The following is a 72,089-nucleotide window of genomic DNA, read 5'->3' as shown; positions in this document are numbered from 1 at the left end:
TAGAAAGTTTTTTTTCCACTCAGAAATGGAAACATCAAGCACAAGCTTGACTAATCCTCATCTACCTCAGTTTAATGGAAAAAATTATGATTATTGGGATATGAAAATGAAGGCCCTCTTTTCGTCTCAAGACATTTGGGATTTGGTGAAGAATGGTTTTCAAGAACCATTAGATGCAGCAGCATACAATGCCTTATCTCAACCAGAAAGAGATTTGTTAAGGGACAACAAGAAGAAGGATTCAAAAGCCCTGTTCTATATTTTCCAAGCATTTCATGAAAGTATTTTCCCAAGGGTTGCAGCAGCAATGAAGTCCAAGCAAGCATGGGACACCCTCCAGACAGCCTACCAAGGCATGGAAAAAGTGAAGACAATAAAGCTGCAAATGTTGAGAAGAGACTTTGAAACACTTTGTATGAAAGAGTCTAAGAATGTAGACTCATTTTTTACACATGTAAGTGGGTTGGTTACTCAAATCAGGTCTCATGGTGAGACACTTGAGGAAAGAAGAATAGTTGAGAAAGTTTTGAGAAGTTTGCCAGTAAGGTTTGATGCCATTGTTGTGGCCATAGAAGAGACAAAGGATCTCTCATAGTTATTAGTGAATGAACTCAATGCATCACTGATTTCTCATGAACATAGACTAAATAAAGCAACAAGGTCCTCATTGGAGCATGCCTTCAAGACACAAGTATCATTTGGTCAAGGTCGAGGCAGAGGAAGATCATATGCTAGAGGAAGAGGAAGAAGCCCACACAGAGGTGGAAGAAGCAGCCCTTCAAGCTCAAGTGGAAGAGGCAGCAATCAAAATCCAAGTCAAGGCCCAAGCCAAAATCAAGCACAAGGTCAGAGGTATGATAAATCTCAAGTTCAATGTCATTACTGTAAGAAGTATGGTCATTATGCAAATGAATGTAGAAAGACACAATATGACATTAGTAACAAACCAAGTGTAAATTTCAAAAAAGAAAATCAGAACCATGATAGCATGTTTTTAGCTTGTAATGTAGCACAAGAAAAACAGAATGATATATGGTATCTAGATTCAGGGTGTAGCAACCACATGTCAGGAAACATAGAAATGTTTTCCAATCTAGATGAAAGTATGAAATTTGAAGTGACATTAGGGACTGATAGCAAAGTCTCTGTCATGGGAAAAGGTAGAGTTAATATCCTAACAAAGAAGGGGGAGAAGAAGTACATCTCAGACGTTTACTTTGTTCCCGGTCTGATGCATAACCTCATAAGAATTGGACAGCTCATGCAAAAGGGCTACAATGTCTTCTTAAAAAATGATGTGTGCATAATTTTGGATAGGCCTCCAAGCAAAAAGCTGATTGCAAAGGTTCAGATGAAAAACAATAGAATGTTTCCCCTAAAATTAAAATCAGATTTGCAGAAAGAAGGTGCACAAGCACAACTCTCAATGAGCTCATAAGAGAATGGAAGAAAAGATGCAGCTGTCACACAAGTAAACTTTCAAACAGAGGTAAAAGATGAAAGCTGGTTATGGAATTTGAGATTTGGTCATCTCAACATTGGAGGTTTGAATTTGCTGCATAGGAAAGGCATGGTGAAGGGTTTTCCACTCATAGAAAAACCAGATAGCCCATGTGAAGGATGTATCTTGGACAAGCAACATAGAGAGACATTTCCAGTAGGAAAGTCAGTAAGGGCAAAGGCACCTTTGGATTTTTTCCACTCATATTTATGTGGACCAATGCAGACACCATCAATTGGTGGCAGCCACTATGTATTGACCTTCATAGATGACTACACAAGGAAGACATGGGTCTTTCTCCTAAAACATAAAATTGAAGTGTTTGAGCGCTTTTGCCAATACAAATCTCTTGTTGAGAATCAAAGTGGACACTACATCAAAGTCCTTAAAGCTGATAGAGGTGGAGAATACATCTCAAATTATTTCCTTCATTTTTCTAAGGAGCATGGAATTCACAAGAAATTTAAAATAAGGTATACACCTCAGCAAAATGGTGCAGCGGAAAGAAAGAATAGGACCATTATGGAAATGGAAATGAGTATGTTGAAGGCAAACAAGTTCTACGATACATCCACCAAGAAAGTCATAATCAACAGAGATGTGCAGTTCATAGAAGATGAAGCATGGGATGGAAGTTTATAGAAGACAGTCACTGGCAAAGCATGTATACCACATGAGGACAAAGAGGAATTAACAACAGCAAGTAATTCCTCAACAGTGACTCCCTCTACTCCTATTCAAGTGCAACAAAGCAGACAACAAGCAACACCATCAACAAATAATAGGACATTTTTATGTAGCCAAGCAAGTGCTTCTCCAAGCACGTCGCAAGGCACAACACCTAGTGACATGTCAAGCCCATCTTCAACAAGCACAAGAAGACCAAAATTCATAAATTTAAATGAAATTTATGAGCAAGAATAAGTTGATAGCAACGCTGGTCTGAATTCCTTATTTGCATTATTTTGTCATGTAGATGACCCAATCCATTTTGAAGATGCAGTCAAAGAAGAAAAATGGGTTGCGGCAATGGAGGAAGAAATAGAAGCAATATAAAGGAATGACACATGGGAGTTAGTGAGCCTTTCGAAACAAAAACATGTCATTGGAGTGAAGTGGGCCTATAATACCAAAAGTAACATTGAGGGAAAGATTGAAAGGCATAAAGCAAGGCTAGTTGTCAAAGGATACAAGCAGCAGCATGTAAGAAATTACGTGGAGACATTCGCGCCAGTCGCGAGGATGAAGACAGTGCGCACAGTTGTGGCAATTGCCGCGCAACATAAATGGAAAGTGTATCAAATGGACATAAAATCAACATTCTTGAATGGAGTGATGAAAGAGGAAGTGTATGTTGCACAACCGCCTGGTTATGAGGTAGAAGGCCAAGAAGACAAAGTGTATCAGTTGAGGAAAGCTCTTTATGGGTTGAAGCAAGCATCGCGTGCATGGTACAACAAGATAGATGCCTACTTGTTGGACAATGGTTTCGACAAATGTGATGGTGAACCCACTCTCTACATCAAAGAGAGCAAAGGTAAGATTCTCATTGTCGTCTTATATGTAGATGATTTGATTTTTACAGGTAGTAATGATTTCCTCATCGTTGATTTCAAACAAGTCATGAAGAGTGAATTTGAAATGACTGACTTGGGATTGTTAAGATATTTTTTGGGCATAGAAGTGAAGCAAACAGAAAATGCATTTTTATCTCTCAAGCAAAGTATGTGGTAGACATTTTGGAGAGGTTTAAAATGCAAAACAGCAAGTCCGCACCAACTCCAACTATCATGGGGTTGAAGTTGAGCAAAGAAGATTGCAGCAGCAATGTCAATCCAACATTATACAAAAGCATGATAGGCAGCTTGATGTATTTGACCGCCACTAGGTCAGATATAATGTATGCAGTAAGTTTGGTGTCAAGGTTCATGGAGACACCAAAGGAGACACATTGGCAAGCAATGAAAAGGATTTTAAGGTATGTCAATGGGACAAAACATTATGGCATTTTGTACACAACAACAAGTGATTTCAGGCTAGTTGGTTACACTGACAGTGATTGGGCAGGAAGTGTCGATGACAGAAAGAGCACGTCAGGATATGTTTTTCATTTGGGTTCTGGAGCCATTTCATGGGCCTCCAAGAAGCATCCAATAGTGTCATTGTCAACAAAAGAAGTTGAATATGTCGCAACAACAGCAACAACGTGTCAAGCAATTTGGATGAGAAGGATGTTGAGGGATCTTCGTCATGACCAAGAGGGAGCGACAACACCTCATCAATTGCATTGTCAAAGAATTATGTCTTTCACAAGAGGACCAAGCATATTGATGCTAAATATCATTTTATTAGAGAGTTGATTAACAATGATGAAATTGTGTTGCAGCACTGTAGGTCACAGGATCAATTTGTTGATATTTTCACAAAGCCATTGGCATGTGAAAGTTTTGTTTATCTCAAAAACTGTTTGGGAATTGTCAATGGCGGCAATTGTGATTAAGGGGGAGTGTTGGAAATATTAATCCCAACCCCCGCGTTAAACACCCTGACAGCAGCCATACTTGTCAAAACTATTTTTGCAGGTTGCAGTCTCAGTTTGAAGATGGAAGGACTGAAGCCAGAACAAAAGTATTGCGCGAACCATTCCTCAACACAACAAAGAATTTAAGGCATTTAATGTATTTTGGTAAATAGGTATGGGCAAGCATTTACTGCGTGACTATTGCCCATACTCCACAAACACCTGCGTGATTCTGATGACACTCAACAACAACAATGTATTAATTATTTGCTCTGTCATGCATTAATGTAAAAAATTTATGTTGAGATAAAGAAGCATGTAAAAGTCATTTTTCAAGTAAGAGAGTAAGAGAAAAAAGAGAAAGATACAACAATGTATTAATTATTTGCTCTGTTATGCATTAATGTAAAAGTTGTATGTTGAGTTAAAGAAGCATGTAAAAGTCATTTTGAAAGTAAGAGAGTAAGAGAAAAAAGAGAAATAGAGCAAGAGTCTCTGAGGAAAAAATGGTGGAGCAAATTTTGGTGGGCGTGTGAAAACAACAGTTACTATGTTTTATTGTGTGTTATTCCGCGTGAAGTGAAAATCTCTGTAAATCTTGTTTTTACTTGGTGAATGAGCCTTAGTCTCATGTGAATGTATTTTTCATGAATTAGAACTTAACCCTAAGTTTTATTGTTTCTCCAAGGTTACTCTGTTTCACTGTGTAATAACTGCCCGAGCTACGCCAAATCAGCTTCCCGAAGAGTCATAGAGCTGCACAAAATCAGCTTTGCGAAGAGTCATAAAGTTGCACGAAAGTAGCTTCGCTAAAGTCACTCCTGCCTCTCCGCGTAGCTTTTTTTTTTAAGGTGTAGTCAAATAGGAACATCAATATTATCATTAACTTTTATGCATCACAAAACAATTTTAATACTCTTAAAGAATAATGATAAGATTCCTCATACATTGAATGATGTTTAGTTTGTCTAAAGATAGCGTTGTATCTATAGGTTGTCTACCGCATATGATCTCGAACAAAACTACTCGAAAACTATATACATGACTCTTCTCAGTCAACCTTTGAGTGCTAAAATACCTGTTAAACAAAACCGAAACCGAAAGAAAACCGTGAGCTAAGAATGGAAAGAAAAATAAAAAAGTGAGATTCTACAACAAATACAATTCCTTCACCCAATCACTAATATTGTAAAGAGAGTACAAGTCGTGTGTCATATACTCTAGATAAAGGTATCCTGCAATTCCTTTCACCATAGTGGTAACATGAGAAGCCTCCCCATCCCCCTCATCATGTTTTTCTTTTAAATTGTTGTCTAGAAGAATGTTTGTTGTTTTCATTTCCCTGTGAATAATATTAGGGGTACAAGCTACGTGCATGTATTCCAATCCTTTGAATAAATATGGATACATTGTTATGCATTAATTACCTTTAAGAGATAAAAGTAGAAATCTGCATAAGAAATTGCATGAAAAATATGTCGTTTTCCTTTTGAAGCATAGAGTAGACATCTACCTTTGTTTAAATTTGTATAAAGTACATAATATAAAATAGGACATGAAAAAACTACCTTGTGCTGCATCTAAAGCTACTTTCACCCTCGTTTTCCAATTTAGTTCTGAACCTGTGTTAGGATTGGGAAATGAAAATAAAAGCTAAATGAGAATCATTGGCTTTGGACACCATTATATTTATGAGAAAGTTATATATATATATATATATATATACACCATAAAGGTTATCCCTTAACAATCCTCAGGCCATGTGCTAGTAGATTATCATAAGTTCTTTGGATTCATTACAATAACCCAGTAAAGTTACTAAGTTTTGGTGATGAACTCTCGAAAGAACATCAATTTGTTCATCAAATGAACCCAAAGTCATAAATTTTACTCTACATGGTTATGATCTGGGAATATGTTTAAAGCCACTACAAGGTTGCAGCTAGAAGTTGAAGTGTGATACTATGTCCAAATGGAAAAATAGAATCGCAAAATTACCTCGTTTAGGAACTGGTGAACTCCTTGCTTGGAAAACAAGGAGAGAACTATTACGGCAATATCCTTTCCTTCCAGCAATTTTCCAAAGAACATAGGTCCAAAGCCCCCTTTTCCGATTTTCGCACTAAATTTTTGTGTGGCAATCATCATATGATCTAGAGTGAAGGCACAAGCCTTTGCTGAATTTGGTACCATAGTGGTTGCGTCAGTCGATTCATTGGGGGGTAAAGTGCACAAAATTTTCCACTCCACTGCTTTCCGTTGTCACACACTTTTTCTTTTTCTAATACAGAACAATAGTCACTATCATTTCCGTTGTCACACACTTTTTCTTTTTCTAATACAGAACAATAGCCACTATCAACGATAGGCTGATGATTGGAACTCTGTTGAGTGTTATTCCCAGAGCAAGTTGTTCCCTCAATTTCTTGTTTCTAGGATTCGAAGGCTTATGTCCCATTGGAATGGATAAGTAGGGGTTGCCAAAGTATTTGGTACATATTAAAGAAAGAGATTTTCAGTATGGTTAATTAGAATTTCATTTGGATTAATAATAATCGTCTTTGGCTTTCAAAATGTTGGTTGGCATTGAAATATAAGAAGTATTGAAAATAAATATTTTGATCACTGGAGTGTCAATGAAGGGTTATGTAAAAGTTGTTGAGGAATTTCGCCACTGAAATTGTTATTCTCTACCAACCTGTAATATCCAGATTATGATTAAAATTCAATAAAAAGTAGAATTTTCATAAGAAAAATACAAAAAAGAAAAGAATCCTTACAACTTTTTGAGGTTTTTAAGTTCACATAGCCGGTCCGGAAAACTACCGTTGAGGTTGTTCTTTTGTAAATGTCTGCATCACAAAGCAAATTGTTAATAACCAATCTTCAGTGAAATTGCTTGAGAAAGTCTGATGCTGAAAAATCGACAACCAACTTACAATATCTGCAACTTTGTTAAATTCGAAAAGTCTGTCAAAGGTCCTTTGAAATTATTATTGTCAAGTGAGCTGGTTAAATGGCTCATTTACAACAGTTTTTTTAAATACTTACGGAGTCTAACTTTATTTAAAAATGAAAGCAAAGAGCTGAAAAGCACAATGAAAAGCGATACATTAAATCAAATATAAAATTCAACTGTCGCTTCTTAACCATAACCGTTAACCAGCACGATATAGATTATATCAAATAAACTTGATATTTATAAATCATAGTTTCATTGATATGCACTATATTTCTTTTTACTCATTGCCATCTCGCCATGGGACTATAGTAATCGAAAACCACGATTTTAACATTAGTTGACCTATTTGTGAGTTGTTTCTTAGTGCCGGTTGATGTAGTATACTAAAAAAATTTTAGTACATAGTAATTTACCCTGTTATTTGGCCTCAACTGAAAGTTTTTAGTACATACCCTATTATTTGGCCTCTTCCCGAGGCGGGGAGGCAAAAACATACGTTATATATATTTATTCTTTTCCAATCAATGTTAGACCAGTTTAAAACATCCGCTTAATGCTAGCATTAATGCTAGGTGTTTAATGCTTGGGATAATTCTTGGGACATTGTACTTTCAGACATACAGGTTGCCTGCATGAAGATGGGAAGACAGGGAGCCTGCATGAAGATGGGAAGACAGGTAGCCTACATGAAGATGGGTGTGGTGAGAGGAGGGCTTACATGAAGATGCGCATGTGTGTGGTGAGAGAAAGATTACCTTTCTTTGCAACAGTTTACCTTTCTTCGAAAGCTTCGCGGGCTACCTACTGAATCGACCGATTCAATCTAGAGTTGTTTGTTTTGAATGAGTAGAATCCAGCAATTTCTTAGCTTTCTTGAGCATTGCCAAACGATGCTTAGATTTAGGCTCGTTATTACATTTACATTCTTCCATTGATGTGGATGCAACAACTTCATTGTTGTACTTCACCCTTATTCCTGTGATGGCCTCATACATTTCTGGGTTCAACTCCTAGCTAACTTCACATGAATCATAAGGAGTAACATCACAGGGCTCATAAGGAGTGAAAATAACAGAATCTTCAGCCAATTTCCTCGTTATCTTCACTATTCATGCTGGAGATATTCTTTGAATCTTCGACTGGAATCCCCAATAATCTATGCTGAGAGGATTTGACTTCATAGGATAGCAAATTCTCCACCATTTTAATACAGGGAGGAAGATGCAGGGGAAGCAACTGGCCTTTATAAAATAGGACTCAAGCTCATTCCAGGCCTGGGCATCAATAACACACATATCGAACTCGAAATCTCTGGACTCTGCTCTTTTCATATTCAGTTTTCTCCTGCTAACTGCTTCCCAAAATATGGTCGATCCCACCTCCATGTCAATATAGTCATCATCACTACATTCATCAAGCTCCTGTACATCTTTGTGGCTGCAAGCTGATGCCTTTGCAAGTTATCCCCTAGCACCCGCGAGAACATCGAAACTGCTCTGGGCTAGTAAGATTCACAAGGCCTAGCCCTCAAGTTGTTCTTCCTGTCGGTCAGATCCCAGTTGAGTTTTAAAGATAGATTCTCTCCCTCAGGTGGTTCTTCCTATCGGTCTGATCCCAAAGATAGACTTTCTTATAAAAATATGAGGTAGGAATAAGGAAGAGCGAGTTGCTGGTAGCCACTTCCCGTTGAGCTGGATTTCTGAACTGAGTCACATATGTTAGCTTTGATGCAACATTAAGTGGCGTGGTTAGGGATTGTGTGCTATGTAATGGAGACAAAGGAAGGAGCGGTGAGGCACTTGGATCTCATGCGAGGGCCCACATAGTCCACTAACTTGGTTTTTTATTTTTTTGATTCCACACATTATATTTAAGTGATATATATTTAATTTATGACGTTGATGTTATTCATGAGAGCTAGCTGACTAGTCAGAATTCTTGTAAGGCTAGGCGAACAGAATGAATTGCTGGAGTCGACTGCAGAAATTTTGTATGGATTGATCCATGTCCGTTATATTTTAACAAGCAAGGGAATGAATGCCATGGTTAGTAGTGTTGGAAGCATAGTGAATATTTTGTTGTCTAGGAGTTTATGTTGATTCATTGTTCAACCCTGGTGTTCAATTTGATGTTTCTAGAATACTAATTTTGGAAGATGTCCAAGAGTTTATTGTTCAGGGAAACAGTGTCTCCTAGTTGGCCAGTTTGACATTCCCAGTGTATAGACATCAATTTTGTATCACAGTCTAATATAAGAATTCACGCACTACATTCATATTATTATGTTCGCATGATGCGCGGGTTGTACGATTTTTTAGGGAAATTTATGTGTTTTGCTCTTTATTTACAGTTTTAGAAATCATAACTGGGATATTTTAGAGTTTTCCCACTGTTTAATGGTTCAGGATTTCAAACATGTAGAGTAAGGCAGCTTCAAAAACAATCTAAAAGTAGAGAGGCATGAATTTTTTCTACCTTGTCGCAAATTAATTGATTTTCACAGCTTTGTGTGATCACTTTTGTTTATGCCATAATGGCAGGGATTTATGGTTGTTTTGATTTTATGCCAAGTTGCTTTTCACGGCATTAACTTTAATGTTGTACGTCCCGTGGCCTAACAAAATTAGTCCATTTTCAGCTACCATTTACCATAAATTTGGGGCCAACATATATGGACCTTAGGACATGCTTTCCATTATCTTGAGACCCGATTTTAACAGCCTGTTGTCTTACAAAATGCCCATGCATCTTTCCCAAAAATTAAATTTATAGAATTTTCTTGTAAATATCATAAAGTGTTTTAAGAAACAATGGACTAGCTCAGAGATCTGTTGAAAGTGGTGACACTTTTATTTTATCCTTGGCATCTTGCAGTCAAAGCTGCAGATAATTCTTTAAAAGCTTTCGAATTTATTGTTTTTGATCCTTAGTCAAGGGTATAATCCACTACTTGCAACAAAGTGGGTTTAGTTTAGCATTTTTGGTGTGTATCATTTTTGTTTCCTCGGATAAAATAAATCACATTTCTATTCATAGGAAAATAAAGAATTATGTACATGCATATTCATTTTCAACCATCCAATAGCTTGAAGGGGTGAGGAAACAAAAATCACATTTCTATTCATAGGAAAATAAAGCATTTTGTACATGCATATTCATTCTCAACCATCCAGCAGCTTGAAGGACCTTACAAAAGAGCTTGGAAGGACTTCTCCTGAAAAAGAAGCAGCAACAACAAAAAAGGCTCCAATTACAGGTCATAAAAAAGTCATAGACCTATAATACCAACATCATGGTGTTGGCCAAATGTTCATATACATAAAAGACTAGTGTCGTGTTCTTAAATTTTTCTTGAGACTTACTGTATCAAATTGCTATTACCATCAATTATGTTATCATGTTTCAATAATGCACATTGAATCTCTTGAGCTCATGAACTTCCATCTGAAATTAATAGATTGCCAATCCCCAAAGATGAGAGAAGCAATATGAACTTTTAAGCATTCAAGACCCTCTGATTCTTTTGAGGTATATTGGCGAGCAAATGTGATCAACCAGTAGCATTAGAGTCCCCCTATTCACAAGCCAACACAGTGTCGAAACTACTAAGACAGATGGCAAATGCCTGAAAATCTTGGAAGGGATATTGCTAATCCATAGTGAACAAATCCTTTCCAACCTTTGGAAATTTATTTACAAATGCAACTGTCACTCATCCTTGAAAATTCAAACTCCAGCATTGAAGTTTCTCATGCCACCTTGGGGCTTTGTTCTTCAAGATCAATGTATCATCTTTCAAGTTCCCACTATTGAGAGGCCCAGAAAAAACACTACTTTCACTAAAGACTCACTTGGAGTGAAAGCAACGTAAATATGTAAAGATGTTAGAGGCTCCACTAGAGTAATTTATGGATTTTCAACCGTTGAAGTGTTCATTCCTACTTCTATGGCTGATGTTGGGATAGAATGCATGGTACTTTGCATTCACCTTGGACCCCTTGTACTCAAACCATCCAATTCATAGGAAATCTAAGCAACGTTATAGCTACTAGCCTTTGGCTACAACAGTACTCAATCCTGTGTAGCCTTCATTCAATATAGTAGTTACAGTCCTCAATCCTGTGTAGCCTTCATTCAATATAGCAGTTTTAATTATTGCAGAAACCACAAATTACAACAGTTTTGTTTTATGCATGTGAAGCATATTGTGTTTCTTAATACTTGACTACTATGATTTTGAGCTTATCGGCCTGCCTAGATTTCTTCTTTGTTTACCGGCATTTACCCTTGCAGCAGGTACCCATCAAGAAACATAGATCGTTGCCATTTGATTATGGACTCACGTGAATGAGCAAAGTGGATTTGAGATCTTAACAGCCTTCTTTAAACCAGGAATTCTAAACCAGGAATCTTGTGTTTCCATTGATATCAATGGGACCCAAGAAATCAAATTAATCATTATTTAGAAAGAAAATCCATTATCAATTCTGGGAATTCGTATAATGCAGAAAGCTTGAATATTCGCTGCCTATTTAATTATCAACACAATAACACTATTGCTTTAAGCATAAAAAGAGCGATGAATCATGAAAGTATCGAAGTAGTGTAGTGTGATTTGTACTGAGTTATAAATACCGATATTCGCTTTTATGAACAGATAATAGGTGTAATGGCGTTTTGATAGATGCATCATCCTTTATGCACCCAAGGATTCTTTCAAGTTCAGTTTTGGATGATCATAGTGAGGAGAAAGGGACTTTTCCAAAGACTGTTAAACCAGAGGCTCCATTGATGTTTGATGGCCATCCACAAACACCAGGTGTTAATCACCCATCTTTTGCAAATGCTATGTCCCATCAAAGTGCTGACAGGAAACTCCAGCTCTTGCAGAGCTCCAAGGCTTCCCCTGCCAACGTTCTCAGTCAAGGAATTCAACATTATACACAGAACCCAGCAAACCATCTTACTGAGCCTTAACTTTTTCATTTCCACCAGGAGCAGGAATGAACACTGGCCTAGAAGTAGCAACGGCTACACATAATATTTTAAGAGTCCCTGGCTCTGGTTGTGCTCTCTCTCTTCTGTCAACACAATCATTGAGCTCAAGGGCTCTAGGATTAGATTCATTAGATCTGGCCACTCGACCAGGTGCCACATTGGAACAATGTATGCATGAGAATCATTCTCCAATGGATCAAATTTCACTGCAAGGAATGCAACATAATTTTCGTCTAACTAGAAGCTCTGAGTCTTGTACAGGTCTCATCTCTAATGGATACCCTCTTTCAGGCATAAATTTTACTAAAAAGGTTCAAGTGGGGACACTTGCTCCTCATATTTAGGGTAATGGAAACTCTGAAACCTCTATGCATGGATTTCTGAAACGACACCAATTTAGAAGTTCTGATGATACAAGATCAAAAGATGTTCGACATACCATCGATTTAAGGAATAGGTCCTCACTGACACAGGGCAATGATTCACATGTTCCATCGCTTTGTGACTTTCAAGCCATTGCTGTTCCAGCCGGCTGTTTAGTAATATCTTTTCAAATCAAGCGTGCTAGTCTCTGGATGAGTTACTTTAGTTTGGAATGTGTCATATCCCTCTCGTAAATAACCCAAGGTAAAATCAAAAGTTACGAATCAGTTATTAAACTAATTCTTAATTCTCATGAAACTGAATGAGGGGATTCGGTGGTAACAACCACACAACCACAAGAAAAATACCTCCAACAATCGCATACTCACATGGCGGTTGATCGAACCTATCGGTTCCCTGCAACTCAAAAGTGCTGCCGTTGTTCTCCATATTCGGAAAGATAACGGTGAAAGCCATGAAGAAATCAAGTCCAGTAACCAGATTTGTGTTCACGTATGTTCCTTGCGCTCGGCCCACAATATGGTCAGAGGCAGATTCGGAGCCAGGAATTTTGGTTATGATATTGTTCATAACTATGACGGTTCCAAACTTGCCCAGGCTTGAAGAAGAGCCATTTAATCCTGCAACTGTAAAGGAACTGAGCTTATTGTTTCATGCTGGCTGGAGCACGAGTATAATTTATGAGAGGATTCACTTTGCCTACTGACTGCAACGTAGAACCTAAGACTATTGCAAGGCGCGATGTTTTTCTCTGGTCTTCAAGAGATCATCCAAATATATTACACCATCAGATAAGTAACTACATTCTTTATAGAAAAGAATAAGTTGTTTTCTTTGGATTGTCAGTTAAAGACTGATTATTTATATGTTTTCTTGGTAAAGAAAATATGTTAGTGTATGCAGTTAAAGATTGAATGTTTTATATGTTTTCTTGGTAGAGAAAGTATTTTAATGCATGCAGTAAAAGATTGAATATTTTATATATTTTCTTGGTAAAGAAAGTATTTTAATGCATGCAGTAAAAGAATGATTATTTTATATGTTTTCTTGGTAAAGAAAATATGTTAATGCATGCAGTTAAAGATTGAATATTTTATATGTTTTCTTGGTAAAGAAAATATTTTAATGCATGTAGTAAAAGATTGATTATTGTATAGGTTTTCTTGGTAAAGAAAATATGTTAATACATGCAGTTAAAGATTGATTATTTTATATGTTTTCTTGGTAAAGAAAATAGGTAGTTCCTCTTAGAAAGACTACATGTGAGTCTTGTGTGTGAAATGCTTGTCTCTTGTCATTTTCTTGGAATAAAATCCTTGCTAAATATAGCCAAAATATCTTCTTAAGAAAAGAAGGTGAGGCATATAAAGGTCCTGAGGACATAGCGTGAAAAGTGGCCAAGTTTTTCTTGAATTAAAATATGTATTTTAATAAAAGTTTCTTGAAAAAGGATATATGCTAATTGTGTTGTGATACTAGCTAATCTCTAAGTTTCTTGTGAAACGATTATGCATTACATGCATGATAGAAATAGCTAATGATGTGCTTCTAGGCACATAGATATTCATTTCTATAGTTTCTTTTTAGAAAAAGAGTGCATACTTCATGTATGAAAATGTAGGCTTTTATGAGAGATCTCTTGAAAACAAAAATAGAGGTTCTTTCCTTTAAAGACACATATGAATAGTGTTCATACAAGAACCAGAATCCATACTTGATTCATGAAAAGATTATGTGCTTGAAGTAAAATTAATTGTGTTAGGAAAAAACACATGTTGCATGCAAAAAAGGGTAGCCCTTGTGACATTGGAAATATAATTTTGTGTGTACGTAGAGAAAGTGATTTTGTTATCTTTCTTGGAAATGATAATCTCTTGAAAAGATTGTTTTTCTAAATGAGTTGTGTCGATTTCCTGATTGTGGTGCATAAAAGGTTAAGTTAACATTGTTATTGTTTCTTGATTTTTATGCATAAAGATGGGTATCTATAATAACTTGAAAGGGAAGCATGAGAAACCCTCATATAGGAAGATAGAGAAATGAGGTTATAATGACTTCCTTTAAGAAAGAAGTATGTTGTTTGTTGCATGAAATGATGGTAGTATTCTAGTGAAGGGAATATGTGTTGCATACATTAAAGAAAGGCTATTATGATAAGCTATGGTTTGCACAAATAATAGTCATTGTGATATAGAGTTATGTTCTTTGTATGTTAGAGAAACTATGTTGAGTTCTCGAAAAATAACTATGTGAAAAGAACACTTGTGCATAAGCATAGGAACAACAGTTTATTACATGTATGAAGATATAACGATTGCGTTATACATTTTAGTAGAACTAATGGGTTAGATCTCTTAAAGAGAATTATGCATTAATGTGAATAAACATTGTGGAAGTAAAACAAGTATTTACTTGAACATATGTACTAGTTAATTAGTATGTCATGCTTGCTCATGCACATGAGTAGATGTTAAAAGATCACTTTTAGAGGTTGAGTATTGATTGATTAATGTTGTATCTAATCTTGTTGCCAAAGCTTGTTGACGACAACATTGACAGGAAACGAAGGCGGTTGGTGCCAAAGAAAAGTGATGTTTAACATTGTGGCAGGAAAAGGATTAATGGTCCATGTAGATGAGTACGAGTTGTGGAATCGTACAATGCTAGAACAATCTTGTCACAAGGAATGTTGCATGTGGCGGTATGTAAGTAAAGGGTTTCATGGAAAATGTATTAGCTTTTAGCTAGTTATGTGACAACTTAATGATAATTCATTGTAATGATTTTATAACAATGGTTAAGGGATGGAATCCCTTATAAGCCATTGAGTGAAGGGTGAAATCCCTCACGAGAATCTAATAATAAGATTAAACGTTCGCTTGTTTTCACCCTACGGGGTTTCCAGGGTATATTGGTGTTCAATGGTGTGATTGCCTTTTGTGTCAGTTTGATGATGTTGAATCCTTGATGATGATGGTTCTTTATTTGATGGGATAATCATAATGTCCAAGTATGTGATTAATTAATATGGTTAAGGAAATCATGAAATGGATGCAAGGATTCATGAGACAGTTTATGTTATTACACTACCACAGTGGTGGTTAATGGTTATGTAACTTACTGTCTTTTGTTGCAATTTACTTGATGTACTAATGAACATTATATCTAATGGTTAATGAGGAATTGTGGAGTTGTGAATTGGATAATTACTTGTGGGTAATTTGTATAAAAAAAATTCTAACTCCCTGCTTTTACATGTGAGGTTACCGGGGTACGTTACAAAATGCTCCTGGGCAAGATGTTTGGCATTTGGCATTTTCTATTTATATCTTTTTCTAGTGTTGTACAAAGCTCCTGTGAGAGGGAAAGTTTATTTAGGATCATGATCAGGATTCAATTTGACATATGGGAGGTTTTCTTTTTGTTTTCTTGGTCTTTTTAAATTATCTTTGCAAAATTTGTCTACAATCAAGATGAACACTAAATTTGTCTGATTGGTTGTAAGATATCGTAATATTAATTGGGCAAATAATGGTAATCTATTGAAATTTTAGCATTGTTAATTGTTGTGTTCTTTTTGGATGTTTCCTTAAAACAAAAATCCAATACATGGGTTTTGTTTGTTGATTCAGTTCTCAACGAAACCTTGGTTTTTGTAAGGTAGCTTTGGTTCCAGTTGATGCCCTATATAATGGGTTACTTTATATTGTTGTTTTTTTTTAGCTCCAAAAAGACTTCCAGTTATATGGCTCCAGAGAATGTTCCAGAGATTCTCTCCTTGTCAGTCTTCTTTCAAATCATCGGGGGACAGAAAATTCCGGTTTTGGTCTGCAACTTTCTTTGCTGATGTGGATAACAATTTGCAGCGAAAGTAGCAGCAACTGCAACAAGCTAACATGACTGGCCTTAAGATAGCAGTGTGTAACTAAAACCTGTTGTTTTCACTAGCTCTACACGTAGACTAGACTACACTTCACATGAAAACTTGTTTGGTTCAGTTAAGAACAACTTGACTTTGCTAACTTGTTTGGTTGTTTGGTTTGTTTTCTTATGCAGTTAAGAACAACTTGACTTTCCTATAAGACTCAGGCCTACTAAATTCTTGGCCTCTTCTGGTTCTAACTTCAATATGACTGGCCTTTAGATGGAGACCTGATTCACTCAATAGTAGTAGAAATGCTCCCACCATTGCAGAACAGAGCATAGCCTTCAAGCTTCAATCAGGGAAAATCAATCTTTTGCCTCCTGGTTATAGCAGGTTAAACATTGCTTACTATTGCTTTGAACATCCACATAGGGCATCGGGCAGAGACTAACTGCCCCACAGCCCCTCTTGTTTAAGTTTAAAACTGAATTGCATAAATCTCAATAGAGTCTTGTATATACCGAGTACACGTTATATATTACAAGGTAATGCTTTTGGCCAAAGAGTTAATAGTTTTTCCAAACAATATCAACTTATAATAAATAAATGAAGTGTCACCGAACCGGAATTCTTGGGTTCAAATCTTGGGCTACCCTTCCCCCGGGGTGTGTAATGGACATGAAAATCGGAGTCCTACCAAACTTACAAAAAACAATTATTATTATTGTAATATATTATAAATATAATTTTTTTAAATAATATATATAATTAAATAATTAAAACTAATTCTAAAGTTTGAAGTGCATTAAAATCCACTATAATGTAAGTTACACATTAAAATTATTTAATTAAAATATTACTTGAAGTAATTAAAGTTTTAAGATGCAAATTTTTTAAAAGCTAAAAAATTTCAAGTAATTCAAATGTAAGAGTTGTTTTTGTTGGATTGTAAAATATTTAATCTAAATAAATATTAATTTTGAATATTTTAAATTTATTGTATATTTATATTTTTATAATAATTTTATAAGAACAATTAAATTGACATTTCTTATATTAAATATTATATTTAACACTGAATTGATTAATATTATTTTAAATAAATTCATTAAATCACTTTCTTAATTACGCCGTAAGGCGTTTCCCTCTGAAATGAACTTCCCTAAAATCTACTTGTCATCCCTGTGTGCCGTTAGATTATGTGTTAGAAGATTAGAGGATTGTTAATCGTTCGATCAAGGGAAGGTAGTTGAGTGGTTGGAACTGTTCACGATAACCTCACGTCACCGCAACCGTCGCAGGGTTTGGAATCACTGCAACCGTCGCAGGGTTTGGAATGAGCCTGCACCGGGACGCTGAAGCGAACAAAGTTATTCCACAGAGCAATGGGTCTCCAGATTGATCCCCGCAACGAATATTGCAGCTCCAACCAGACGTACTACAGCAATCGAAAACCAGTGGATTTTCCCCAAAGACAAATTCCTGGATCTCCCCACCTACATCTCCTCGCTTCGCCACAATGGCCGCATAGCCCTCATCGACTCTACCACTGGGGAAGCCACCACATTTCCCAAACTATGGCCACAATGGCCGCATAGCCCTCATCGACTCTACCACTGGGGAACCACCGCATTTCCCCAACTATGGCAGAGCGTAAAATCACTTGCTGCTGGTTTGGCCGGCCTTGGCATCAGAAAATCCGACGTTGTACTCATCCTCTCACCGAATTCAATCTATTTCCCCATAATCTGCATGGTTGTCTTGTCCATTGGAGCCATCGTTACGACCACCAATCCGCTAAATACCGCGGCTGAGATAGCGAAGCAAGCCAGAGACTCAGCAGCCGTGTTGGCCTTCGCCACGCCATCTTTGGCTGTCAAATTGGCAGCCACCAAATTGGCCATTGTGCTCATTTCTTCTTCTTCATCTGAATTAGCCTCTCAGAATGACCAAAATTACATCTCTACTCTAGACAAGCTCCTGACTTCGAATCCTGCCCATGCCCCTGTTGTTAAAATCCGGCAAGACGATACTGCCACACTGCTCTATTCCTCCGGGACTACTGGAATGAGCAAAGGGGTCATTTCCACCCACAGAAATCTGATTGCTATGGTTTGCATTGTGCTGAAGCGCTTGGGATTCACTCCTGAGAATAGTACCCGGAATCAGACTGATTCGTTCCTGGGTATGGTGCCCATGTTTCTTATATATGGGCTTGCGGCTTTTGCTTGTGCGTTGCTTGGTTCCAGATCCACCATTGTTGTGCTGTCTAGGTTTGATCTCGTGGAGATGCTTCGGTGAACGGCTGGCTTGTTGTCTCCAAACACTGAAGCAAAGATAGTTGGTCTTGTTTCAGGAGCTCCTTTGCCCCCAAACCAGAAAGGAGAACTGTGGCTTACTGATTCGTTCCTGGGTACGGTGCCCATGTTTCATATATATGGGCTTGCGGCTTTTGCTTGTGCGTTGCTTGGTTCCGGATCCACCATTGTTGTGCTGTCTAAGTTTGATCTCGTGGAGATGCTTCGGTTGATTCAGAAGTACAGAATCACCTATTTGCCTCTTGTGCCTCCCATCCTGTTGGCTATGAACAAAGTCGATATTGCAAAGAAATATGATTTGAGTTCTTTGCACACTGTTATATGTGGTGGAGCTCCCCTGAGCAAAGATTTTACAGAGGAGTTTATTTCTTGGTTCCCTGGAGTCACAATAAGACAAGTAAAGTTGTTTTCTTCTTTTCTGCCATGCTAATCTACTTACTATAGAAATACAAATACTAGAACACTAACTTGCTTTCTTTTACATAATTTAAAGAATGGACACTGACTAGATAATCACTCTCTCCAACCACTCAGGAGGATATAAAAAGTTACTATCCATCTTTATTAGGTAGGTTAAGTGTGCCTCAATTATTTTTAGCCTAGTGTACTTATCAGTGGTCCAATGCATTCACAGGCTTAGGGATCGTTTCACTGCCTTTGTTAAACAGGGAATAATAATTTTGTATTTGGAGAAACATATAAAGAGCACTGCTCATTGAAGTTTTTTTCACAATATTAAGGAAGAGCCCTGGTGATAGTTCAAATAAGTGCTCGAATAAGCGCAGAATTTGGCATCCATTCGACTCATGAAGAATCTAGGCCTTATTTTTACAACATTTCTTGCGACATAGTTACACTTACTCTTTCTCACGAATCTGCCCTGTTTTGAATGCATGCTTAGGACAACGGGGTATAAGAGTCTAAGTCAAGCTTTAGAAGCCAAATTTTGAATCGTAATTGTTAGTCATGACCCCTATGATGATATGGATTTCTATTTCGCTTAGTATTTGAATTCTAAATACGGTCAACTAGTTAAGGGTTTCTTTGGAGTTTGGAACTGTGATATGGATTTCTATTTCGCTTAGTATTTGAATTCTAAATACGGTCAACTAGTTAAGGGTTTCTTTGGAGTTTGGAACTGTGATATGGATTTCTATTTCACTTAGTAGTTGAATTTTAAATATGGTCAAATAGTTAAGGGTTTATGTGGAGTTTGGAACTGTGAAGGATTGAAAGAATACTTTATAAAACATTTTGAAACATATTGGATTCGTTGTTATTCGTATATCAGTTGTTGCCACTATCCATAGTTTTTACACATCCTTGTACTAATATTTTAGTTGAATTTGATGTGTTTTATAACATATTTTATCATTTTTGTATTTTTATATTCTAGGTATCAATTTTCTTGAATTCACAGTTTACCTAGTTCTGCATTTTAATGGCATGCTAATCAACTTCATTTCCTATGATCCTTCATTTCTGAAAATCAGTAAATCTTTTGGGAAATATCGATTGTAATTCATTTACATTAATTCTCTTCCTTTGCAGATTTGATGTTTCTTATATATGGGCTTGCGGCTTTTGCTTGTGCGTTGCTTGGTTCCGGATCCACCATTGTTGTGCTGTCTAGGTTTGATCTCGTGGAGATGCTTCGGTGAACGGTTGGCTTGTTGTCTCCAAATACTGAAGCAAAGATAGTTGATCCTGTTTCAGGAGCTCCTCTACCCCTAAACCAGAAAGGAGAACTGTGGCTTACTAATTCATTCCTGGGTATGGTGCCCATGTTTCATATATATGGGCTTGCGGCTTTTGCTTGTGCGTTGCTTGGTTCCGGATCCACCATTGTTGTGTTGTCTAATTTTGATCTCGTGGAGATGCTTCAGTTGATTCAGAAGTACAGAATCACCTATTTGCCTCTTGTGCCTCCCATCCTATTGGCTATGAACAAAGTCGATATTGCAAAGAAATATGATTTGAGTTCTTTGCACACTATTATATGTGGTGGAGCTCCCCTGGGCAAAGAGTCTACAGAGGAGTTTATTTCTTGGTTCCCTAGAGTCACAATAAGACAAGTAAAGTTGTTTTCTTCTTTTCTGCCATGCTGGTCTACTTACTATAGAAATACAAATACTAGAACACTAACTTGCTTTCTTTTACATAATTTAAAGATATGGACACTGACTAGATAATCACTCTCTCCAACCACTCAGGAGGGTATAAAAAGTTACTATCCATCTTTATTAGGTAGGTTAAGTGTGCCTCATTTATTTTTAGCCTAGTGTAATTATTAGCGGTCCAATGCATTCACAGGCTTAGGGATCGTTTCACTGCCTTTGTTGAACAGGGAATGATAATTTTGTATTGGGAGAAACATATAAAGAGCACTACTCATTGAAGTTTTTTCCACAATATTAAGGAAGAGCCCTGGTGATAGTTCAAATAAGTGCTCGAATAAGTGCAAAAACTGGCATCCAATCAACTCATGAAGAATCTAGGCCTTATTTTTACAACATTTCTTGCGACAGAGTTACACTTACTCTTTCTCACGAATCTGCCCTGTTTTGAATGCATGCTTAGGACAACGGGGTATAAGAGTCTAATTCAAGCTTTAGAAGCCAAATTTGAATCGTATTTGTTAGTCATGACCCCTGTGATGATATGGATTTCTATTTCACTTAGTATTTGAATTCTAAATACAGTTAACTAGTTAAGGGTTTCTTTGGAGTTTGGAACTGTGATATGGATTTCTATTTCACTTAGTAGTTGAATTTTAAATATGGTCAAATAGTTAAGGGTTTATGTGGAGTTTGGAACTGCGAAGGATTGAAAGAATACTTTATAAAACATTTTGAAACATATTGGATTCGTTGTTATTCGTATATCAGTTGTTGCCACTATCCATAGTTTTTACAAATCCTTGTACTAATATTTTAGTTGAATTTGATGTGTTTTATAAATCATTTTTGTAGTTTTATATTCCAGGTATCAATTTTCTTGAATTCACAGTTTACCTAGTTCTGCATTTTAATGGCATGCTAATCAACTTCATTTCCTATGATCCTTCATTTCTGAAAATCAGTAAATCTTTTGGGAAATATCGATCGTAATTCATTTACATTAATTCGCTTCCTTTGCAGATTTGATGACATATGTCATAAGGGCATGCTATGGTTTTACCCTCTGATTACTCCTTGTAAATTTGCGTTTCATCTTTGAGAAAGGCTTCTTCAGTTAAAATTGTGCAAGGTTGTCACAAAAGTCTACGGGAGCACACATTTCCACTGTTATTTTTTTTAACTCGAAAGAGTATTTGTATTATATAATTCGGTGTCTGGCTTGCCGCAAGTACATTAGGAAATTTCATAGATATCTCTTCAAAAATTTCAATGTCCTTCTCCTAATCAAGAATATTTCATACGTTACGTGAGGAGGGTGATTATGGGCTAAAAAACAATGAATTTGTTTGTAAAGACTTTACAGAATTTCCCAACAACTTACAAAATTTGCGATATATATGACTACTAAATTATGATAATATCCTTGATGATAGTGGACCTACTATTGTTTTCAAGTGAATTGTTCAGATCTGATCCTTCAACAGAAAATGAGGTGATGGCACTGGCCGTGTCACTGAGCGGACAGACAGGTTGTTGAGATGGTCTTTGATGGCCTCTATTTCTCTCCTTAAGGCGTCCATCTCGTGACTCGTCCTCTTGACGACCTGATCTCATTTTCAAGTTGTTAACATCACCCATCTCATTTGAAATCGTTGGACATTGATCTTTAATTTCTAGATTGAGAATCAAAAGATCAACTTGGAGGGCATCCATCCTCTGGGCCAACTAGGCTATCGTGACTCTGCAACTGCATCCTTTCTTCATGTTAAAGGGTTTCAGCTGTTTGTATTTTCCTGACTTCAAATCACTGCTTTTGATGTTGTTACTATAAGAATCCACAGGCATGTTCTTATGTTTATGCACAGGGGCCAGGATGTGCAACAAGAGCACACATTATCACTGTTAGACTACCTTAACCAACGAATTTATTCTTAATTTTTATAGGTATCAGTCTAAGAAATTGTAATTTTTTTTTGTGTACAATGGGGGATGTAATATCAAAGATTTTTCATTGTATTTGATTTTAAGACTTCAATTCTTTTGGAAAAAGGATGTATGTACACAAAATATTCAAACACCGAATGAACTGAAAATAATACACGGAGGCATTTCATAAGAGCATTTGGAATGTGTTATAGTTTAATGTATAACTGCGTTAAGATATGTTTTTCTATGAACTAAAACCACTTTGGAATTTCAAATTTTACCTACCCTGATATCATACACAGATGAATAACATTCGTTGAAATTATATTGAAAATCCATAGTATGATGTTTAATGGGTTTTATAAATTTATTTATGTAGAAACTATAAAATATCTTCAAATCTTAAAATTATAGATCTTAGCCAGTGCAAACTATTGGAGTGGAAAAAATCTATGGTTTGTCGTGGGAAGATTCCTTCGTAATGTGATTCTGCCATTGCAAACATGAAGTAAGATCTAGTCACGAAGTAAGATCCATCTACACCTTTGAGTGGAGGGAACATCCGAAACAATGATATTAAAATCATTTGACGAGAGATCAAGGCCCCAACCATCAACCCAAGGAATCTAACCAGACAAATTAATAGAAGAAAATTAAACTAAAGGGGATTAAATATCTATTGCATGGAACTAAAACCAGGTTGTGTAGTCTGGCTAAATCTGGTGCATAGTAGTGGTGTTTGTCTTTGGGACCAAATTGCTATAGCTTGGGTGACTAGGCATCTGGGATTAAAAAATAGCTAGTCACAAACTTGAAGCCTACTGAGCAGATGATTGTATGGGTAGGATCAGCCTTTTCTTGGCCTGCACAGAGGTTTGACTAATAGCTTTTTCCCACCCATATGATACTCTAGAGCCCAGGGGCACGTGTACCAAACATAGAAAGCATTTAGAGGTAATTTGAAGTATATCCTGGATGGTGGATCGCAAATATTAGCAACATCACACCTATGGGGTCTTCTTAGCTAGCGTGTATATGCCTAGCCATGCTTACACACAAGCATCTAACAAGTACAAGGGCTTGCATTGAGCATTGAATATCTGACTAATCATCAACAACTAAGATAGTTTCTGCCATTTTTTTGCTTGCTACCAAGGTATTAGAGCCATGACCTTACAACTATCTCGATAAGCTTACACCTAGGCTATGCTTTTTCTCAAGTAAGGTTGCATGATATTTTGCAGTGCTATGGGCTAATGGAAACAATGGGAATGGGGGCATCCACAGACAGTCAATAAGAATGTAGACACTATGGAACGGTTGGTTTGTTGTCCCCAAATACTGAAGCAAAGATAGTTGATCCTGTTTCAGGAGATCCTCTGCCCCCAAACCAGAAAGGAGAACTGTGGCTTACTAATTCGTTCATGGGTATGGTGCCCATGTTTCATATATATGGGCTTGCGGCTTTTGCTTGTGCGTTGCTTGGTTCCGGATCCATCATTGTTGTGCTGTCTAAGTTTGATCTCATGGAGATGCTTCGATTGATTCAGAAATACAGAATCACCTATTTGCCTCTTGTGCCTCCCATCCTGTTGGCTATGAACAAAGTCGATATTGCAAAGAAATATGATTTGAGTTCTTTGCACACTATTATATGTGGTGGAGCTCCCCTGAGCAAAGAGTCTACAGAGGATTATATTTCTTGGTTCCCTAGAGTCACAATAAGACAAGTAAAGTTGTTTTCTTCTTTTCTGCCATGCTGGTCTACTTACTATAGAAATACAAATACTAGAACACTAACTTGCTTTCTTTTACATAATTTAAAGATATGGACACTGACTAGATAATCACTCTCTCCAACCACTCAGGAGGGTATAAAAAGTTACTATCCCTCTTTATTAGGTAGGTTAAGTGTGCCTCATTCATTTTTAGCCTAGTGCAGTGGTCTTCCTATAAGGGAAAATGAGGGCTAACAGGTGCCTTCTATATTTACCTTTAAACACAGGATTGACCTTTCAGTACCTATACAACAGAGCTTTTACTAGCCAGATTTGGAATCTATTGTTGAAATTCATCTGGCCCTAGATATGGATCAGAGAAAAGTATTTTGGAATTGAACTAATAAGCAATAACTTTTCCTTCTAGTTATCTATAACAAAGTCAAGATTAAAATCCACAGACTTTTTTCAAGTTTTTAGAAACAAGAATCTGCATTCAAGAATCACTCACCTCAAGGAAAAGTAGAGTTCATTAGACTATATTCCGGCTTCGATGTTAGGAATATTTCCTTCCTCTTAACAAACCAGGTTGTGTAGTCTGGCTAAATCTGTGCACAGTAGTGGTGTTTGTCTTTGGGGCCAAATTGCTATAGCCTAGGTGACTAGGCATCTGGGATTAAAAAATCGCTAGTCACAAACTTGAAGCCTACTAAGCAGATGATTGTATGGGTAGGATCAGCCTTTTCTTGGCCTGCACAGAGGTTTGACTGATAGCTTTTTCCCACCCATATGATACTCTAGAGCCCAGGGGCACGTGTACCAAACATAGAAAGCATTTAGAGGTAATTTGAAGTATATCCTGGATGGTGGATCGCAGATATTAGCAACATCACACCTATGGGGTCTTCTTAGCCAGCGTGTATATGCCTAGCCATGCTTACACACAAGCATCTAACAAGTACAGGGGCTTGCATTGAGCATTGAATATCTCTGACTAATCATCAACAACTAAGACAGTTTCTGCCATTTTTTTGCTTGCTACCAAGGTATTAGAGCCATGACCTTACAACTATCTCGGTAAGCTTACACCTAGGCTATGATTTTTCTCAAGTAAGGTTGCATGATATTTTGCAGTGCTATGGGCTAACGGAAACAATGGGAATGGGGGCATCCACAGACAGTCAAGAAGAAAGTAGACATTATGGAACGACTGGCTTGTTGTCTCCAAATACTGAAGAAAAGATAGTTGATCTTGTTTTAGGAGCTCCTCTGCCCCCAAACTAGAAAGGAGAACTGTGGCTTCGTGGTCCATATGTCATGAAAGGTATGTTCTCTTTCTGAAACTTTCTTTTGTTCATAATAAAGATATTGAACAAGAGACAACCTTAAATACAATGCATAGTTCAAAACCTGCTCTAGAGAGGAAGTATTTCATTGAAGTTTTCTACCAACAAACAAAATTTTAAGATGGTGGAATAGAGTTATGCAAGTGGAAAGAATTCCAATCCAATTCTCTGGAGGTTCTCAATTAGCTGTGGTGAAGCAAGCCCTTGAACTTGACTTCTTCGCTTAACCCTGAGAAAATTACATCTGTTGGAAAAGGAAACTTCTGGCAGATGAGGATCGTGGAAATGTATCGTTGCCTTAAATAAACAGATCTTTTAAAGGTCAGATTTAAAGATTTAAAAAATTAGTTTTACTCTATTGCAGGTTATTTCAGCAATCCGGAAGCGACTAGTTCAACTCTGGATTCGGATGGTTGGCTACGAACAGGTGACCTCTGTTACTTCTCTAATGTTAAGAATTGTACTTATCAGTGGTCCAATGCATTCACAGGCTTAGGGATCGTTTCACTGCCTTTGTTGAACAGGGAATGATAATTTTGTATTGGGAGAAACATATAAATAGCACTGCTCATTGAAGTTTTTTTCAAGCTTTTGTCTAGATTATTGAATGTATTAGAACTAACTTCAGAAGATGGAGGAACCAAAATACCTTTCTGTAGCTGATTGCTTTTTACTATAAAGGAAATTTGAGTTTCATCAACATTGAGTTCATTAGAGCTGTTCTGATACTCAGCAACGGATGTGTGGCAGGTTATATTCCTTTCTGATGATTGGTTTGGTTTATTATTTGACATTTCCTCCATGTTATATTTGTCCTTTCCCATTGAAATATTTAACGAATCCCCATATCTATATTCTTCTTTAGTTCTTGTTGAATAGTGTCATCGTGAGTTTCTTCTATCTTTATTTTTGCAGTTAGTGTTTTTCTATAGGGAGTGTGCCTATAAATATTGGTACACATTTAAGAATATTTCTATAATTATGGTTGGTTACAACATTTAGAAAAAGTGAATAGATATGTTGATATTTAGGTCATGGACATAATGCACACACTATATGGATAATGGATTTCTGCACTTTATGCCTTATGGTGTTTTCTTTGCAACATCTGTTGCAAATGCTAATTTATAGACATTTATTACGCCGTAAGGCGTTTCCCTTTGAAATCAACACCCCTGGATGCTACCGTGTGCAATTGTCCACCCTCGATTCTCGATGTTAGACGATAGAACTATCTTCTACCGTCGGATTAATATGTTCAGACAGTTACTAATTCCCAAGCTCCGAAGTGACTACGCGGCGACAGTTACTAACTCCCAAGCTCCGAAGTGACTACGCGACGAAGATTGATACCTGCAGGCGGTTAGGAACATTGATATCATTGCGTCTACGTGGTGAAGATTGATACCTGCAGGAAGTTAGTAACACTGATATCATTTTCTCTGCATTCCACTATGTTGGAAAGTGGTTTCACTGGACACGACAGGCATTGGGAGCGAGGGATTGAGCGAGACGGTTTCCATGGTCGTCCTGAATGTCTGCAATCACTACTTTCGCTCCATTCTCCACGAACGACTTGGCGCTTGCCTCTCGGATTCCGCTGGCGCCTCCTGTGACCACAACAACCCTTCCCTGCAACCTGCAAATTACCAGCACACTGATTAGAATATATCCATTTGTTAAAGATGAAGGAAGGAATAGCCTCATATTATCTACCGCCTGTGGACTGTGGACTCTCTCGCTCACTGCTACCAACCCACTACTCTACTCACTTTTGGTTACAGAGCTTAAAGTGGGTATCATTGCCTGCAACTAGTAGGCCACCAAATCTGTTCCCCATTTTTTATTACCGGCCAAAAAGTGTCTTCGTTGGGACGTTGACGATGGCAAGGGCAGTATGCATTCAGTGCATTTTATGTTGTTTTTTCTTTTCTAAAATTTTATATTGCTGACAGTGCACCGGGACAGCTTAATTTGACTGCCTGTTCCATAATTGAGTGCAGTGATAGCAGTCGTTGTGAAAGCATGATACACTTTGAACGTTTCTTGAAAAAATGGCCGACCGACCAGAAAGTTGTTTCGGTCTTCTCTGAACCGAATCTTTGTTTGTTACACGCTCCCTTCCACATTATATATATATATATTAATCTTGGATTTATTTCAATTTATCAAGTTCAGTAATGGAAAGCCAAGGTTTTGGATCAACAATATACGTGTGATTTGTTGTCACAAATTTTATTATACTCGAAGATATGACTTTTTATCATGTTGAGATTTTTCTAATGTTTGGGATGTGTCTTTTTATGTGCTTATATCATGATTTTTCATTATTCGTTTTTATCATGATTTTTTTGTGCGTTTTAGTTAATGTTTGGGATGTGTCTTTTTATGTGCTTATATCATGATTTTTCATTATTCGTTTTTATCATGATTTTTTTGTGGGTTTTAGTTAAGTTTTCATGTTGATGAATGTTACGAGTTGTAAATAAGATGCCTTGGAATGGGATTGGCATTAAATTGGTTGGGATGTGTGTTTTTATTATTTAATTAAGTTTTTTTATGTAGAGGAATGTTATGAGTTTTAAATAAAATGTTTTATAAATATCGATTTGATATTTAATTAAATATATTTAGTTTTTTGTTTTAATTTTTATATCTTATTTTCAAAATTTTCACATATAGATACAACAGCTAACTAACACATGTATACGTATATATATAAATATAAATTACATTTGTTATATTTGAGGGTATTTATGTCACCCTTGAACACCTTGTATCATTTCGTATCCTCCTTCACGCTTGCAAATCCCAATAATCGGTTACTTATCTTGACAATAAATATAAATTACATTTGTTATATTTGAGGGTATTTATGTCACCCTTGAACACCTTGTATCATTTCGTATCCTCCTTCACGCTTGCAAATCCCAATAATCGGTTACTTATCTTGACAAAAGAGTACTCTGGAACGAGCCCATGCTTTAGTTGTGGGATCAACATGAGACATAAGCAAGAACCATGCAACACTGTGCTTCCATTTAAGTTTTTATATCTCATGTGATATAGATAATTTATTTTCTTCTCTTGTTTTAAATTTTTTTAAACGTTACTTTGTTACTACAGACAACGTTGTAGCTCTTCATGACAAAAGAGTGGAACGAGCCTATGCTTCAGTTGTGGGATCAACATTAGACATAAGCAAGAACCATGCAACACTGTGCTTCTATTTAAGTTTTTATATCTCATGTGATATAGATAATTTATTTTCTTCTCTTGTTTTAAATTTTTTTAAACGTTACTTTTCTAAATCAAGCTGTAAATCTATATGGTACTACAAAAAAACGTGGTAACTCTTCAAATTATTGAGTTTTAGTGCGTTAATTCATTAATTCTTGGTTATTTTCTTTTTCCATTTTGGTTACAAAATTTGGAAAAATGTTTAAATTAGGAATATTAATTTATTAAAATGGTATAATAGGTAATAAATCTAAAATGTGTTTAAAAGAAGTGAAATTCAAATAGATAATTTCAATAATTTAATTTACTGTAGTGGTTGTTTTTATTATAGATTTTAGAATATTGAAATTATTAGCCCAATGAAATTTAAATAAATTAATCTCTATAAAAATGAAAATTGGTAATCTAACACAATTGAATTAGAAAAAATATTTAATTCACTGTGGTGGTTGTTTTTTTGAAATAAAATTAATCTCTATAAAAATGAAAATTGGTAATCTAACACAATTGAATTAGAAAAAATATTAATAAAAACGTTTGAAGGTCATCTTGTTTACATATTTTATTGAATGGCATCTTGTTTACATATTTTATTGAATGGCGTCTTGTTTACATATTTTACGTTTGAATGGCATCTTGTTTACATATTTTACATGTGATTTATTCTTAAAAATAACATTTTTTTACATATTTTACATGTGATTTATTCTTCAAAAATTATGTCTTACGGCATTTCCTTTGCAACATCTGTTGCAATTGCTAGTATTTCTATATAGATCTACCATTTACCATAGCCAATTTTGCCCATCGTATCACGTACTTTCTATCACGTACTTTCATAGAAAGGTGCTTTTTAATTTTAACAACAGATTGGAAGCTAATGATTCACACAGAACGCACGATCTCCGCGAGTACCCTTTCTTAGTTAAGATTATTTTCATTTATTTAAGGGTGAGGGAAAGTTTAATGGGAGGTGCGGTCATGATCTCCGAAGTGATCGGAGAAAGATTTGAGGTTTCCGTGCCCATGACTGTGTGAACGGGGTTGAACTGAGTAAAATTTTACATTTAATTTTAAATTAGTTCGAAGTGTTTAGGTTTCCACTTTTCTAGGTGTAATTTTTTCACTGAGGATGAGGAATTGCAGAATTTGGTTAAAAATTTTCAAAAAAAATTATAGTAAATTTGTTTGAATTATTTAATGGTGAAAATGGATTCAGCACCATCAAAAAAATTTGAGGCATTCAAAATCTTGAAGTTTAACATCTATAATTTGAATTTACAAAAATCCCTACCAAATTTTATCAAAATCTTACTAAAATTTCTATAATTTTCTAGAAAAAAACACTTTATTTAAAAAATGGCATTTATTTTTAAATAAAAAATAATTTAAACCATTATTTATTTTTAATTTAAAAATGTATAAATTTAAACGAGATAATATTAGTAAAATACATATAATTAAATTATTATAAAAAATAAAAATAAAAATATTATTATAATTTTTTTTTATTTTACAATGAATTTGATTGGATGAACTTGTACTGGCTTCACGATGCTTCTAACTTAATCATCCATTGTTATAAGAATTTATAAAAATATTACATAAATTAAATTACTTATATATATATATATATATATATATATATATATATAATTTGTATTTTACTACAATTTAAATATTGTAATTTTTTTATATTTTTATAAAAATTTAGTAATATAATTTTAATAAAATAATATTTATTATTATTATTTAAATTTTATTTTTAAATATATAAATAAATTTATAATTAAAAAAATACATTTTATTAATTTAATAATTCAAATTGATAATTCCAATAACTCTTACTAGATCTGAAATAAAATTAAAAAAAAATTATTACAAAATTAAATAAAAAATTATTACATATCCAAAAAACCAAAATTTATACCATCAAAGGGAAAAAATATATATTAAAAAAAAATATATATTATACCATCAAAGCAAAAGAATTTATATTAAAAAACATCGATTTTTAATTTATATATATACCCAATCTTTTTAATGCTAAATTTAAATTTAACAAAACAAATTATTTTATAACTTTATTTATATATATATATATATATATATATAATTTTATTGATTATTTTTAAATTAAATATTATATATATATATAGATAATTTGATTATAAAAACTGTTAGTTTAATAATATTTTACTGGTCTAGATGGTGATGGGTATTCTCTTAATTATTTTTTGATATAAAGTTATTCGTTCAATTCCCAACTCCAATCAAGATGATATATTAAACTTAATGAATATGTAAATTTGTTAAACTTAAAAAAAAATATAAACATAATGAAGAAACAAACCATGATAAAGACTTAAATAAAAAACAATATAAAAATGATAATTTCAAATAACCAGCTAATTTTAAAAAATAATATTTAAATTATAATATTAATTTATTAATAATAAAATTAAAACATCAAATTAAAGTCTTCGCTGGCGTCGGATAATTTTCCATCATTCCACTCCCTCACGTCGTCGATAACATGTGGTGAGAATAGACAAAGTATCCCTAAGCAATCGGATGTTTGACTTTAGCCATAATCCAAGTTGCAAATCCATGTTTGACTTTAGCCATAATCCAAGTTGCAAATCCAAAACAAGGATGGCTGCGAAGGAGCTAGTCCCTGCACAGACTTCTTTGCTGCCTTTGAATTCGTATACTATGTTTTGATGTTCAGAGATTGACCAGCAGCACTATATGCCGACAGTTTCCGAACTAGATGCTCCACAAAGAAATCTTTGGACATGGGCTGTCGTAGGCTTCAGTTTTTAAGAAGTGGTAGCAAGAGCTGAGAGCAAAATGCAGTTTCTGTATACCAGAAGTTTTAATTTAAACTTGCTAACATTTGACAATTAACATTTGACAATTAGATCATAACCCAAAGCCAATAACCGGGAGGCAGTAAGACATGAGCTGTCGTAGGCTTCAGTTTTTAAGAAGTGGTAGCAAGAGCTAAGAGCAAAATGCAGCTTCTGTATACCAGAAGTTTTAATTTAAACTTGTTAACATTTGACAATTAATTATCAAACAGTTCAAGTTTAAGTTATAGCTCATAGACACACGTGTCTGTCACTAGTTTGAAATCTACCCAACAAAAAATTGAAGGCATGGAACATGAGCAGCGGCTTAAAAGGTTTTGAAGCCAACCTGTAGACCAACCGTCATATTCAACAGAGAAATTTTAAGTTGTAGCTCATAGACACACGTTTTTCAGATTAATTCACAACACGGCTTAATAAAAATAGCTAAGAGCAAAAGGTAGGCAAAGCCTTAATGACAAAACTATTTCACATTGCAGTCGAGCAGAGACGATAGACGCATAAAAAATGCGAGGTGCAGCGCCATGGCGGACCCAAATGCATATTTGAAGCTTGCGTTGTACACCTGTAACAGAGAAGGAAGCGGGGAAATAAGACAATGCGTAAGATAATGCAAAAGAGATTCTAACTCACAAATGAATATATTGTTTCAGTAATAGCAAACTGACATTGATTTTTGCTGCATCGAGTTGCTTTTCTTTGTTTTTCAGATTAATTCACAACACGGCTTAATAAAAATAGCTAAGAGCAAAATGTAGGCAAAGCCTTAATGACAAAACTATTTCACATTGCAGTCGAGCAGAGACGATAGACGCATAAAAAATGCGAGGTGCAGCGCCATGGTGGACCCAAATGCATATTTGAAGCCTGCGTTGTACATCTGTAACAGAGAAGGAAGCGGGGAAATAAGACAATGCGTAGGATAATGCAAAAGAGATGTTAATTTTTTTTTGGTTTCTTTTTTCTTTGTCTTTCGACTTTTGCGATGTCAATAATCAGAAGAGTCATGAGAATAAGTGCTAAGAGAAACAATGCTGTGAGTTCAGTAAGTTGGCTTATGCTAATGGATTCCATGTTATGTGAAGCGGGGAGGTGTATGTGAATATCCAGGTGCAGAGGAGGTCAATTTATACAAAAGTTCAATGTGTTTGTAAGGTGGTTTTAGGTGTGAATGGAGCTAAAATACTTGAGGTGCAATTAAGTGGTCGATAAGACATGGGGAGCGAATGGCATGTGGAATGATGTATTTGGCGGCAGAAGTGATGTATCTGACATCGGGCAATCTTGGTGGTAGATTGGGTGCGACAGGAGATCTATGTCAATATCTAAGTGCAGAAATAATCTTGAAGATCAGATTGGATCAGGCCAGTATTTAATGATGGGCATATCGATCTGACATGGGGAGCAAATGGCATATGGAATGATGGATGTGGCGGCAGTAATAAATGCGAAACTAGGTGCCCCTTTGAGTGTGCGGCGGTAGATTAAATATGATCAGTATTTAATGATGGGCATATCGATCTGACATGGGGAGCAAATGGCATATGGAATGATGGATGTGGCGGCAGTAGTAAATGCGAAATTAGGTGCCCCTTTGAGTCTGTGGCGGTAGATTAAATATGATCTGTAAGCATAAGTAAGTATACTCATTAATTCTTAGCAAGTTGAGAAGCAGGGTAGCTTAGAAAGGCAGAAATGATATGCCATACTCACCAAGTTTCTTTCCTTCTGCTTCTTGTTCCAACAATGTGATTTCATCGCAAAATGCTACATAGCACACTTGAATTTCATCCACTTAAATCAGAACTACTCTGATTTAATAGCAAATCAGAATAACTTGAGAGTTATCATAAATCTTTTATCTTCAAGATCAATATCAAAGCCTCGACGTTCACTATAGAAACCACAGTGTACAGTTGTTGTCTCTTGTACCTAAACAGAAAACCAGTCCACAAAATTTAAATACAAGTGTTGAGATTAGGCACCGCAAAAAATTGTAAGTGTATTTAGTTATGCATATGACAAACCATGTAACAGTTTAGAACATCAGACTCACAATCAGTTAAAGTGTCATGCATCCAGCCAAGCATACGGAACAAATTGTTGAGCTAACATACTGTTGAATCAAAAGCAGTAAGTGTATTTAGTTATGCATATGACAAACCATGTAACAGTTTAGAACATCAGACTCACAATCAGTTAAAGTGTCATGCATCCAGCCAAGCATACGGAACAAATTGTTGAGCTAACATACTGTTGAATCAAAAGCAATATTTGGCCAAAGTTCAAACATTTGGGTCCCCACAAAAATCTCAGAAATATCTGGGCCGAAGGATTTCCACATGTTTAGGTGTGTTGCCAGCTTATGTGAAGCATCTCTACAGGCACCTACTTCATACACAGGAAATGCAAGTCAGATGTCTTTAGGCATGGTCTCAGCAGATTTATCACAAAACTCAGTTGTGTCCGAAATATCCCCACAACAATCAAGTCTGCATGTCAGATTTAGTGTTCCTATTATTATGACTGTTGATGATGAAATTACAATTTCTAAATGATTGCATAGATTCTGGTATGGTATGTATTCTGGGTGATAATATAGTAAGAGCAAGAAGCGAATCTAATGCAAAAGAAATAAAAAATTGCAGACACCGTGCTTTCTTGATTAACACCAAAAGCTGGAAAGATTTATGGTTTGGCAAAGTCGGTGGGAGCTCTTGCAGACATGAATGGCCCAATCGGTGCAATATACTTATGTTGTACTATTAGTGTGTTTTAAGTATCTATCTGTCAATATTGTTCCACAAGAAGAATGTTCTCCTATTAGGCGCACTGGGCCGAAGGATTTCCACATGTTTAGGTGTGTTGCCAGCTTATGTGAAGCATCTCTACAGGCACCTACTTCATACACAGGAAATGCAAGTCAGATGTCTTTAGGCATGGTCTCAGCAGATTTATCACAAAACTCAGTTGTGTCCGAAATATCCCCACAACAATCAAGTCTGCATGTCAGATTTAGTGTTCCTATTATTATGACTGTTGATGATGAAATTACAATTTCTAAATGATTGCATAGATTCTGGTATGGTATGTATTCTGGGTGATAATATAGTAAGAAATAAAAAATTGCAGACACCGTGCTTTCTTGATTAACACCAAAACCTGGAAAGATTTATGGTTTGGCAAAGTCGGTCGGAGCTCTTGCAGACATGAATGGCCCAATCGGTGAAGTGCTAAAAGGGACAGAGCATGCAAATGGTCTAATTCTAGAAAGGATAACTAGTCCCTTAGGTGTGCTGCTTATAATTCTTGAATACCGACCAGATGCTCTGATTCAGGTAGCTTCATTAGCAATTCGAAGTGGAAATGGGCTTCTTTTTAAAGAAGGCAAAGAAGCAGCTCACTCAAATACTATTTCTAATAGGCTGGCTCTGATTCAGGTAGCTTCATTAGCAATTCGAAGTGGAAATGGACTTCTTTTTAAAGAAGGCAAAGAAGCAGCTCGCTCAAATACTATTTCTAATAGGCTGGTGTCAGAACTAAAGGAATCAACAAAAATTTAGTGCTCGGTCATACGGTTGGTGTCTATCATGTATATGTAGACAAACCAACTGATTTGGATATGGCAGTTTTGGCATCCTCTGGGGATTTGTTCGAGGGCACTAAAGCTTAAAGCAGCGCATAGAAGAATGGATAGATGTCCCTTTAATGCTCTGATCATCTTTTCAATAGTATATATGCAGATATTGCCAAACTTGTAGAGTGATTCTGACTTACACTTGACTTGAGTATAGTCAAACTTGAAGGAGTAGGCTTAACTCTGCTTCTTCAAAAAGCACAGTCAAGCACGGGAGTCAACTAGGGCTAAAAAGAATATGACAACACTGCTACTGGAGTTCTTTAGAACATAACATACTAGTTTCAAGGATGAACTATATTCAAGTGCCCCAACCGTCAGTAGCAACACTTTTGTCCAGCTGACTAGTCAATTCTTTGTTCCAGATTAATATTAAAAAATATGTAATAGCTCTGATTCAGGTAGCTTCATTAGCAATTCGAAGTGGAAATGGACTTCTTTTTAAAGAAGGCAAAGAAGCAGCTCGCTCAAATACTATTTCTAATAGGCTGGTGTCAGAACTAAAGGAATCAACAAAAATTTAGTGCTCGGTCATATGGTTGGTGTCTATCATGTATATGTAGACAAACCAACTGATTTGGATATGACAGTTTTGGCATCCTCTGGGGATTTGTTCGAGGGCACTAAAGCTTAAAGCAGCGCATAGAAGAATGGATAGATGTCCCTTTAATGCTCTGATCATCTTTTCAATAGTATATATGCAGATATTGCCAAACTTGTAGAGTGAGTCTGACTTACACTTGACTTGAGTATAGTCAAACTTGAAGGAGTAGGCTTAACTCTGCTTCTTCAAAAAGCACAGTCAAGCACGGGAGTTAACTAGGGCTAAAAAGAATATGACAACACTGCTACTGGAGTTCTTTAGAACATAACATACTAGTTTCAAGGATGAACTATATTCAAGTGCCCCAACCGTCAGTAGCAACACTTTTGTCCAGCTGACTAGTCAATTCTTTGTTCCAGATTAATATTAAAAAAATATGTAATACCTTGCAAAAATAAACAACTTGAATGCTACCACAATGTTGCAAGCATGCTCTCTCCCAATCCAGGAACGCTATAATGATTGTAACTGACTTTATTACACTGAAATGAGAATTCTTTGCTTAAGAAACAATAGGTCCACCAAAGCCGCACAGGACTAGCTCCTGGCCTGAAGTGGATGGAGTGACTCATTGACTGGGTGATCAGCCCATGCAGGGTGAAGCACACACCAGCCTGTTTGCACATAGAAACTGGCCCATGAGGGGTGAAACATGTTACTTTGGGGATTTGAACCTTGGTGAGAGGATTAACACTAACACTGGTTAACCATTGAACCATAGTCAGTTTTCCCATTAAAAATTCGGAAAAGGCATATGAGGTTTCAATGCGGCCTTTTGCAGTGGAAACTGCACTATCTTTCTAGGAGAAGCAGTGCTGGGCAGCACACAGAAAGCTGTAATGTTCTGCGGTCATTCATTCACATCTGAGGCATAAAATTTAGCTGCACCTTTTGCATAATTTCACCTCACCTTTGACTACTGATCTTTGTTGTTTGTATAATTCTGCTTGAATGTCATTTCAAAATGTGTAAACACAGAAAACGAACTGGGATTTGTAGGATAAGCAGAGACATAAGTTTGGCAATGAAAAATCAGTACTAGAAAGAAAAACTGACAAAGGAAATAGCATGACGTTGTATAAGAACAGATTCTCCTTAAAATAAGCTTTTTCTCAGTGTTCCAAGCAATTATTCATTTTGTCTTGATTCATGATATGTATATCCATGTATTTCTACGATAACCATATGCTTGACTTTCAGTTCACAAAAATAACATCTAAAATATAAGAAAATAAGAGCGAAGGAAAGCTTCAAGTTAAAATGGCTCTAACCTGATATGACCACCTTTGTGAGGACAAGTTTTCCATCTCAAAATGGGGCCCAATATTCTTTGCCACAAACAACGAAATTCTGAGTAACTTGAGAGAAGTGTAACAGTAATAAGTAATTATACACCATCCATTTGTCGGTTGCTATATTAAACAACCAACAGTAAAACCTAATTATCAAACAGTTCAAGTTTAAGTTGTAGCTCATAGACACACGTGTCTGTCACTAGTTTGAAATCTACACAACAAAAAATTGAAGGCATGGAACATGAGCAGCGGCTTAAAAGTTTTTGAAGCCAACCTGTAGACCAACTGTCATATTCAACAGAGAAATTTTAAGTTGTAGCTCATAGACACACGTGTCTGTCACTAGTTTGAAATCTACCCAACAAAAAATTGAAGGCATGGAACATGAGCAGCGGCTTAAAAGGTTTTGAAGCCAACCTGTAGACCAACCGTCATATTCAACAGAGAAATTTTGTTTGTTCCAACATTTAACTTAACACTATAGTCCTGACCATTAAAGATGACTCTCTCTTACTTGGTGGAAGTTCCCAACGGACGTAACAACAGGATCACCACCAACTAAAGCAGTCTCACAGAGCTTTATGGCTTTGTGTAATTCCTTAATATGGCCCCATTTTGGCTGTCTAATCAGCCTTGCCAAAGAGAAAGAGTCGAAAGCAACAGGTTGTCTTCAAAGGTCAGAATCCATTTCACTATTCACAAGGCTGGATATTGAAAGGAAAACGCAAGTTGCTTGCAATATACTTATGTTGTACTATTAGTGTGTTTTAAGTATCTATCTGTCAATATTGTTCCACAAGAAGAATGTTCTCTTATTAGGGGCACTGGGCCGAAGGATTTCCACATGTTTAGGTGTGTTGCCAGCTTATGTGAAGCATCTCTACAGGCACCTACTTCATACACAGGAAATGCAAGATCAACTCTAGACATCTTGGGTCACTGGGGACTTTGTCTTTCTCCACCCAAAAACCCTTAACGATACTAAGATGCCATAAAATATCCATGCTTGGTAAAATTAGTATGATACAAGAAGCAGGAATAAAAGTAAAACCCAAAAGCAACAAGAGAGGTATTAGTATGAATTGAACTTGCCAACGTAGCCAGAAAAAAAAGCATGAAAATGATTAACCTGAGTCCACAAAGTAGAATAGGGGTGTAAATAATCCATGACAGTAAGAAATTACCTCAAGAAAATAGGATGAATGTCACTTTGACAATGAGAGAAATCCAGTAAATGGCCACCTAGTTACACTCAACACCAACCGACATACTCAGTGCGTTTTTGCCGAAATCAGGAAAGGAAACTCAAATGAACAACTTGCCAAGTGAGAGTGAGATGTTAGGCCTCTCAAAGATGCCCCTAAATCCTCTGATGGATTTGGATATGTGTAACCTTTTGATAGAGTTGTTGGGCTTCTGATTCCAGTGCCATAGGATAGGCCATAGATGGCTTAGCTCGACCTATCATAATTGCTGCATTGGTTTTGCATACAATGCAGAACGAAAGCAATGTTTATCAACAAATGTGCACACCTCTATCAAACCCTTGAGGCAAAATGGGAACCCTCTTGTGTTTAGGAAGTTTGAGGAGAGCCAACAGACTATTAAGGTCATCCCATACAGGCATTTACGTTCACAAATCCTGAAGAGCCATGAAAATAGATGCCCCTAAATCCTCTGATGGATTTGGATATGTGTAACCTTTTGATAGAGTTGTTGGGCTTCTGATTCCAGTGCCATACGATAGGCCATAGATGGCTTAGCTCGACCTATCATAATTGGGCTTCTGATTCCAGTGCCATAGGATAGGCCATAGATGGCTTAGCTCGACCTATCATAATTGCTGCACTGGTTTTGCATACAATGCAGAACGAAAGCAATGTTTATCAACAAATGTGCACAACTCTATCAAACCCTTGAGGCAAAATGGGAACCCTCTTGTGTTTAGGAAGTTTGAGGAGAGCCAACAGACTATTAAGGAAGCAGATCTCATGCTCAATACGTTGTTGAAAGCAAATCAAAATGCAAGATATGACACAGAACAGTGGGAGAGCCGCAAATTTCCCCAAGTTTTCATGTGCCTAAAGTTTTCTTACAAAACCACAAATTGCAAACGGCACTTGGCATTTAGCTTTTTTTAATGGCAATAGTCACAGCGCATGTCTACAGCACTAATTTCATCCCATACAGGCATTTACGTTCACAAATCCTGAAGAGCCATGAAAATACCTTAACAAACAAAAGTACAATTATTGCATGTATGAACACTGATAACTAGCAGGGGGAACACGGCTGCCAAAGTGATAGTTGTTGTAGTTTGAAAAGGTATTGTCAGACCAAGAACCTCTCAAAGATGCCCCTAAATCCTCTGATGGATTTGGAAATAAGAACATGCAAACAGCGGAGCGACCACAAACATCTAAAACCCATATATAAAACATAATCCAGCTTATGATATTCACTCACAAGCATAAAATCATGTAATAGTACAAAGATAAACTGCTTGCAAGATTAGAAAACATAAAGAGTACCTGGACCCGAAGCGAAATAACAAAGCCGCAAAGTAACGAAGTCGAAATAACAAAGCCGCAAAGTAACGACGAAATGATGTATGAGCTTATTATATAGCAAGAAAATCAGTTCCACGTAGCCCCGATGCTACATGCACAATGTCACCTGGAATGAAATGTGAACACAAGACAGGTAACCCCCATCAAATCAGTCTATGTGAGGGCGCAAATCAGCAGTGAGGGCGCAACAGATGCTAAGAATCACCCTGACCCCCGTCAAATCAGCTAAGCATTTCTTATAACGCAGATCATCCTCCATGGTTCCCTCGTTTCTCATCACTTAGTTGTTACCCCATATATTCTCTTTAATAGCGAGAGGCATAGGGATAGCGATAGCGATAAATCAAAATCCATAGCCTTCTGAATACCTAGTGGTGCTGCCCTACTGAGATCTTCGAGGCCCCATTAGGTCTTCCAAAGGAATGCTATCAGACCTTACCTTCCCTTACTGCTATACATCCAGAAACTAGTTAACCCACTTATGGTTCTTTTTCTACCGGGTTTCCCCGTAGATCCAGCTCTTTCTGTTGTTTCTGACCCAGATGTGGATCCGGCAGCAGTGGCTTCGAGTGATTCAGTTCCTTATGACCGTAAGCGTGACCCAGTTTCTGCTTTTCGTGCGCCCTGCAATCCCTTTGCCTGTCAAATCATATTTACTGTGAGCTCTCTGTCAATTACTTCTGGCAATGAGGGGCTCTGCTCTGTGGCAAGAATTCGACCTGTAAAGAGGCATTCTTGCCATAGAGCAGAGCCCCTCATTGCCAAAAGTAATTGACCCGTCCACGGAACTAGTTAACCCACTTATGGTTCTGTTTCTACGGGGTTTCCCCCTGCCCTAATTTCTGCAGCTCTTTCTGTTGTTTCTGACCCAGATGTGCATCCAGCAGCAGTGGCTTCGAGTGGCTGAAAAAGATTTGCAGAAGCATATGGCGAGAACCTCATTAGCCACCCGTCAATGCCAGCCGAGAGACACCGATGCAGGACAACACCTGTTAATACCCTGCGACCTTAGGATATAGTTTACGAAATCAGGATATAGTTTACGAAATAACGAAACCTGTAACGAATTAATGCTAGCATTAACGCTAACAGTTAACGGTCAGGCATACTGAAATTAGCGATAACTTCCCAATTAACCTAAGTTCGGGCCTCTTCCGCCTCGGGAAGAGGCCAAATAAGATGGCAATCGTTCAAGGCGGAATGGAACTTTGGCTTTGTGCGCGCATGACCGCACAGCAGGAACTAAAAAATTTGGACTAAGGACGCAATAACGCTCACCAGGGCCTACAAACTAATGCTATCTCGCACCCTAACGATTACTATAGTCCCTGCCGAATGCCAGATGGCAGGGACTAATAAGTAATCGGGTGTTTGTAATTGTTAGTATAAACTGAGACGGGTACCATTAATTCAAAATTATTTAAATATTAATATACACATTGTACACATTAACAAAAGGATTGATGTTATAACAATAATAAGCACCTAAAATAAAATATTTAGTGCTTTTTAATAGGGTAGTTATTTTCTTGTTTTTTTTTTTTTTTTTCAGAAGAAAAAACCAGATAGATTATATTAAGAAAATATAATAAAACAGTTGCATACAAAATACAAATTGCCTTATAAAAGAAGTGGTTGTCCAGGAGATACAGTTCTAATTGTTCTGTACAGATAAAATGATCCAAGCCATCTCTCTGTAAAAAAGATTCTTAAGCCAGATAAAAGACAGTATGTAGATTCAGTCAAATCTTTGAATTAAAACCATTGACAGAACTTGCCTATGCATGGATGATCATCAGCCCTACTGTAACATCCCTACCGGGTAACTCATCATAATTGTCAGTTATGAATAGTTATTTAGTTTCGGAACTGATCCTTAGAATCTGGAACTGATTCTTGAATTTGGATATTGGAAATGAGATCGACGGGACGGGGGGGCATAAGAAGTATTTTCGATCACGGGCTTTTTGCCACCGGCGTCTGTGAAGGTTAAAAGCTTTGCTTCCTCTGTTTTTTTGAGAGGTCTGAAAAGCTTTGCTTCCTGTGTGTGTTTTCAGAGGTCTCGGTCGAGGTTGGAGAAGCTGGATAGGTATGGGTACCGAGGTCCTGCTTGCGCGGGATTATCTGGCTCATTATCGGGGCCATCAAAATGATCATTTTATGGGCATGATTTATCCGCATGAGAAAGTCCACCACTACGGGAAGAAGTCCCCTCAACATCCGCAGTCTAAAAAGAAATCTGGTCACGGCCATGGCTCTTCTCCGAAGATTAAGGTCAAGGGTGAAAACACTGAGAAGAAACGGTCCTCTAAGCCGAAGCCCCAGGAAGAATCTCAGCTTGAGGTTCTTAAGCAGGGCGCCGTCAACAGAACTCTTGAAGGCTGTAACTGCAAATTCGGCCATCGTAATGAATATGCTTCAAAGAAGGAGCCCCTGGTGGACAAAGGCAAAGAGCCGGCGAAAAATCTTGTATTAACGGGGCAAGTTACGATTCTGAAGCGAGGACAGGCATTAAAGCCTAATAATAATGATTCAAGTCAGTTGCAAATTGCGAAGGAGAAGACGACCTGTTTTGTGGTAAGTCCGAAGGAAATACCGGGCCCAGATCCGACGCATGTTACCAAGAATCGAACCCTGAAACCACCGAGAGAGGTAATGGCATCAAAACCCTTAATTTTCCTCTTTTGATTTCGGAAAAATGGGCCGGTCCGGCATATACGAATTCTCTGCCTCCGAGTTGCTTGCCTTTACCCACGTTTTCCCCTAAGAAGTTCGGCAAAGATTCGGCTGAAATCGACAGATTTGCAACAAGGGATCTGAGACGCCTGCTGGGTTTAGATTAAGCAGGCTGGTTCTATTGTATCTTTGTTTTCCTGGGTGCTGAGGGTCAGATGGAAGATCTTCAAGCGCTCTTCTGTGATGCGAAGGTTCCTTCCATATTTTTTCAAGTGAAGAACCTGGTCTCATAAAATCCCGGCTGAGGCAGCAGATCAGGCTCGAGCGCAGTCAGTCTCATAGGAATCTGGTTTTGATTCTTTTCTCTGTTTCACATGAACTAATGAGTTAGAACTCTTAGGGAGAGTTATGCATTAGTGTAAGTAAACATAGTGGAAGTCAAAACAATATTTACTTGAGTATATGTACTAGCTATTTGGTATGTCATGCTTGCTCATGCAAATGAGAGGTTAAAATATCTATTTTAGAGGTTGTTTATTGATTGATTAAGATGATATCTAATTCTTGTTGCCAAGTTTGTTGACAACTGCATTGACAGGAAACGATGGCGGTTGGTGCCAACGAAAAGTGATGTTTAAGGTTGTGCAGGAAGAGGATCAAGGGTCCATGGAGATGAGTTCGAGTTGCAAGAACATACATTGCTAGAACCATCACGCCACAAGGAATATTGTATGTGGCGGTATGTAAATTAAAGATTACATGGAAACTGTATTAGCTTCAGCTAGTTATGTGACAGCTTAATGATAATTCATTGTAATGATTCTAATAACAATGGTTAAGGGATGAAATCCCTTAGGAGCCATTGAGTGAGGGGTAAAAACCCTCACGAGCGTTTAATAATAAGATTAAACGTTTGCTGGTTTTCACCCTACGAGGTTTCCAGGGTATATCAGTGTTCCATGGTGTGAATGATGTGAATGCCTTTTTGTGTCAGTTGGATGACGTTGAATCCTTGATGTAGATGGCTCTCTATTTGATGGCATGATTATAATGTTCAAGCATGAGATTAACTAATATGGTTGTGGAAATCATGAAATAGATTAATTAATATGGTTCTGGAAATCATGAAATAGATGCAAGGATTCATGAGATTGATTATATTATTACACTACCACAGTGGTGGTTAATGGTCATGTAACTTACCGTCTGTTATTGCAATTTACTTGATGCATTAATGAACTCTATGTCTAATGGTTAATGATGATTGTGGAGTTATGAATTTGATAAGTTACTAGTGGGTAATTTGTATAAAAATTCTAATTTCCTACTTTTACCTGCGAGGTTACCGGGGTATGTGACACCTACACATTAGGAAAATTTGATAGTTCCGAAACCCTCAGCAGAATAGATTCCAAGAGAGACCTGGAGTCTTGGAAAATCCGGTCGTTCCTCCATTTCCATAAAAGCCAAACAACCATTACAAACAGGGAGCGCAAAGATGGACATTGATCACTCCACCATTTGTAACCTTCCTGTACAGAAGCAAAAATTTGGTGAGGGAAACAAAAAGATAATGATAAAGCATACCAGATTTGAAGAGTTGAGGTGCACTGGAAAAACATGTGGACATTGGATTCGAGATCGGAGGAGCACATAGAGCATCTGCTCGGTCCATTCCACCCCTTCTTTTGAAGAACCTCCCAAGAGAGGTTCCTGTTGGAGAAGACCAGCCAGGAAAATAATACCATTTTGAGAGGGCATGTCACCTTCCATAGAGAAAGAGGAAAGATTGGATCAGCGCCAGCTGGGATGCATTTTTTCATAGCATTGTAAATATCCTTGACCCGAATAGGCTGAGATGACTTCGAAAGGGACCATACCAACTCGTCCTTGATACCAAAACGATGGACTCCTTTGCTAGAAAAGATCTGAATCACTGATGACCATACAGGTCTCATGGAAGGAGGCAGAGATAAATCCTCCTCATCCATCCAGACAGGAGATGAAGATGCCCATGATTTAATCAGCCTGTCCCATGTGAAGATCCCTTTTGATTGGAAAAAAGATATAAGACAACGGGGGAGCAGCAAATCCAACCCATTAACAATTGGATCAATACCAATGAAAATAGAAGATCCCGAAAAAAACCTCCATCGAAGATTTTCCAGAAAGAAGGGAAAAATTTTCCGGAAACTGTTCCATATGGCTGATCCCGATTTGATGCCTAAAGAAGACCTTCGATACCAGTAAATCAGGCTGCGTCCTTTTAAATATTTTTTATTAATGATCCTGCTCCATGGACCAGTCCCAAAAATGCCCCGGTGTAGTGATTTGCAAAGGAGGGCCTTTCCAAAAATTCTCATGTTGATGAGGCCCCATCCACCTGCTTTCTTCATCTTAGTAATGGCGTCCATCTTAACCAGATGAATTTTGGACTGGTAAGATCTTCCACCCCATAAGAAGTTCCCTGCTAAAGAACACATTTTTTTTATAATTGAAGCCGGAAGATGATACAAATGAGCCCAATACACCGATAATTGGGATAATACAGCTTGAACCAGGATGAGTCTTCCTGCCAGAGATAAAAATCTCGATTCCCATCCGGAGATTTTTTTGTAGAATCGATCAATTAACCATCTCCAGTCCTGTTTGCGGTTCCCTTTGGCTTTCAAAGAGAAGCCGAGATATTTGAAACCCTCACTGATCGTAGACTGATTTATGCCAAATAATTCTGAAATCCAATAAACATTGTCCATATTAGATTCATTATGATACAACGTGGATTTTTCCTTATTTATTACCAGTCCCGACGCCGCTTGGAATTGAGCAAGGATATCAAATAAGCATCTCCAAGAAACTCTGCAGAGCATAGCAAAGATAAGAACATCATCAACGAATAAGTTGTGGGATAAGGAGATATCTTTGCAAATTTTGATCGGCATGCATCTATGGTCAGACACAGCTTTCTTGATCTGATTACTGAGGGTGTCCATCACAAGAATAAATAGTAATGGAGATAAAGGGCAGCCTTGCCGAAGACCTCTCTCAGCTTGAAAAAAAGATGATGGAATCCCATTGATTATAACTGCATATTTTACATTTTCGACACAAGCCATTATCCAGTTGATGCATTGTGGTCTTAGTCCTATCTTAGCCAGCAAGATTCGGAGAAAACCCCAGTCGACACAATCATAAGCTTTTTTCAGATCAATCTTTAATATGGCAGCATCAATGTTTTTTGATATGATAGAATATAAACATTCCTGGGTCATAGCCACCGCATCCAAAATATTCCTGTCTTTAAGGAAGGCATGTTGATCACCGGAGATGAATGTGTTTAATACATCCTTCATCCTTCCTGCAATGATTTTGGAGATAATTTTGAATAGGATATTGCATAATGCAATCGGCCTGTAGTCATGGAAGGATTCTGACCGGACTTTTTTTGGTATAAGAGCTATAAAAGTAGCGGTGATGGCGCTGTTTATATTTCCAGATATACGGGAAGCCTCCACCATCCTTAGCAGGTCATCCTTGAAGATGTCATAGAAATGGGAGAAAAATTCAATAGTCCAGCCATCAGGCTCGGGACTTTTGTCCTTTTTGAAAGATTTGATTGCCGCTTGCAGCTCTTCCTCCTTTATGGGTCTGAAGAAATTATCATTCGCATGTTCATTGAACATTTCAGGCATGAGGTCCATGGCCCATAAAATATCAGAAATGTTACTCTGTTGATGCCTGTACATGATTTTCATTAACTCACATCATGCGTATGTACAAGAGAAACCAGCTTTGGGTTTCATGTTCTAAGAGGTTTGAATAACTCCTATAACTCTTATATCAATCCTTAAAAATTACATATCTAACATCTACTTTATTAACTTTTTCTAACAAGTACCATTTATGTTCGAATTTGATATCTTGTGTAGAACTTATGGATACACATATGACACACACAAGCTTCGTCTCTTTCCTGCTACTTTGAAAGCAGTAGCATTAAAATGGTTTATGGGTTTAGGAGAACATACAATTACTTTTTGAGATGACATGAAGAAAATGTCTTAAGAAGTATCAAGCCTATTGTAGGCTTAGAGACTTGAAAGAGGACGTTTTTATAATGACACAACAAGAAGATGAAAGTTTAGAAGAGTATTTGGAAAGATTTCTCTACAATCTTCAAAAATATAAACAACTCTCTAAACCATGATACCATTCGTACAATCTTTCTTAAAGGTATAAAAGATTAATATCTTGACATTCTTAATGTAATGGGCAAGGGAGATATTTCAAACTTACCATTTAATGAAATTTTGGAACTATGTCAAAAATATTCTAGAGGAAGATCAAAAACTGGAAGAAGAGATATTAGTTCAAAAGCTTCAAAGTCAGCAGCAGGAGGAGTAACAAGAGAAAAAATAGGGAGCTTGCTAGAAAACTTTAAAAATGATCTTCTAAGCACACACAAGTAAATGTTTTGAAAGCTAACAAAAAGAAAGAAGAACAAGATCAAATCTTAGCGATCTTTTGTCCCAAGTGTAGGAAGAAACATCCATTAAGATAATGTCCTTTAGACAGTATTTAGGTATGTGGATTTTGCACAGAAAACCATTCAACAGAAAACTGTCTAAAGTTGAAAGAATTGCAAATGAATCCAATGGAAGAAGTACAAGGGGCAGATGGTATTTACTATGTGGCACCAAGAATACCTTGGAAGCCAAGGATTCCTCAACAATTCCCTCAACAAAACTATCAATATCCTCCTCAAAATTCATGAAACACCCCAATGCCATAGCAGGCTTGGCCTCCATAACAATATCAAAACCAACCTGCACAAGGTTGGAGAGTATACAGTTATAGAAACCAGCCACCTCAACAAATGTACCCTCAACAATACCAATAGCGATACTAGCAACAATATCAACAACCATATCCATACCAACAGTTCCAACAATATCCACAATCCATGCCATTTCCACAACAATCTTGCACCATTACTAACTCGACCTCAACAGCTTCAACTGCCTTCAGATCAACCCCCACCTAGACCAACTCAACTACTAGCTCAGCGAGTAGCAAATCCAAGTAACAAAATGGACAAACCAGCATACAATGTGGAAGAAGCAACGTACTCTATTCTTCCCATCAATGATGTCCATTTAAGGTCTGGGAAAGTATTACGTAAAAATTCTCCTCCAATCATAGAAGAACCAACTGAACAAGGAGAACAAGTTGAAACATCTCATTCAAAAAATCAAAATCAGAAAGGAAAAACTATAATGACTCAAACAGAAAATCTCTTGTGGTCACATTTCTCTTTGAGGAAATCTTTGTCAGATTTGGAGCACAAAGATAGATTGTAACTGACCAAGGCACACAATTCACCTCCAAACTTGTTTGAGATCTTACAGAGAAGTACAAGATCAAACATAGAAAATCAACTCCATGCCATCCTCAAGCAAACAAACAAGTGGAGTCAACAAACAAAATCCAGGAGAATATCATGACGAAAACTGTACAAATGAACAAAAAAGACTGGTCAGAGAAATTGAGAGATGCACTATGGGCATACAGGATAACATGGAAGAACACAACTGGGTTCAGTCCATATCAGTTGGTGTATGGAAAAGAAGTCCTGTTACCCATAGAATTTCAAATACACACATTCAAACTAGCAACAAAGTTGGGAATGGAATTATCTGAAGCACAACAACAACAAGTCATGGAATTAAATCAACTGGATGAAATAAGATAGAAAGCAATAAAACACACATCTCTTGTGCAGCAGTAAAGAATAAAATGGCATGATCGATTTATCAAAAATAAAAAATTCAATAAAGGAGACTGGGCATTATTGTTTGACTCCAAGTTTAAGGATTTCAAAGCAAAGTTTACAACTCATTGGCTGGGGCCATATGAGATAGAAGAGATCTTTGATAATGGAGCTGTCAAAATAAAAACAATTGATGAAGCATCTATTTCATTTGCAGTTAATGGACATAGGCTTAAAGTCTATAATAAGCCTGTAAATAAAGAGGACTTTATGAAAAGAATTTCAACAAACACTGATCTGGAAATAATGGAACAACATAGCAATATGCCTTCCATAATTCCAGAAGAATAAAAAAAAATATAAAAAAACAAAATAAGTTTGCTTGTGAAAATCGAGGAAACTGGCACAAAGCAAACTCGAATTCATATAGGAAAACCAATTAGTTTGGCCTGTATGAATTCTTTATCTTGTTTTACTCTTACATCTGTTTGATTTTGCAGAAATAATCCTCCAAAAAAATACAAGACTTGAGGACAAGTCTTAACATAAGCAAGGGGGAAGTTGTAATAAAACCATGCAAATAATTTGAGCAGCTGAATTACAGAAGGAACCTGAATTACATGTCCGAAGGGTCTGATACATCATTGAAAATATTGTGCAAAAGGGACCTGAAATTTGATTATGCAGAAGTAACATGTATTATCTGACAGATGCAACATACAAAAATTATTGAAAAGTACATGTCAGAAGGGACCTGAAACATCAATTACAAATGTAGAAGGGACTTAAACAACATCAACTTTCGAAGATCCTGAATCAATGTCAGATGCGAAAACATGAAGCGGAAATAAGTCTCTACATTTCAATATATCCTGGAAGAACTATCAAAGACATTGTCAACTATCATTTGATCAGAAGACGTCATTAACATCAAATATTTTATGGGAGTACAAGTACAGTACGTAAAAAAAATTGCTCTTAAAATTTCAATTTCTTTTAAAAAAATCTAGAAGTTTTTTAGACTAATTTAGTGCTTGATATGCATTTTATTCCTACCTTCAGTATTATAACCACTACTATCATCACCTATTCATTACCCTTTCATACATTTAACCATCATTCCACATCATACAAAAAAAAATACCATCACATTAATCCTACATTCCTTATACCATCATCCCATATCATAAAAAATAACCGATCACAATAATCCTAGTTATTTTATTAAAGCATATGGATCAAAAATTGAAGGCTCAATATTCAAACCCTTGATTGACCTACAAAAAAATAACAAAGGTTAGTGTCATAAGAATTTAATTTTAAACATGACCATTTTAGGGTCATTTTAAAATTAAATTAAAATAATGAAAATGCAAAGTGTAATATACCTATGTTATGATTAAGGACGAAGTGAATAAAGTCGAAATGATGCATTTCGATGGGCATACAAATGAATGACCGATTAATGATGCAATGAAATGGTTGATTGCATGGTTTACAAAGGAATGGAGGTATGGGCATACAAACACATGAGTAGAACAGAATACGATTTACGGTGATGAGACAAGCATGAACACCGTGGAGGAAAGGACGAAAAGGAAACGTTGTCAACAGAACATATGGCAGTCAAAGGTACGCAGTCAGGCTATGAGCTGGAAGGTAGAAATGGTCAGAAGCTTCAAGCAAACATACAAATGCTTCAAACACTGCAAACTATGCCTATTTGCTCACTATGTAAACTACTGCTCCGTAATTAAACATTTTTTTTCCACCATCATAGATGAATTCCGCTCAGGTTGAGGTGTCGAATGTTGTGCATTCATGTGCACACATACAACACTCTTGTGGAAGGAGGAATAAGAAGCAAAACAAAAACAAAGAAGGAGAGAGGGTTGCGTAAAGCAAGAACCCTGAACTGAGGAAGCAACACATAATATATAGGCAGTTGTGGAAGGAAGAAGGCATCAGTTCAAGAAGATAGGAGACCGTGATTTTCTCAACGTTAAGGTTGACTGAGCACTCCACCAGACTCAAGGAATCCCATAAAGGAAGGTAAGAGATCGCCTCCGGATTGTCATAAGTTGTTAGCAGATTTCAAGGAACAAAACTTGTATTAAGTATTGCATTGTGTCATGTCAAAAACGAGTTAAAACTCCAGTTTAGAAACCTAAGCGATTGCCATCGAGTAGCTTAACTCTGCCATCTATTAATACATGAGGATTATGAGTTAATTGAAGGAGAGTTTTAATGGTAGTAATGTTGTGAAACGCATGGAAACAAGGCTAAAACTCAGAGAAAATATCGAGATTGATCCAAAGCAGGTAAAAGAAATAAAATCTTCCGCATTTAGCCACGAAATTGTCAAATTTTGTTTGAGAAAATAGAGTGTTGCACAGTGAGTAATTTTCGAAAGAAACAGTGAGCTATTTGTTAATTGATTTTACAAACAATGAGCCTAAAATCACTTCAATTTGATGTATAATGAATTTTCCAATGTAGAAGAAAAATTCATAGGGCAGAAGAACATTGTGGCATGATTTTTCTTAAAAAATTTAACACAGTGTTTTACACCAAAATAGAGTTTTCAATTTTTCCTATTTTTTATATACAGTGGACATAATTCATGTATGGTTTGTATGGGAAAATTCATTTCATTCACATGCACAGTGAGAATTGTTGAAACAGAGCAGGGATTTTTTATGAGTTTGGAAAAAACAGAGATTGATTTGTGAATCAAGGAGCAATAAAAACATGGTCAAAATGTTTTTATGATTTTTATATATAGAGAACAATGTTTTGAAGAACAATGAACCGTTTTTTTGTAGCAGAACAGAGGTTGAACAAGGTTGATTTCATTGTTTTTTAAAGAGTATCAGAGAGGAGGTAAGCCCTATTACCATAATGCATGAATGAATCAAGAAATATTTGTATGTATGCATAATTTTTATTTTCAAAATGAGAATGATGACAGTGGAAGGTTATATAAATTGGTTTTCAGAACATATGGCTACCAGGATAGAACCAAAAAAATTCCAGATTGAGCATTGGGAAAAAGAGACAATAGAGAAACTTTATCAGTATGGTCTTATAGGCATCCTCCAAAAGTTTAATGGGCACAATGAAAGCATCACCAGGGAGTTTATAAACAATTATGCAAAAGACCAAACCATGGTGGGAAACTTAGCTATCCCATTGACTCTAGAATTCATTTCTCAGGCCTTAAATCTACCACTATCAGGGGAACAGTATCACAAGGGCTTACACTTTAAAGAAAAGGGATGGACTTTCTTTTTAGAGAAAAATAGGAAGGGATCATTTGATAGAACCAAGGGCATACCTAGGAAATGGTTTAATGAGCCATGGGTAGAATTGGTTTTAATTATCCAGAGGTTTTTCACGTGTGGCAGAGGGAACATTGTGGTGCATCTTTATCATGTCAGATTGCTCCAGCATATCAAAGGAGAAGTGAAAATCAATTTTCCATATTTCTTCTCTAAGAATCTGATTAAAATGATAGAGAATGTGAAAAATGAGACTAAAACCAAGGAAGCCCAAATCTATCACCAATGACTCATCAAAGTTCTTGTAGAATATCAAGTGAAAGCCAAGGGTGTAATATGGAAACAATTTTTAGTTCAAAATCATCTTGAAGAACAAGCCATAGAGGAAAAGTATAAACCAGTTCAGGAAACAAGAAGCATAATGAACTCACCTCTCTATCCAAGGACAAGGTCCAAAAAGCAACAAAATACTATCATGGTTGAGAGAGAAGCATCCTTCATATCCACTCCCAGGAGGCATAGGAGAAAAATTCCAGCAGAGACAAGTAGTAAAGACCCTGAGGTACAGATTGTTGAAACACCTTCTACAGAAAAACAAGTTGATGAAATCATTGAAAGATTGGAAAAAGAAGCATTGGAGAAAGATTCATACTTTGACAATGTTGAAGCCACTTCATTTGCCAAAGACACACAAGAATTAGATAAAGTTCTGCAACTTAGTAAAATAAAAGAGCTAACAGATCAATTGGAGATAAGCAGAATTTTAGGGAAGCATTTGAAGAAATAGAATAAGGCATACAAGAAAAACAATGCAAAAATGGTAAAGGAAAATGAAAAGCTAAATGAGGAAGTTGGAAAACTGAAAACAAAGAATGATCTTCTTTTCAGACAAGCTTTCAGGTGGCTCAAAGACAAAAAATTATGGAAGAACAAATATGAAAAACAAAAAGGTCAAGGCTACAATCTACAAGGAAGAGAAGTACAAGGGAATTCAATGTCTACTACAAGCAGCACAACAGGAAGCATCTGAATCAGGTATAGGTTTTACATCAGAGCTCAGAAGGTCCAAGAGAAGGAAGCAAGCATGAGAACATGCTTGTACATCAGCAAGGGGGAGATGTTGGACCTCATTTTTTATCTAATTTTGCTTAATTAAATACACTTAATTTCCATGTTATCCATCCATTTACCATCATATACACCCCATTTTGATCAATTTATGCATATTCATGTATATAAACTAAGTTTTACAATTTTTAAATGTTTTTATAAAAATTGGATTTTAAGTGCATTTTTGGACAGGATCAGAAATTCTCGTAATGGCTTCATTGATGTCATATTTGCAGAACACCTGTGCATGAGCTAAGCACATTTCTAGAAAGCTTAGGAACTAAGATTGAATGAATTCATATTGGTTCGTTCAAACCGAGCTTAAACAGACCTAGTCAAAGCCGAACAAACAGGATCAGTCACTCAGGAAATCCCTAAGAAATAGGCCAATTTTAAGATTTCACGGGATTTTCCAGATTTTGAGTGATTGGATGGATGAGTTCAACCTTGATAAATAGGATAAGGATAGACATCGTTTTTAGAGACATTTTAGATTAGTTTGTTTCATATTTCTCTATTTAAGCCAAAACATTGAAGGCTTATGTATGTAGAATTTGTATAATTTCATATTGAGACTTCTGAATATTTTGAGTTAATTTGAGGAACCTGTTCTATCTTCTTTTTTTTGTTCAATGCTGTGGTTGATTGACTGAGTTTGCAGTAGCTAATAATCTCTTTAAGTGTGCAAGGCAAGGGTGGAGGGCCCCCATACCAAGCTAAGTACACTTCATGGTTAATTTAGCGTAATTTTCATAAACTAGTTTTGCTTCAGATTTGTTTATTCAATTAGATGTATTATGATTTATAATGTTTGATGATGAATATTAGTTTACTTTTAATCTTTATATGAAGGGACAAACCAGTGTTTAAGTTAAACTCTCCTTCTATCTGATCAATGAATAGAAACTAAAATTCATCTTTCTTGTTTTCAAGTGATTTTATGAATTTCCAGTTTTCTAATAATGGCATTAATGATAAATGAATTTGTAATGAAAAACAACAAGTGCCTCCTTAGTTAGGAGTCTCTTCAATTATTATTTTATTTATCTTAAGCTATTGTTCATTAGTGGTTTTTTATTTATGTTCATAAAGTAGTATTGTAGAAGAAGGTCAATCTGGTTCTCCTAAGTTAGGAGCCACTTATCCTGCTTATTACATATTGAATTAGAAGTTACTTAGTTGAATTTTATATTTATAATATGCACTTCTAATTATTTTATAATTTCATTTCCTTCAGTTTCCATAACTTATCTTCTAAAGCTGATTATAATTGATATCCATATATTTTGGACATGCTTCTAAGTTCTACAAACCTGGATTAATATTTAAAATATTTGTGTTAATTTACTCAATAAATTTACCCAACAATAAGCATTCTATTTCCAAAGGTTGAAGAGCATGGCATGGTGGATATATATGGTGTCACTCTAAAAATAAAATTCTTAGAAACTCATGTCATCCACATGTTACTCAACAAAGGACTCTCCTTCCTTTTCCGAAGACATTCAATTTACTAGACCTATCCATTGGGAAAGGGCATGGGGAAAGGGCTCAACTAAGAGTTCTATTGAAAAATGGATTCTCTCATCTCCATTGTTGGCATGGAACAACAAAAAACTAACCTAAAATAGTCTATAAATGTTAAACACACTTTGATTTTTAACAATTTGTGGGATGATATTTGTCAAGGAAAGGATGACAATGTACCTACCAAACTTACAGCAGATACATAGCTTGCCATATGGAAGAGAAAAGACAAGAAATCATATGCCTTCATTGTTGTGAGGGTACGCGAAGAACTGAGTTATAATATTATTTCTATTTAAGACTTTTATGGTACTTTAAAGCAATTGAAGTATCTATATGACTCACGCTAAGAATTGGAGCTCATAGAATTATTGGCGAAGCCACTACTACACAAAGGGAACTTTTAAGACATTTTTTTAAGACAAAAGAAATCTTTTGTCTTAAAAATTCACTTTTTACTTTAATTATTTTACATTAAAACTTAATATCAATTGAATTGTCTTAATTAAAATAAAATCAATTTGAGACAAAATTATTTTAAGAGAACTTTATATTTAAGACAAAAACAGTTTGAGACAAAAATATTTTAAGACAAAACTTTATATTTAAGACAAAAATAGTTTGAGACAAAACTTTATATTTAGGGCAATGGCCACTTAAGGCAATGACAACTAAGATGAAACCCATTTAAGAAAACTAACAATTAAGAAAAAACCATATCAATTTAAGACAATATTATCGAACACCTGCAAAATTTACTCTGATAGTGTGCCCTACATCCTCTAGCTTGCAGGCTACTACTGTCTTGTGCCTATACCAAGGCTACTATTTCACTTACCATTCATGTTATCTTATATAAAGACAATGTTTTGTTGGCCTCTTCGTTTTGGTGGGGTAGACGACTCTGAAGAACGCAACAAATTTTCTTGGCAAAATTTTCCCGACATTAATTCCTCTTTTGTCCCTTCTATCTTTGTTAATATGATTAGAGTCAACTTGTTTGTCATTGCATTCGACGCTGCTATATGGAGGGGGCTTTTAAGACAAGAAATATTTTGTCTTAAAATTTAATTTCGTCTTAAAATTTTTGATACAAGGTGCTAGTAAAAAAGGTAAAGGTAAAGGATTAGGGGTTAGTCTTTACGTTGTTGATGGGTTCTTCAAGAAGCAGAACAATTAAGGTCGACAACAACTGATCGGATTCAGGGTGATGGAGGCCGACAACAGAGGTGCTTGGTGAGAGGAAAAATGGAGGCACTTTAACTGAACATGGATAGGCAATAACATAGTTGGAGTAATTTCTAGGGTCTCCATCAATTGTGTTTAATATGTGTTTTTTTATTGTTTCATTTTTTTGAACGCTACTTCTATCCACTAGTTGATTTTATCAACACATTGTTATGTTGGAACTCCTGATTGTCATCGGCAACATGGATTAGATTCACCTGAAGGATGGTGGAGGTAAATTACATAATATCTGTTGGCAGACAGTATTCCTACTTCAAAATCGCTACGACAACTTTTGTAAGAAGCAGACATTGAGGATAAGAGAATGGATTATGGAAGCATTAGTCACAAAATTCACAAGGGAAATAATTTTGGATGAAAGTGTGGAGGTAGATGGATTAAATGTAGCCTTCGTTGGTGCAATTGATGGTGTTTTTGGGTGTAACACGTCTAAGCATAATTATCTAAATTAGATTCAATTTTTATCCTGATTCTGGATGATATCATGGATCTCTACTGGTTTTTTTGTTTCAAGGTACACTAATAATAGTTTATTTTCCACTCTAGTTATTGGTCTACTCTGTGGTCTATATGAGACACACTAGCTGGTTGTTTATGTGGTCTTTCTTCTTAACGTGATTGTTTACATGGTCTTTTTTGTCCAAGTTGTCCATTGATTATAAGAGGGGAAATCCATTAATGGTTTGTGTATTCATTGAAGATATTTATTGATTGTGTGCTTGATGAGATTTTATGAAGGACATTGGTCGATGGTGATTGGCCAAATTATTGTATTTGAAGGGGTGTCCTAGTAGATTGATCTGGTGATGACCTGTATCGAGTGGGGTCAATAATTGATAAGCAACATTAATTTACCTTGTCTACATATTTTATCGAGTTTTTTTCAAACACTACTACATAAGGTATTTTTTGGTAATTCTCTCTACTTTGGTGCACATATAGGTGGGATTACAGAGTGTCGGAGATGTTCTCTGTAAAACTGGACTTTACATCTATCGGTAGGATGTCACTTGATATTGAAGGAAACTGGGACGATGACGTGCCATTACTTGATGCGTTGGTACATGCGACTATTGAGGTAGAGAGTCGTGGATACGCCAAGTCGAGAGTCTAGCCCTTTGGGACATCTGTTGTACATGCAACTATACATGTGGATTCAAATGTTTCATTATCCCCATCAGATATTGTACCCGAATGTGGTATCCACGAAAATGTTTTTCCATCATGCGTGGAAAAAGAAGGCAGTTAAGGTTGATCCAGATTATCATAAATGTGTTTTTGGTTCCGATTGTTTTTTGGGACCGAGCGGTAAGATTACAACAACATGATTTGGTGGGTAAGTGGATTTATCCGTGAATTTATGAATCTCATATGGCTTGTTGGGTTAAAGAACATTGGCACCATATTCTTAAGTACTCTCCTCTTTTCAACATTTTATGCAATCAATGGTTATGCTTCCACTTTATTGATGATGATGATGTTGCTAATATTTTGGGATCATATTAGGTTCATGGTCGTGGTTTCCTCTCTTTACATCACTGGCATGTGGGCTTTGATCCATACCTAAAATTTCCACAAAAGAAATTGATTTTGAGCTAAAATCCTTGGTTTACCCCTCGTATTCTGGTCACGTGAATCACTAATGATGATTGACAATTCCATTGGTAAATTTTCTTTCCCAGAGGAAGAAAGCCTGTTACAAAGAGATAAACGTATCACATGGATTTTGGTGGAGGTGGACTTCGTTGTTGGCCTTTATGCAGAGGTGGAGCTCAATTGGGGTGGCTTCTCTACTAGGCAGTGAATTGACTATTGGGCAATTCCTATTCGTTGTTTGGGTTGTCATAATGTTAGACATATTATTACTGAGTGCCTGTGTGGATTTGGAAATCAGCGACATGGAATATCATAGATTGTCTGCAATGGGGGTCATCCATTGACATTTGTACACTCTCCGGCAGCTCAGGAGATTGGTCAGCACTCTCTCTCGGGTAAGCTTAAAATCACACCACCTATGACATGTCCTGAGCAACATATTCATAATTATTTGGTATCAGGTGTTGTTTCTCTTAGTAATTCTACTTTCTGTCCTTTACGTATTATTTCTCCACATATTCAACTGCCACATTCTGATTATATTGAACATTCTTCATTGTTATATGTACCAAGAAATTGCTCCCTGTTCAGACAATTTGGAATCTACCCACACTCTATCTTTTGATGCGAATGGGACAACCTCCACTACTGATGACTCGTTGACTAATAGCCCTAACCCTACTCACATTCAATTTGGGACTTTTTTTGGAGACCTTTCTCCTACTAATTTGGTGGGGAGTGATATCGAGTTTCTCTGCCTTCACCTTGATATCCATCTAGAGACCATACTGATTCATTCATCCTCCTCTCCTAAGATCTCTATCAGTCCCAATTCTCATGATAATGTGACAATTAGGAAGGAACGATGTTCGAAACCCTTGAATCATTCGAATGGGGTTGATACTAATCTTCACAATCTTATTGAAATGTTGTTTTTATTAAAAAAAAAAATACAAACAATTTTTTTCATGAAAAAATAATTAATAAACATATTACATTAAAATAAAGTAAAATTAAAATAATTCATATTTATAAACGTGATATTTTAGAACATATAGTTGCATCGAGAGATGATCTCTAGCCTTGTATGAAAGAGATGTTGTAATGTCCCGTTGTGTAAACATTTTGACTCGGCCAAATAAAAATAAATAAATAAATTCAAATTCAAATTATTTAAAATAAACATAAAATAAAAATAAAATTATAAAAAAACAAATGCTTATAAATATTTTTATAGTAGTTCAAGTAAAATTGATGTTATATAGTCAATTTACCCTTGGTGATTTTTGGGCTCTAGGTTTTGACAACCCATGGTTTTGTCAATGGTTCTTATATATAGATATATCAGATCTATCAAGAGGTGACAGGGATCAAATCTCTCGAAGTGTAAACATTTCCTCAAGTTTTGCACTAAAAAAAGAGGTTTACACCTTGACATATTTGGTCCCTCTTAACGCTTGATAGATCCATAGTTAAGATGGATGTAGATTGGTTAATAAACATATAACAAATTAATAAATTTTAATTAATAAACATATAATTAAAAATAAAACATTTCTAAACATAGAAATATGAAATGCATATAATATAAATAGTAGTTATAAGTTGTTGACTGTATAAATTAAAATAATGATTTATATTAGTAATTATAATATTTCAGAAAAATACACACACACACACACACACACTAGAGTAATTGATAACTGAGTCTCACACTCACATGACACCAGGTTGATTCTGACTCCTACCACTATAACCACTAGGTGAACCATGCCGTCGTGGGCATGCAACCCACGGGTAAACTCAAGGGATTTGAACCTATATTCAGGTGGTACATAATACTTCATTTTCAAGGCCATTTCCAACTGAGCTACCCCAAGGGGATTGAACTTCATATTTAACTTTAATTAACACACATTAAAATTCAATATTTATAATATTTTTTTGTCATATATCTATCTAGTTATGTATCAATATATATTATAATGATATGCATATTACATTTTTTTTTTTTTATAAAGCATGCCAAAAAAATGCCCGATATATATGTAACTATTTGTGTTTTTAGGGTTTTAATAAAATTAAAAATAAGAATATTTCTATATATAAGAATGTGAAATTTATGTAAATTTAAATAATATTTTGAATAACCAGCATAAATACACCTTAATTTGGAATCTACAAATGCCAAGAGAGATTAAATATATGGAGGTGCAAATTTTTTTTCTCAAGTTTTTTACTAAAAAAAAGGTTTGCATATTGAGAGATTTGATCCCTCTCGAAACTTGGTAGATTCAAAATTAAGATGGATCTATGTTGATATTACTTTAAGTATGTAAACTTTCAAAGTTCGAAATCATGTTTTGTCAATTTTTCTTTTGATTGTGCGAAGGGGTGCTCTACAACTGAGTATAAGGGAGACATGTAGGCGTAATGTAAGAAAGTATGTCAACATTTTTTAAATGTTGAAAAAATATATATATAGAAAAAAATAAAACAAAAACAAATGTTGGCTTTATATGTTTTAATTAGTATTCAAGTTAAAACATATATAAATGCAAAATGCAATTTGTAATGTAATGTAAAATGTAATGCAAAATACAAAATGTAAAATGTAAGGCATAGAGCTACTAATTTGATCAAAAGAAATTGGTTTGACTATAATGTAAAGTGAAAACACTATTGTTTCTTTAAGGGGTTATTTATTTATATATTATTATTGGTATAATATTCAATAATATTGATTATTATTATTCCAAAATATTATAATAGTAATCATCTCCATTATAACTATTATTATATTAGACCTTACATATAATATTGGTTTCAAAGAGGGACAATTCTTGACCATATGAATGGAGGGGGGAGAGAGAGGGAAATAGAGGGACAAAGAGAGAGAGAGGGGGGGAGAAGCAGGGAGAGAGAGAGATGGAGGGGGGACAAGGGGGGTAGAGAGAGGGAAATAGAGAGACACATAGAGAGAGGGGGGGAGAGGAAGTGATCTGAAATGGGGCACTAAAGGCTTCTTGTCAGCTTACAAGAACCTCTCCCACTCCAAAGCTTAAACAATTTCCAAGATCTATGCTTATGATTGATAATTTGCGGAAATAAGCACTTGAAATAGGTGTATGCTTGTGTTTGCCTTTAACTGCTTAATTTCCTTAAGTTTATTTGCTTAAACTGATATATAAACACACATAACAGTAAAATGTAGCAAATAAACAAACACATAAGACAACAATATAATATGGAGTTCACCCTGATATCTTGGGCTACGTCTCCTTGAGCTCTAATCAACTCGACTAGGCTCTTTGGGATTATGGTAATGCTTCTTTTACAAGTTCCACACTCAACTCCATAGGTTTACAACTATACCTATGGGCTTAGAATACCATCTTATCCCGTTGGTTGTCCATACTCTGCAGATAGATCTAGGCTTCTCTGGACTAGATTCCTTCAATCAACGCTCCGGGCTATCTTGAGCTCCTGGCTTGCACCAACTCCCTTAGAATTCTTTTAACTGTCTCTGGAATTCCTCCTCTTGACTTCAACACACATCAGACACTAGCAACAACTTGATCATTTGATCTCTTTGCTGTTTTGCAACATCAGTACAACCCATGGCTCTTAGAAGTCTGTTTTGAGCTCTCTGGCTCTGCGGCTCTGGCTCTCTAGCTAACTGGCTCTAGCTCTCGGCTCTCTGGCTCATCTGGCTCTGGCTCTCATAGCTATCTGGCTCTGTCCATCTGGCTCTGCCTCCAACCTCTGGTGACTCTGCCTCTGTCAAGCCTCCAACCTCTGGTGACTCTTTTGCTATCCTCCCAACCTCTGGTGGCACTCTGTGAATCTAAAACTCTCTGGCCTTCTATGCTCTACAAATCTACTGCGCTCAGCTCTTTGGGAAATCACCCCTTTTCCATCTCCCCAACCTCTGGTGGCTTCTAGGATTTCACGAGCTTCTGGTTTCGCTCAACCTCCAAGCGACCCCTTCTCAATTGTGCTCTCTATGTATTTGTAACCAATTGTTTCATCACAAGAACCCATTTACAAATGAAAAGGAATGGGCAACCCGGTCGTTTTGCCTTCCTCTAGCCTTCACTCAAAAAATAGCCAGGTCCAGTGCTTTTGCCTATGGCAAGCTCTTTTAATATAGATTGGACCTCTTCCTTAGTGACCGGTCGTTCCAATATAGAGTTTTCCTCTGCGTTAGTCATAACAAGAAATAGGTTATAGAGGTCCAACTGAGAATTGAGAGGAACATAGTCTTTTGTGCTATAATTGGTGCTGAAGAAGTACAAAGCTTCCCTTTCAATGTCTCTTTGACAAGAAAATTGGCAACTTGAGTCCGAGAAAATGCTCCAAATGGATTTCTTTTGACGCCTTAGAGATGCTTGTTTATGGAAAAAGCGGGTGTTTTTGTCTCCAGTGTTCACCCACATGGTCTGACTTTTTTGTTGCCAATTCTATGCTTGACGGAGCAATATCTGATATCTACGTAAGCCCATGTTGATAATCTCTTCTTTGGAGGATTCAGAGAAGCAGTCTGGGTTGCTACGATTCTGCAGGATGTTGATTTGGTTATCAATGTAGATCATCTAGTGAACCAAATCCCTTTTCTTATTGCGAGCCCATATTCTCGCCTTATCTTTGAGGGCTCTCAGCTTGTTGGATAAATGATCCATGATCCGATGACCATCAACCTCAAATGGCTTGATCAAAAAAATTCTAACTATATCAATAAATTTTGGCTCCTTCAGCCAAAAATGATTGAATTTAAAGGGAAATGCTTTTTTTTGGATGCATTCTAGTCCAACACAGGAAAATAGGAAAATAGTTGGAAATAAGGGGAGGAAGGGTCTGTGAATTTATTTCCATAAGTCATCTAGTAGTAGCATCACGGACAAAAAAATGTTCTAGTCGCTTCGAAATGCCATGATTTTCAAATATATTTTTCCAGGTTGGGCCATTAGACTCCGGTTTGATGTCCCAAAATGTTTTCTGCTAGAAATAATCCTTAAAGAGTTGTTCCAATGGGTCAAGTCGACTAAGCAGTCCCAATATTCCAGAAGAGTACAAAGTAAAATTGAAGTCCCCAACTAAAATCAAAGAGTCAAGCTCGAGGATGCCATTGTTGTCAACCTTGTTCTAGAAATCCTTTCTATTAGAGAAAGTTGCATATATGTTGATGATTTTGAGGCAGGTTTTTTGAGCCCCGCTGACCACTTGTGATTAGTAATCCAGTTGTGGTATTATAAGCCTTGAAATTTATTTTGTCAGGGTTCCACATAATAGCTAGATCGCCAAATAAACCAAAGGCATTTGAAGCACACACAAGCCAGTTAGGGAAGATCTATAATAAAAAACCCCAAGCCTTCTCCTTGCAGGTCATAGTTGCTCGTAATAGCACTATACCAGGATTATAGATTTCAATAATGCTTTTCAGAGATAATGTTTTTTGGGCCGATCCCAAGCCCCGAACATTCAAAGACATGATGGTCATTTGGGGGGGACAATGACAGGTAACTCTTATTTAAGGACTTGAGGTTCAGGAAGGGCGACTTCGAGGTGTCCAACCTTGACAGAGACAAGATCAATGATAAGAGAGGCACCATCTCCTTGTGGCTCTTGAAATTGTACCAAAAGGTTGGACTGGACGAATGTACAGTTAGATATTTTTTTAAAAAATTTCCCTTTCTTTCTTTTTTCGAGTTGTAACATTCTTATGGGACACAGGGATAATATGTACATTGTCAAGAACAAAATTGATCTCTTTATTGACAAAGGTTACACAGTGTTCAAAGAGTCAAGGGCTAGATCCTCCAATTCTATATCTTCCTTAAAAGAGATAAGGTTCAACCAGATCCTGGAGCACCAAATTTAAATGGTGAAAGGAAATATGGGTCCAACGGAGGAGAGCCAGCTGATGAAAATGGTGGCACAGGGGAAGTTTCTAGCATAAGAGATGTGGGTCAAGGGGAAACATTAGCAGGATACAGGATTGTCGAAAGGGGCTTGGAAATGACACGGGAGGAAGATTTGATTACAGGGTTGGAGGAGAGATGAGGGAGGATATCGTTGAGAAGAGTCTATGTTCTGGGGGAAATCATCCGCATTAATACACATCTCCTTTTGAAGAATAATGGAGTGGATCCGTGGAATATCTCGCCTCTCAACCGATTTTGAGGGAACAACTTGTCGCTGAATCTTATTGTTACGAAGATGACCCCTGTGAAATCTGTCAAGACATTCAACAAGTAGGTGGCCAGTGTCATGACAACATAGGCAATTGAATGGGGAAACCTAGTAATCTAATATATGTTTGTGTGAGCAAGGTCCCCAATAGAGATCAATATCTGTAGGACGACTTCCTAATAATGTTCTTTCCACCAACACCCAAACGATGTGCTTGTCCATGCCCCCAAGGAAACCTTCATCTAGATAATAGTGCTTTCTAATGGCTTTGGTGATATCTGTGATGGCCTTCCTCGTCCAAAGTTCCAGAGGAAGGTTAGGAAGCTTGACTCAGATAATATTTCACCTCTACGAGTTAGTGTCTAGGTCAAAACCAAAGGACCATCTATGGAGAGATAAGTAGCCACAACCTTTGACCCAAGGGGAGGCTGCGATGCGGTCCACATCATCTGGTGAGATAAAATGAAAAGCGAACCAAAAATTTTGTAACGCATTGATCCAGGGTCGATATTTGAGTAGAGGGAGCCACCATGTCTGCACCAACCCTTTCATCTAAATGCCAGTCATCTGGTAGTATACCCATCGATCCACCAAAGCTTGTTGTTTTAGTTTGATCGCCTCATCCCAATATCCATCCACAGCGAGAACTAGACCTATGGGATTCTCGACAATTTTAGTGGCCTTTTGTTTTCGAGTGAAACGAAACTTACACAATGGAGGATCCACTCCATTTGAGGTGGCTTGTCTTAGGCCAACTAATTTAGGCGGGAGAGAAATTTCATGATCCGGATCTGCAATCAAGGATTTTTTTCGTTTGAATTGTTCCTCTACGAGAATAGTGACCTTGATGAGTTTCTCAGTCTCTGGAGAAGATGACATAATTGTAGGGGCTATCAACATGTTTAACATGATTAGAAAACCAACAGTTAGGCCGCTATCAGTCACTCAAGCTGATTTGGACCAATCGAAGGAGCAAAGGATTTGATGGAAGTTATGGTTGAAAGACATAAGCTCAAGTGGGCCCAAAAAGGATGTCAAATCAGACTCCAATGGTCTAAAAAAGTCAGCATACACTATGGCACTTCAAAATGGATTTAGTACTACCAGGAGGGAATGCTTGTAGACATATGGAATAATGGAATTGGAATCTGAACTGTGGTAGCCCAATGAAAGTTGTCCTTCCTATGAAATTATTGAGGAAAATGGACAACATGGCTCAACAAGACAATCCAAGAAATAGAAAAGGTTCTCATGAAAAGAGAAAGAGTGCAAAGCTTAGTTGTCATTTCCCTTATTTGTTATAGAACACTGAGGACAATGTTCCTTTAAGGGGGCGGATTTTGTAACACTCCCATGTTCTACCTTTGCTTATTGTAATAATGATTTTGATTGTAATGCTAACGTGAAAGACCACGACTAGTTAGACTTTTTATTAAGCATATAATAATACTTATTAATTAAATTACCACAATTGAAGGTTAGGCAACCTTATGAATCTTGGCCTGAGGGGAAACTTGCTTTCCCACCTATCATTACCGGCATTAATATCTGAATCTTTCTTGCTTACCCATTTTTCTTGTAGCCATGAGTCATATCAACTAAATTTAATGATGTTATTACTAGTGATGAATTAGTGGGTTACACATGTTGTATGTTGATTGTGTACCTAATGCATGTTGTGAATAGGCTCATACTCATGCAAAGAGGGAAGAGGTGACGTGATAGATCGAGCCACCATCTGACTCATGAAAAGATGAGATTTGATGTAGGAAGGCACACATATTTTTTTCTGCGACATGAAGGAAAGGAAGAGACATGAATGGACTGAGTGGTACAAAAGGGGAAAACAATACCCATTTCAGCGAGTTTTCCATTAGCAGATTGAGACGAAAAAAAACTAACGAGCAAGATCCAACAACCAAAGGAGAAGGAGAAGAAAAAAAGAGTTCACTGGATGCACAAGGATTAGGGTCATGTGGTCAGTGTTACCATACTTGTATTTTCCTGTATTTAGATGCTTTTACCTTTGAATTGGTGGCCTACTTTCTATGACCTTCATGATAATCCATGTAGCTATGTTTGTAGCAATCGATTCCTTTATTCGATCCTGTGTGAATTTTTAGTGAGTGAATGGACCACTAATTGTTGGTTGTTGAGTTAGTAAAGCGTTGGAACAATGGAATTCATCTCTTGAAATTGTATTCAACCCATTGGTGTGAACCCTTTCCCTGTCCAAGCATTTCCCTCATACCCTGGATCTGACCCAAGGGTGGTCATTTGCAAGAAAGGTTGCAATGTAGCTAGCCTATGGTTGGGTGGAGAGTGGAAGTCCCTCCTTCAGTTTCTAGCTAAATCAATATACAGAAATAAGAAATTCTTGCTTATGCACGTTAGACTACAGGCTATGATATGCCTTATTGTGTTTATGGCTAATGGTTAATCTTGTAATGTTTATGTAATAATGTTTGATTTATTGTATAGTTTGGGATGATTAGCTAAATCATGTATCTATGGTGAATATGAGCTTCCTGAGTTATGCAATTGCAACATTATTAATCCATTTGCAGGTTTCCTAATATGCCTAAGACTGGTGGTCTGAAAATAATCAAAATTAACCTTTTATTTCACATGTTTTATTCATCTTTTGTGTCTATGAGTTTGGGGAAGCTCCATATTATATCCATGTTTGTGAGTTGCCTCTTGAGTAGTTTAGCTTATATGTTGTGTGAGTGGATTTTCTCCCCCTTTTAAAGAACTATTGATATCTATGTATGTCCATGATGAATACCTGCTACTATGTTTTCATGGATTATGTGGGGCTCATGGACCTTTGTATTTGTTTTTATTTGCACGAGATATAGAGTTATTGACATGAATATGCATGGTTATTTGTAGTCCATAGTTGACATGATATAACCTGTGTTTTCATTTTCTAATGTGTTTGTGAATTTTGATGTCTCTTGCCTTATTTTAGAATGTAAAACACTTAACAAGTTATGAAAGATATCCATGAGTTGTATGGTTGTATGACATGTTTACATTTAAACTAGTTATGGTCTATGACCTAGTTTTTGGATGTGCTATAACTAACATGGATATAGTATTCTTAAAGGTTGTAACCTTCCTCTTGTCAGGGGAAGTAACTAGATGTTACAATGAAGTTATGTTGTATAGAGCTTCTTAGAGGAAACAAAATCTTTAATATTTCCTGAAGAAATATGTTTGATGGATATTTTTCTCAGTCTTGTTTATGAACTTGTCATGTTTACTTTGTGAGTACCAATTACCTTGCTTGAGTGTGATTGATTCCCTTGGAAAGATCTATCTTTAGATCGAGACTCTAATCTTGAATGTTTAAGTAATTTGGGCAATCCTTGTATTGAAGGAATTCCTAAACTTGCCCCTTTGTGAAGTGTAGCATAGATTCTACACTTGTATCTAGGCTAGATAAAATTATTAAATCCTAGTGCCATTGTATCTAGATGTGTGAAGGGTTGGATACATCCTTCACGTGCAAATTACATTTAGGTATCTGGGCAGTCAATACGGTCAACCCTCATAGGTAGTCTAAAATCTGGTGTAGACCAGATATAATATAAGTTGGAGTCATCTAGTGGGGCCTTTCATGGGCAAAGCTAGATGCTTGTTTGGTATGACAAGTCATCTAAGGATCTGATGTCTGACCAAGTTTTGCAAGTGCACTTTTGAGAAAGGTTCGAAGAGAAAGGTATGGAAGAGATGTTATAATGTCTCGTTGTGTAAACATTTTGACTCGGCCAAATAAAAATAAATAAATAAATTCAAATTCAAATTATTTAAAATAAACATAAAATAAAAATAAAATTATAAAAAACAAATGCTTATAAATATTTTTATAGTAGTTCAAGTAAAATTGGTGTTATATAGTCAATTTACCGTTGGTGATTTTTGGGCTCTAGGTTTTGATAACCCATGGTTTTTTCAATGGTTCTTATATATAGATATATCAAATCTATCAAGAGGTGAGAGGGATCAAATCTCTCGAAGTGCAAACATTTCCTCAAGTTTTGCACTTAAAAATAAAATATTTCTAAACATAGAAATATGAAATGCATATAATATAAGTAGTAGTTATAAGTCGTTGACTGTATAAATTAAAATAATGATTTATATTAGTAATTATTATATTTCATAAACACACACACACACACACACTAGAGTAATTGATAATTGAGTCTCACACTCACATGACACCAAGTTGATTCCGACTACTACCACTATAACCTCTAGGTGAACCATGTCATCGTGGGCATGCAACCCACGGATAAACTCAAGGGATTTGAACCTATAATCAGGTGGCACATAATACTTCATTTTCAGGGCCATTGCCAACTAAGCTACCCGAGGGGCTTGAAATTCATATTTAACTTTAATTAAAACACATTAAAATTCAATATTTATAATATTTTTTTGTCATATATCTATCTAGTTATCTATCAATATATATTATAATGATATGCATATTACATTAATTTTTTTTATAAAGCATGCCAAAAAAATGCCACATATATATGTAACTATTTGTATTTTTAGGGTTTTAACAAAATTAAAAATAAGAATATTTCTATATATAAGAACGTGAAATTTATGTAAATTTAAATAATATTAAGAATAACCAACATAAATACATCTTAATTTGGAATCTACAAATGTCGAGAGAGATTAAATATCTGGAGGTGCAAATTTTTTCTCAAGTTTTTTACTAAAATAAAGGTTTACATCTTGAGAGATTCGATCCCTCTCGAAACTTGGTAGATTCAAAATTAAGATGGATCTATGCTGATATTTACTTTGAGTGTGTAAATTTTCAGAGTTCGAAATCATGTTTTGTCAAATTTTCTTCTGATTGTGCGAAGGGGTGCTCTACAACCGAGTATAAGGGAGACGTGCAGGCGTGATGTAAGAAAGTATGTCAACATATTTTAAATGTTGAAAAAAATATATATAGAAAAGAATAAAACAAAAACAAATGTTGGCTTTATATGTTTTAATTAATATTCAAGTTAAAACATATATAAATGTAAAATGCAATTTATAATGTAATGCAAAATGTAAAATGTAAAATGTAAGGCATAGAGCTACTAATTTGATCAAAAGAAATTGGTTTGTCTATAATGTAAAGTGAAAACACTATTGTTTCTTTAAGGGTTTATTTATTTATATATTATTATTGGTATAATAATCAATAATATTGATTATTATTATTCCAATATATAATAATAATAATCATCTCCATTATAACTATTATTATATTAGACCTTACATATATTATTGATTTAGTAGAAGGACAATACTTGATCATATGAATGGAGGGGGGAGAGAGAGGGAAATAGAGAGACACACAGAGAGCGGGGGGGGAGAGGCAGAGAGAGAGAGAGAGATGGAGGGGGGACAAGGGGGGTAGAGAGAGGGAAATAGAGAGACAGAGAGAGAGGGAGGGAGAGGCAAAGAGAGAGAGAGATGGAGGGGGGACAAAGGGGGGAGAGAGAAGGATATAGTGATAGAGTTGGAGGGTGGAGACATAGAGGGAGAGAGAAATGGTGGGGGAAAAGAGAGAGATGGAGGTTGGAGAGAGAGGGAGAGAGAAATGGTGGGGGAAGAGAGAGAGATGGAGGTGGGAGAGAGAGGGAGAGAGAGGAAGAAAGAGAGAGAGGAGGGGCAAGAGAGAAGAAGAGAGGGAGGGAGAGAGAAATGGAGTTTGAGGGGGAGAGAGGGAGGAAAGAACAAACACATCAAGAGATGGAGGTGGAGAGAGAGGGGGACTGACAATGGAGAGAGAGAGAGAGAGAGAGAGAGAGTAGAAGGAAGAGAGAGAGGAGGAGAGAGAGAGAAGCAGAGATGGAGAGAGAAGGAGAGAGGGGGAGAGAGAGAGAGAGAGATGGATTTGTAGGGGGAGATAGTGATAGAGAGGGAGAGTGATGGGGGGAGAGACAAAAGGAGGTGTGAGAGAAAGGGAGAGAGAGGAAGGAAGAGAGAGAGGACTTGAAAGAGAGAAGGAGAGAGGGAGGGAAGAAGAAAGACATAGAGAGAGAAAGGTGGAGAGAGATAGAGGGAGTGACAAGGGAGAGATGGAGAGAGAGTGGAGTGTGGAGAGAAAGAGGGAAGGGAGAGAGGAGGGAGAGGGAGACAAGGGGAAGAGAGAGAGAGAGAGAGCAAGAGGAAGAGGGAGGGAGAGATAGATAGATATGGAGAGAGTCTGTATGTTTGGGGTGTGAGATAGAGAAACACAAAAGAAGAGACAAAGGGAGATATATATATAGATGAAGGGGGGAAAGATGGAAGAAGAGATAGATAAAGAGAGGAAGGGATGGAGAGATAGATATATATGGAGAGAATGTGTGTGTGTGTTTTGGGGGTGAGATAAAGAGACGAAGGGGAGATGGAGGGAGATATAGATATAGATGACAGGGAGAGAGAGAGAGGGAAGAAGAGAGAGATAAAGAGAGGGAGAGGCGGAGAGGGAGAGGAGGAAGAGAGGGAGGGAAGGGGAAGAGAGAGAGAGGGAAGAAGAGAGAGAAAAAGAGAGGGAGGGAGAGGTGGAGAGAGAGGGGAGGAAGAGAGGGAGGGAAGGGGAAGGGAGAGAGAGAAGGGGAAGAGAGAGAGAGGGAGAGAGTGTGTGTGCGTTTGGGGGTGAGATAGAGAGACAAAGAAGAGAGAGGGGGGAGGACTAGAGAGAGAGAGACGGGGGAGAGAGGGAGGGGGAGATACAACGCTATTCACTGAAATAGATCCATTGATTTCAGTGTAGATGTTGATTCGTAATCCTATTTTATTGATTGCACTAGATGTATTGCTTTCAATGTAGCTGTTGATTTCTATTTTTATTTGATTGCTTGCACTAGATGCATTGATTTAAGTGTAGATGTTGATTTTTAATCCTATTTGATTACTTGCACTAGATGCATTTATTTAAGTGTAGAAGTTTATTTCTAATCTTATTTGATTGCTTGTATTAGATGCATTGATTTCAATGTAGATGTTGATCTCTAATTCTATTTGAATACTTGCACTTGATGCATTGATTTCACTGTAGATGTTGATTTCATATTTGATGTAACTAGATGTATGACATACATTAATTTTAAAGTAATTAAATTACTAGTGTGCATTGATTTCGGTGTAAGCACAAAAAGTTATTGACAATGTGCATTGATTTATGTGTTAAAGTAATTCAACCATAAATAAAATACTTAAATTTTCATCTTAAATAAAATGTTCACTTACCTAGAATGTTTTCTTCATGAAATTGTAAACTATTGTAATTGACTACATTCCAATTATTCTCATTTTCCATCATTCAACATTGTTACTCACTTTGCATCAAACAAGATAATAGAAAACAACTACCTTTGAAACTTAATTGGGGTTTAACACTCCATAACTCACAATGATTGATTTTGGAGAAAACTACTATTAATATTGGAGAGCAAGAGAGACAAGGTATGATGTTTACTACAATAGATCGAGTTAAAATTTTGAATGGTCTACGGTTTCAACCACCCTTTTCATTTTCATATGATCCATATGAAAAGATCCCAAAACTAATGTGTGACAATAAGAATAGTAGAAGAAAATAGTTTGAGATAAATCACAATAAAGACTATTTCTAAGTGATTGTGATTGCATTCAAATGTTATTCACATTTTTTATCATTTAATTGTTACTTTGCATTCAATTTTTTTTATTTCATCATTTTTCATCATTCAAATTATTAACAATCTCTATCATAATTGAGCAAATTTAAAATTAAAATGACTATCTTAATCTTCGACATATTTAACATATTTAAAATGATTAGAATAATTAGATGTTCAACAAGACATATTTAGCATATTTAAAATGATTAGAATAATTAGATTTCGACAAATTTTCCATGGCCACACACAATTGAAACCAGCTTAGATCCATCTTAATCCATATCTATTAAGCATTGAGAGGGTTCAATTCTCTCGAGGTGCGAACTTTCCTCAAATTGTGCACTAAAAAAAAAGGTTTTTAACATGGATCTAGGTTGATGTAACATGTGACACGTGTATAAAAGGTTCAATGTGTTCGATGTTTAGGGTGGATGCTCCACCCATCCTCATGAACACTTCAATGTTTAGGGTGGACACTCCACCCATCCTCATGAACACATAAAGCTTTTTGTGAGAAGAAAAGGTGCATGACCATGTCAAATAGAGTGATTGGTTAACTGCTTTTAGTAGTGAAACTTTAGAAATAAGATTATTTTTAATAATTAATTATTAAAATTAAAATTAACAGAGAAAAATGTTAGGAAATTTTAAAATTAAAACAAGAAGAATATAAAGAGATTTTTTTGTTAAATATTAAAAATTAAAACTTTAAATTTTGATTAATTAGATTGAGAAGTTAGATTTAATAAAGGAAAAAAAAGAGTAAAGATTATCAATGCACCATAATTAAAATAATATTTATTATTTAATTAGAATAATTGATTTAATTTAAATTATTTAAAATAAAAGTTTAAGAAGGTAGTTTAGTTGGCAATTAAATTGCTATAAAATATTTGAATTTCATAAATAAACTATGAAATTCAAGGTTTAAGTCGGCATTAAAAAATTATTTTATTTTATTTATTGTTTTATTTTATTTTGTTTATTGCTTTATTTTATTTTATTTTATTTGATGCTTTGAAAACTAATTAATGAGGTTGATGCCATATCTTAGTTGGGTTTTCATTCAGGTGCAGGGTCTTTATGTCTAGGGAAAATTGTTGATGGGATTTTCACAGTGTGTGTATATATATAT

General features: G+C 36.2%; 1 long non-coding RNA gene and 2 pseudogenes across 3 annotated transcripts; 2 read left to right on the top strand and 1 right to left on the bottom strand.

The window, feature by feature from the left end:
* Positions 1 to 17,616: 17,616 nt before the first annotated feature.
* LOC149159354 (beta-phenylalanine coenzyme A ligase-like) lies at positions 17,617 to 26,190 on the top strand (annotated as a pseudogene).
* A 5,246-nt stretch (positions 26,191 to 31,436) lies between these two features.
* LOC149159353 (uncharacterized) lies at positions 31,437 to 33,692 on the bottom strand. Of its 3 annotated transcripts, none has more exons than XR_016261115.1 (3): positions 33,486 to 33,692; positions 32,552 to 32,652; positions 31,437 to 32,337 (listed from the first exon to the last, which is right to left on the bottom strand). It is a non-coding gene; the product is annotated as an uncharacterized LOC149159353 (long non-coding RNA). The 3 variants fall into 3 exon arrangements; XR_016261113.1 differs by having other exon boundaries at positions 31,440 to 32,337; positions 32,560 to 32,652; XR_016261114.1 differs by having other exon boundaries at positions 31,445 to 32,337; positions 32,441 to 32,652.
* Positions 33,693 to 41,802: 8,110 nt separating this feature from the next.
* Positions 41,803 to 42,736, top strand: LOC149159352 (uncharacterized; annotated as a pseudogene).
* Positions 42,737 to 72,089: the final 29,353 nt, after the last annotated feature.

The sequence above is a fragment of the Pinus tabuliformis genome, chromosome 5_2 (genome assembly GCF_031772625.1).
Source record: "Pinus tabuliformis cultivar Carrire ecotype Pingquan chromosome 5_2, CPIR1, whole genome shotgun sequence".
Lineage (NCBI taxonomy): Eukaryota > Viridiplantae > Streptophyta > Pinopsida > Pinales > Pinaceae > Pinus > Pinus tabuliformis.
This window is presented reverse-complemented; position numbering and strand designations above follow the sequence as displayed.